Source organism: Botryllus schlosseri, chromosome 2, assembly GCF_051294905.1.
Source record: "Botryllus schlosseri isolate E-star chromosome 2, Bs_hap1, whole genome shotgun sequence".
Lineage (NCBI taxonomy): Eukaryota > Metazoa > Chordata > Ascidiacea > Stolidobranchia > Styelidae > Botryllus > Botryllus schlosseri.
Window position 1 is genome coordinate 2,727,322 of NC_137237.1, and position 72,089 is coordinate 2,799,410.

Genomic DNA, 72,089 nt, shown 5'->3' on the forward strand with positions numbered 1-72,089 from the left:
GCCATAGTGAATTAATATTTTCGCATTATAATTATTACGTAACCAAAAAAGCCTGGTTTGTTAGCTTGTGTAGTGGCAGACATACAGTATATCAGCCCGTCCAACCCTGCGACAGGCTGAAAAAATGGCGTCAAATTGACTTCCTGCTTTCTTTCGCTAAACAATATTTAGTAATAACTGTTCAATTAGTGCGAGACACGAGAATAGTAGTAAATACTAGGGATGGTGTGAACGTGAGGTTCTCGTTCGCGTTCTGTGTGTGAACCTCAGAAATTTAGAGGTTCACGTTCACAAACGAACCTTGATAGGTTCTGCACTGTGAACCTTTTTTCATATATTACAATTTTCACTTCAGTAAAACATCATTGGTTGAAATTAATTGCATTTCAACTGCGGGCCACTATATGCATGGCGGTGGCAGCATAAAAAAAAAACACTAAACAAGCATTGACCTTGACAATCTCAAAAATTTTACTTGCTTTGTTACAAAGTTTGCTCGAATATTTAGTGACTCTCTGCTGTGAGCTTGACCCGCAATCACACAACATCAAGAGCGAAATACTCTGCCTGTAGGTAGTCAGCGAATGATGCTTATTCCACCAATCAATGAAATTGATATCATTGTCTGATGTAAAAAATCAAGCATGCGTTCGGGGCCAATCTTGATTCCATATGTTTATTGTATCATAAAAACCAAATCCATGCGATCGGATTGTTGGCTACTTCTGTATAACTTGTTAATGGGGTAACATTGGTAACAAGTGAAGTAACCCGTTTTACACTTTGCTCGATATCAAAGTAGCAATACTCCGCCGAATATACATTGTCCGATTACATTATATGTAATATTTGGAGGATTCATTGCAAAAATCCTACGATAGTTTTTACAAATCTAAGGTCACGGTGTTGGGTAATGTAGCCAATAAGCAAGACACGCATAAAATATGGCTTTATCATGATAAGATTTGTCCGACTGGTTGTTGTTGTTGTTGTTTATTAAACATAAATAATGGCGCTTATCGCCTGACGGCCTTTTGCGCCACGGCCAATAACATTGTACATGAATAATGGCGGAAACGGAATAAATTGGATGCACTCAGTTCATAACAGGCGGTATCACAAGGACACGAGGGTAGACCAAAAACACGAGGGTAAGGCGGTTGCACAAGAAAACAAATCAATTATCAGAATAGCATGATAAACTCAAGTTACAAATTGCGGTTGCACGATAACACAAATTCAACAACATAAGGCGTTATTTGAGGATTAAGGAGTAAATCGGTTATACGAAAATTCACTTTCAATTGCGCACATTTATCTACAAGAAATTCACGGTGAAAAGCATATTTTGGACAACATATTAAAAAGTGTTCCACGGTTTCGGGGTTTCGGGGTTTCGGGGCCAACCTCTTCTGCGTCGGGGCACATGACGACGTAAACTTCTGGCCAGCAAACCGCTGATATAAATGCGGTGCCGAAACATAAGCGTCGACAAAACCTTGGCCAAAAATTAGCGATGCTGGATGGCCAAACCATTCGATATGGATATGCTCCGTTGTCGGCACGGAATAGTCCCGTTCTTGCAATCTGAGTAGAATGCAGTTGTACAACTGCGACACGCAGATGAATTTAATTTACCCTAATATGAGATCGCGTTCGTCAGACATATTTTGTAGAAGTGTGATGGATAGAATTGTGGTGTGCGCGTTCTGTATGTCATACATGTCCGTAAAATCGTAGCATATACCACTGATTTATTAAAAATGAATTCCTTTTCATGGGTGAGGCTTGGGTAGCGAGATGCCACAAAAACTCAGATTTTGGTGGCAGTCTAAAAAGCTGCTTTGACGTTATTAAACTGAATTCTCAAGTTAGACTGTGCTAAAGAGCAGAACACAGAGTCGCGAGTTTGTTTGCTCTTCCCACATACTCGCGAGACAGAAAATGGGAAATAAAAAAAAAAAGTTGGAGCAGCTTATAATAAGGTAGCGAGCTCTAATGTGCCTACTTTCCTTCATCGTTTGGACCTTATTTTCCAAGACATAAGACAAAAGCCTCAACAAAAAAAGTGGGTTTCCCACCCTGTCGACATACTGGAGCCTCCTAGACCGTTTTGTCAGCTCTCAAAATCGATTTATTTCAGCAAGCATTTTTCACTCGTTACAACTTGTTTGGCCGAGAAGGGTTTTAGCGAAATTGTTGAAATCCAAACTGGCGAAAATAGTAGCCCTTTTAATGAGACACTTGAGGATAGCTTGAGATACATAGTATTCCATTTGTTGCAAATCTTAACAGCTAATGGTTGTATCTTCATCTTCTTATTGTATAACAATTTTTGGTTAGTTTTTGCGAATGAAATTTATTTTAGAAAAAAAGTGCGAACGAAGCTCAAAAAGGTTGAAAAGCACTGACATAGCCTTTATAAGGGCGATGACCTTTCGCGAATTTTTTTGTAGCGAGATATGGCTCAATGAATTGAAACCGCATTCTTATGCGTGGGGGATGTTGTCGCAGAAGTGTTTATGAATTTTCTTGTTTGTGATATGCACTTGACACGAAAACTGTACAAGAAATAACTATGCACCGGTATGCAATGCATCGATAATCACGCAAGCTTCATATCCGATTCGCCGTAAAGTAGTAGTTTTTGATTAGGTTTGGATTCAAACTTTATGTAAAGCTGGACGACGGATTTTTTATACGACCTGCCTGTTATGTTAAGTTAGTGTTCGATTCGCTATGTAATCGCAATATGACGATAGACTTTTAAATAGAGTTATATCCACTGACTTCGACATGACACGCGAAATGTATTCGAGATTTGAATTTGGACTTGGATTCGGACCTGGAATTAGAAAACGATTTGGATTTGAAGATATTAAATTCGCACTATGCTTTATCTCACGGCACGCCGAGCTTCGAATATCCGAGTTTTTTCTCTATAGTTTCTTCAGCGATTACCAGTGAACTCGGACCTCGGAGAACCCGGCCTTACAAACTCGGCCCTCGGACCTCGGTGAGCCCAGCCCTCGATGAACTCGGCCCTCGGTGAATTCCGCACTCGGGAAATTTTGTATTCACCGGCAACCCTAATATTCCACCTCCACCAACCCTAATATCCCACCTCCGGCAACACTAATATCCCACCTCCGGCAACCGTAATATCACACCTCCACCAACCCTAATATCCCACCTCCACTAACCCTAATATCCCATCTCATCATCATTGGTTTATTATTAGCAATTTTATCAGTTCAATACACCACAAAAAATGCGATACAATGAAAAGACAGGAAGATGTCGAAGCGACAAGGAGTAGTCTATGGAATCTGACACCCACCTTGGCCTAGGCGATGTAAAGAGGAGGCATGCACACTGAATGAAAGTAAAGAAGATAGTATAGAAAAAGAAAGCGACAAGAAATAGGGCGGCATGTCATGGGAAGCGAGATCGATAGGTCAGTCGTGGTCCGGTAATCTTGAGGATGGACTGTATTTATTTAGTAGTAATTGCTTGTATTTCGACTTGAATGTGGACATGCTCGTCGACTTTCGGATGGCCGGCGGGATACTGTTCCACACATCAGGTCCGGCATATTTGATAGAGCGATGATCTTTTCGGTCGATCATATGATATTTGGACGACATGGACGCCCGTGTGTTGTACTTGTGCGCTTTTGATTCAGAGGTAAAGAAGTCATTGAAATATTCGGGGCAACGACCGCAGTGAAACTGATACATAAACTTGGCGATTTCTAGTTTCCGCATATCTTCTATGTTTAGGACGCCGAATCTCTTCAGCAGCGACTTATTGGATGGGCAGCCAGGCCCCTTTGGGTCCCTAGCTATGATTCGGAGTACTTTATGCTGTAGTTTCTGCAGTGGCTTGAGTGCAGTTTTACTGGCAGCCCCCCAACAGAGGATGCCATAATGTAACTTCGATTGGATTAAGGATTTAAATAGTATCAGAAGAACCCATGCTGGCATGAAGCGCCCAAGGCTGTAGAACAGGCCGCACTTCGGTGATAATTTAGTTTCTACGGACTGAATATGACTCTTCCAGGACATGTTCGAGTCCAGTAAAACTCCGAGATATTTGGCATTATCTGCGTTGGAAACGGGCTGACCAGCCATATTAACGGTTAGATTATTTTTTGAATTTACTGTCAGCAATTGCGATTTCGAGGCGTTTATGCAAAGGTTGTTCTGGGCCGTCCACTCATGGACTTTGGGCATTTGGTTACCCGTCAGGGCATCCAGCTCTGCCGTCGAAGATGCGGAAGAGAGGAGGTGAGTATCATCAGCGAACAGTGTGGTGTTCAATGAGGAGGTTTCAAAAATGTCGTTGACATATAGGGTGAAAAGGACCGGTCCAAGTACCTCCAGCAACCCTAATATCCCACCTCCGGCAACCCTAATATCCCACCTCCGCCAATCATAATATCCCACCTCCGGCAACCCTAATATCCCACCTCCGGCAACCCTAATGTCCCCCCACCACCAAACCCCAATATCCCCCCTCCCCCAACCCTAATATCCCACCTCCGACAACCCTACCCAGCAAACACTCGATGTCCAGTTGACTTCCGGTGGAATTGCCGGCAGGACGTCCGGTAACTTACGGCCGTCACCTCCCTGGAGTGGGTTTGTCGACAACTAGAGACGTCCTGTCTGCCCCCTGAGTACGTCCGCAATGACGTGTTGTGGACATGAAACGACTCCTCATGGACGCGGCTGACCTAGCCTGGACGTCACGTGGTTCCCTATGGACGCGCCTGACGTACTGTGGACGTGACGCCACTCCCTATGGACGCCAGTCCACGTACTGTGGACGTGACGCCACTCCCTATGGACGCCAGTCCACGTTCTGTGGACTTGACGCCACTCCCTATGGACGCCAGTCCACGTACTGTGGACGTGTTATTCGCCCCTGTTCAAGTCCTCAAGATTACCATCTCGGGACTCCCTGTGAAATACTTCATGATCTCCATGTTTACCTTCTCCACTTCGATACCTGCTCCAACTACATGGAATCCAACATCATATAAGCTCACAAACTGTTTATATTGGGTTACTGGAAAACGACAATTGCAAATTACAAGTAAAACAATAATTAAGGAACTCTTATTATTTAACAAAGTTGAGGATTAAGTGAAAATTCGATCACAAAATTACAAATATATGAAATAAATGTGTCACATGAATTTTGGAAATATCAGCTAGTTCTAACTAACTAACATGACAAACATTCCAATTGAGGTGCATACGAGAAATTTGAAAGAAACGTGTCAGAGGAATTTGACAAAGGACAACTGCTAAGACAATTAAAAACAGACATAAGCAATCATAAGTAGAAACTACCATTGCAAGACGTAAAACGATGCATCGGCTGCACCGCATCATGTTAAGAGCGCGAGCGCGTATTCGTCTTTGGCAATAAACTTTGGTTGCAACAACAGGTTTCTTCTCAGTCCTTGTTTTGCCTGAAGCACAGAAAACAATGTCAGCAAATCGTATGTAGATCCACTCTTCATAGCACATGAAATATGTATCAGAACTTCATTATATATTTCCACTTGCATTAGTTGTAATATGTCTTGTAAATCGCTACTTCTATTTGTACTTGAGTGAAAATTTATGACGATACTATGACTACTGCGTCTACTTGAGTGTGGAGAGCTCCTGAACTAGCGATACGGAGTATGCAACCAGCCAATCAAATCAACTTGTGGAAACACCCAGGGCTGTAATTGTAATGAGTCGGGTTACGATTTTCTGATGACTCAGTCATTTTCTCAAAATTCGGAAATGACTCGACTCGAGTCAATCTATGTAATGACTCGGACCAAGTCATATGAATCGAGACTCAGACGGCCAAGACCGATATTACCTTGTAATTTCGAAAAATAGTAAAGTAACCACACTATTGGTATTTCATCTAATGGTAGCGGTACTTGAAAATGCGACCAGAAACCGTTAAAGGTGAAAAAAATCAGTAGCCTATATTATAAATGTGAACCGTTGATATCACCGAACAGAGTTATAAAACGTGGATTAAACGAGAATTCAACTGGAAACTGAGCAGTCAACGCAATGGCTTGAACTTGAGTCATAACACCATGACTCGGACTCGGCCCTATACTCGTTGACTTGGACTTGACTCGGTGGTGAATTGAAAATGACTCGACTTGACTCGAGTCAAAACTATATAAGTGAGATTGACTTGTGACTTGGCTACAACCCTGGAAACATCTAAAGTACATACTTGAGTACTTTTCAGAAATTATACTTTCACATCAATTAGTTTGGACAAGACTTGTAAATCACTGCTTGTACCAGAGTGGAAATACATGGCGTTACTACTACTTCTACACCATCGATGACACAACAAATACTTCTAATTGAGTGCTGAAAACAACTACGTTTTTGACCATCTCTGTTCAGAAGCATGCACCTACGACTCAGGGTTGTAACCAAGTCACAAGTCAATCTCAATTTTATAGTTTTGACTCGAGTCAATTTGAGTCATTTTCAATTCACCACCGAGTCAAGTCCGAGTCCAAGTCATTGTGTTGACGCTCAGTTTCCAGTTAAAGCCTTGTTAACCCACTTGTTATAACTGTGTTTGGTGATATTGAATGGTTCTCAATTCTCATTCAAAATATAGCCTACTAATTTTCCTCACTTTTAGCAGTTTCTGGTCGCATTTTCGAATACAAGTACCAATAGATGAATTCCCAATAGTGTGGTCACTTTACTATACTTCGAAATTGCAATGAAATGTTGGTCTCGAGTCATATGACTTGGTTCGAGTCATGCGCAATGACTCGAGTCCGAGTCGAGTCAATATACAGATTGACTCGAGTAGAGTCAAATCATTTCCGAATTTTGCGAAAATGACTCAAGTCAAGTCAAGTCATCAGAAAATCGGGACACGAGTCGAGTCATGACTCGATTCATTACAACCCTGCTACGACTACATACAATAAGCCTCGACATTTCGACTGTGTCCACTTTTTGAAACTACTCACCCCAGTAGCCTACTTTTTCGAACTTAACTTTCTACTTATACTTGAAAGGTAGTTTGATGTCTTGTAAATCGCTATTGATACTTAAGTACTAACTACGACTACTCCGAGTCTCCGACCATCTTTGTTTGGAAGCGACCACCTAGAATAACTAGGGCTGGCCAGTGGTCACAATGATTCTAGTACTTGAATCTGAATTGAGTATTAATTCCAATGATTCGAGTCGAGTAAGTGAAAGTAAATTTCGTGTACAAATATAGAATCGAAATTCTAATTCTCAGTAAAGTATTATATATTTTAGTATTCGAAACTATATAATACTTTACCGAGAATTCTAATTTCGATTCTATATATCACACACTGTGCAATCCTTATATTAATGAAGATTTCAAGGCGTTCGATAAGCACGGTACCCCAAATTTACCAAGATATCAATTCATTAGGGGTTAGTAGGTGACAAGATAGTGTGGTTGTTCAACTGTGTGGCCTATTTTATCTCGATATTGAATTCATGCGGCCAGCGGCCTCGGAATTTGAAAGTGGCGCGCGACCCGTTTTGAGTTGGCGACCCCTGGCATAAGCGGTGTCTTACAAAAGGCCAGGAGTGTGCCGTGCTATAAGTTGACGGTTACGGAATCAAAAATAAGAAATATCGGCGTGGTGTAAATGACCATTGTAGTCGACAAAAACCGTGATTACCACAAATGACATTAGGATTGTGTACATCGTAAGTGCCGATAATGCATGTCTTCTCGCTTCGACGAACTACGCGTAAGCTCCACTGTCGCCTTGTGAACCACTAATTATACTGGAGTAGATGTTAACAGCGTTGCTACTACTTCTACTCAAGTGCAAACAATGATTACTTTGATCACCCTACCAACTATTGAGTATGCAACGGTCTGTGGACATACGGGCATGCGACACATGAGCATGCGAGTTAAATTACGGGTTAGGGTTGAATTTAAGCTTGGGTTAGGGTAGGGCGTGGGGTCGGGATATATAGCGATTAATTTCAGTGTTATGTTTCGGGTTAGGGTTAGTTTTGGGGTTATGAAGTCACATACTGAAGTGATGCATGCTAAACTGTTCCATGCTCATGCTCAACTGTCGTTTTCCATTGTGTCGCATGCTCATATGTCGGGCAATCGTATGCAACACATCGACCAAATCTACTTTTTAAAAGTAATTAATAGAGCATATTTCAGAACTTCATTTTCGACTTCCATTTCAAATAGATTTGACACACCTTGTAGCTTGTCACATCTACGTGTGTATAAATTCATGACATTACTTCAACTTCAGTACAAAAGATGATTACTTTGACCACCTCTGGTTTCTATATAGTCTGTTCAACGTTTTTTACCTTCGATTGCTTTCTGAGTTTTTCCCGAGCATGGCGCAGCACCGATTTTGTAGAGTAAAAGCAACGCTTGTTCTAGGTCACAGTAGTTCTTCCAAACGATCTCGGCCCCAGTCTAGAAGGCATTCTTCGTACAGCCTGCTTGACGTTGTTGCCATCAGACATTGTCGATCTAGAAAATTTAAATGATTAGAATAGGTTTAGTGAAGGCATTTGTCAAGAACTGAAGCCAGGTATCCATAACATCCTGTTGAAAAAACAAAAACAATGGTGTACAAGTACTAGCTTGGCACATGAGTACTCGAATCTAAATCGAGTATTGATTCGATTACCAGTAAACTCAGCCCATTGAACCCAGCCTACGGTAAACTCGGCCTAAACCTAAGCCTCTCCAACCCTAATCTTGGGATGCACCTAATTCACGATGTGCGATCTGATCCTTGACGTTCTGCACTCTTCGTCAACATTATACAGCTCCGTACGTTCAATCTAACATTTTATACATCCGACATACGATACCGCCCTCAGTGGGAATAACATTCATGCGACATATCCGCCACCACCAATTCGCCATTGCCTTCAATTATTAATACGATTCACGACATTTATAATAATTTGTATTGACAAAGTCACCATGGGCCCAGTTCACCGAAGGCCGAGTTCGATAGGCCGAATTCGTCATGGGCCGAGTTCACTGGTCACCACTAATTCTATTGATTCGAGCCAACTAGATGACTTTTTCAAGTAGGCCTTCTGAAATTATACGCTCTTTGCCACCAAGAGTACAGTTATCAATAAAATTACATCTTTGATACCATTTTCCAATGTGGAAGTAGCATACAAAATACGTAGTACAAAGCTATTCACTTTAGTGGAAATGACATATCTGTGAAGTCATGATTAACCCACAGCATAGTCACAAAGTGCAATGAAATAGGTATCGGTCGAAAATATACCAAATTATCTGTAATTTAGTGTGATATAAAACTAGCATTGCATCATTGTATGTTCTTAGTAGAAACATAAAAGATACGTTTTCAACTTTCCATAATACTCATACTGTTATGACTGTTATCAGTATAACATCATAATGAGTGATTATCGAATACTTGACACTTAACACCAGATTCAGAATCAATCACTCTTCACTCAGGTGCTCGATTTTGCCAAGCCCTACTAATCAGAACAGAAGTGATGCAGCCAACCTGAGATATTTATGGAAATCATGTATACCAGATTAGCGTCACTGTGAATTATGGCACACTTGGATTCAACGAAACATCAGGTCGTAGAGTTACAATATCAAAATATCATGCAGCAATTCTGAGCACCACTGGCGAAATCCTGATCGGGAACCACCGTCACAGAGTCTATTTGCGCATCATTTATGACACTTTTTTCAGGCTAATAAATCGCTGATTAATGAACATGAACAGTCATAAATCATCACTCCAACTTACATGATTCATCTTCTTAATCCATGGACAATGCACGACTGGGATGCGTTGCTCCGAAGTTGTAAAGTACTATATAACATTGCCTGTTCCATATTTAGACTCCTGCTAAAAATGAAGCGATGTTGTATACGCAGACCCATATATGCCCCTGCCTCATCCGCATTAAGAGTCCATTGATAATAAGGGTCAATAGTGTGCTTTCTTATTCATGACAACATGACTATCAGCAATCAGTCTTCCCTAGGGCCCATCTACTTTGTGAATGTCGCTGTAATGTAGGCAATGTTATTGCCGTGCAATATATTTTGTGAATGTCGGCATAATGTCTCCGTGCAATATACTTATTGGAAGGTAATGGGCGAAATATCAAGATCAATGTCAACTCAAGGTCCGAGAAGAAGTGAAAATTCAAATGGAATAAGTATCTACTTTCACCAATTTTGAACTTTCATAATACATGACAAGGAACGCGCAAGATATCCAATGAGCTATAAATGCGACTATAATTTTTGCGACTACTATTTCTTACCAGGGATTTCAAGATATCGTATAGATAAGCTATATGTAAATTATAAGTTATCGTTATATTGCAAGTTATAAGTAAGCATTTTAAGTATGTTGCACGGCGACATTGCCGACATTGCGACAACCCGTCTGCCCCATGAACATGTTAAAATCCATGTAGTATATAATTGGTTTAGCATTAGGGTATCATTAAATTAGGCTGAGGTTAAAGTTGGGTTAACTATAATGATTGTTCCTAGAATACCCTAACATTAAACTAATAATAAAGCCATACATTTTGACATGTTCACCGAAAACCTCGACTAGTTTCAATGGTTATAATGTTGTTGTGGACACAAGGGTAACCCTAAAAGGAGGGAACGCGGAAACTGCGGAAAACGCGGAACTCGCGGAAATGGCCCCTAAAACGCGGAAACTGCGGAAAAGGCGGGAAACCTCGATTCCTAAAGCGCTGAAACAAGAGGAAAACGCGGAACGCGGAAGAGTCGGTCATTGACCTTTATAGATCACAAAGTAGGCACTAAAACGAGGAAACAGCGGAAAAGGCGGAACGCGAGTAGTAGTATAGATCGGTCGTGAGGTGCGTGGGGCTCTTATGGGCCCGCTGGTGACCTGCCGCGAGACTCGTGTTGGTGACCCCCCCCCTTTGGACCCCCCCCCCCTTCCGCTGGTGACCTGCCATGCGTTCTTATGGGATCTCTGGTGACCCCACCCTTTCAGGTATAGGGCTCGCTCATGACCTGCCGTGAAAACTCGTGTTGGTGACTCCACCCTTTTCGAGTCCCTATCGCTGATGACCTGCCGTCTCGTCGGTGATACCACTCTTTCAGGTATACGTTGTGTCGATGACCTGCCTGATAACGTTATGGGTATAGGGATCTCTGGTGATGTACCATTGTTTCTTATGGTATCTCTGGTGACGGCACCCCTTCGGGTATAGGCTGTGGCGATGATGTGCCTGCATATTGTATTCATACGGAGTCTCTGGTGATTCGCCATGTGTTCTTATGAATGCGGTCGTGAATCGTACTTTCTGGTATAGACAACTCTCGCACGGTGTTGAATAGGTATCAGGTATAGTAAATAGTCACGTGATTGATTCTTAGTTAATGTGTATATTACAAATTATTATATATGACCGATTCGAGTTAATCCTAACGTTTACGGTGAGTAACAGCAATATATCCTTATTCTTATGGGCGCGGCGGTGATTTGTACTCTCAGGTATAGTCTGCGGTGACGTATGCAGAGACGTAGTAGTTTGATCTCGACTGCTTCGTCATGCCGTCGTTGAACGTTACGATCACTCAGTAGAGCTCACGTGGAGACAGCATAGCATACTCCAGGTAGCATGTAGCCTACATTTGATGTCTATGGTTGCCTTTCGCATGCACATTTTGATGCAGACTGTCTTTAAGCAGTAAGTAACGTGTCTTGAATTGATGAAATTCGTAGACGAAATGGAATCTTAAGTGTGAACAAAGACATATTCGTGTATCTTGCATTGTGTATGCTGGAGCAAGACGTTGAGAGTCACTGTTTTGAGTACTACATCCAATATGATAGGCACGTAGCAAAGTGGTGATGAGTGGTGACAACAGGGCTTGATCATGAAATTTGTTAAATAGGTACTTTTTCGATGTGCGAGGCTTCGGTCGTGAGACTCCAATAAAACTCAGATTTAGGTCGCGATCTGAAAAGCCACCAGCGGAATAGCCTATATTGTTTTGCACGAATTGTGAGACTACCAGTGGCGTAGCAGCCACTTGGCGGTTCTGGCTCTGCGCCAGGGGCGGCAGGCTCCAAGGGGGCGGCAAAATGAGGCTAACACAGTATACACAGCCAGCTAAAAGCAGCGTAATGAGTAGTCCTATAGCTGGCGTCCCGTGAGCTAAAATTTAATCAAACTGGTCTCAATCGAAAGCTAGTGTCACGCTAATTCCAAAAACACGAATTAATATGTTAACATGACAATGGAACCATTCCGAAATAGCCGTCAAGGCCGCTTGTTCCTAACCATAGTTGGTTGGTTAGTTAATGCAAAGCTACTTCATTCGACACCGTATTTATGCTCGTGTCTGGAACTTCATCTGACCATTGGCGTTTCAATTGCGAGCAGTGCGAGGAGCTTCTCAAAGCTCAAACTGATTAAGTCTTATTTATGTTCTACCATGAATGATGATCGGCTACCAGCTCTATCGATTCTGTCTGAAGCAGTGGTTCTCAACCTTTTTGTCTTCGCGAACCCCTTTTGAAACGCCGCAGATCCCCACGGACCCCCTCAAGTTTTCGTTCATAATTAGCTCAATTATCGTGCAACCGTCACCTGTCTCGTGCAAACATTGATTGTAGGCTAGTAATAAACAGCCAGGAAATAAATTTTATTCAAAATAACATCACACTATATGTCGAAACTGGGTAGACTTTTAATATTTCGAAACGAATTTTCCACCTGTATTTATTATCTTGAAAATCCTCGTCTTTGATTGGATATGAACGAGTGCCGAAAATCCATTTCCACAAAGATATATTGGTGGCAAATGTAATATCAACGCGTAACGCTTCTCGACGACAGCTTTTGGTGTGTGTTTGTAACAAACATATCATGTCCACGCAGCTTATAGTCATTTCTATCTAACATCTCATCTTGAAGGTATTTAGTGGTTATATCACAGGAGAAAATGGATTTCATAGCGCGGTTTCAATTCCTTCATTGGGACAGATCAGGGAAAAAGTTCAGGAATTTCTATTTCAAACGACTGTTTACAAATTTGCTGAGACTGACAACTGCAAATCCAAATTGCTATCTCCAACATTTAATTTTTCATAAACCTTAACAAAACATTTATAAACAGCAATATGTTTGCATCGGCATGCCATTGGTAAGTTGACAATAAAATGAGTTTGCACAGTCGGATATTTCATCTCAGACGACCATATTAATCACGTGAGTCCTGAAGTTTTAGTAATTATGAAGCGAAAACTGTCCCATGCTTTTCCCAATTAAAAACAATGTAAATTAGGTTACCAATGACTTTACAAATTTAGAGGCTTCGCGGACCCCCTGAAAATGCTTCGCGGACCCCCGGTTGAGAACCACTGGTCTATAGAAAGAGACTACGTTCAAAATCTTGCATTTGTGGATATTATCGCTGATTATGCTTCGGCAAAGCCCGAAAAGTTAAGTTTTGGGGCGGCTATTGATTTTCTATTTGCACAAGACATTCGTTCGCTATTTCTTGTCTTTAATATTTTTGGCCTTATTAACGTTGTGACGGTGAGGCTGAGACGCGGCATATTATTTGTATTTATTTTTATTGACAAGATTGATTGAACATGAATATATATGTCGAAATTAGCTGCGGTCTACTTAGAGGGGGGCGGCATTTTAAGCGAGAGCCAGGGGCGGCAGCACATGCTGCTACGCCAGTGGAGACTACCGGACTTATTTCAGTTAAATCTGTTAGGATTTGAGTATATTCGCTTCATCCCCAATCAGAACGCCAAGAAACACGATCCCATACATGATATTTCTTGTTTCAAATTATCGCGTTTACCATGTACGGCTAGCGATATCTTTCGTACTAGGCCTATTGCAGATGCGATTGTGTAGGCCAGCGATGATATCGTGCACACAGGGCCTATTGCAGATGTGATTATTCGAGCCAGCGGAACTAGGCTTGTTGAAGACGCGATAAATCAGGCGCGGCAATGAATGCCCTGATTTCACAATCATCTCAGCTGGCGATCGTTTCGCGTACGTTGTGCAGTGCAATCCGCACGGACATATCTCGCTAATTGGCAAAAACGCCTTTCGTTAATTGGGCGACGGGCGTGCGCAACACTGATAATACGACTTATTGAATTGCAATCGAGTATTAGCGGCAGAATGGTAATTTGAAATTGACGAGGTTTCGCGTTTAAGGAGGGGGTTTCGCGTTTCTAAAGGAGGGGTGTGAGTGCTGATGTTTTCGTAGCTGACCTCCAGAGACTAGTCGCTCTTATGGGTATGGACCCTGCTGCTTCTGAACCTATAGTAGCCTAAAGTGCGCTTTTGTGACAGGGCTGCCGATCGATATGGCATGGCAGCCAAATTCTCTTGCTGAAATTAAGAAACTGAAAATTGGTTAATTGGTGATAAGAGCTAGAATGATTTATATCACCAGCCGTATTAATGCTTCGTTGTAGAAATGGCCATGTTTTATTAGATAAATAAATTTCAAATCTTTGTCCGGTGTCCAATACTCCTCGCAAAACAGCTACGTTCAAGCTGTGTTTCGCTAACTAAGCATAACCAGACATCAACAAGTAGGCTACATTGCTGTTTGACATAAGGCACAGCAGCGATTATTATCCTCCTTCCGCGATGTAGCGGTGTCTGGTGCGTATGTGATAGCTTGACAAATAGCTTGACAAATAGCATGGCGGGGGGTTCTTTCAATCATAGAGTATAATATTTATGATTACATCAAGTCTCTAATTACCACCTCTGTATAATTCGTTTCGCAATGAGGAGCAAAGCGAATGCTTGTAATATAAGAATGAGCAGTGGAGTTTAAAAATCTGACGTTTTTGCTACCAATGAACTAATATATTATCGCACTATGCCTTGTTGACGAATATTCAGTATATTATGTCATCGTCCATGTACAAGTGAAAATGAAATCGTTCTTCTACAACAGTGGTACTCAACGTTTTTGTCTTCGCGGACCCCTTTCGTACCGTGACGGACCCCGCGGACCCCCTCAAGTTTTATTTCAATTTTAACTCAATTATCGTGCAACCGATATCTGTCTTGTGCGAATATCAATTCAAGGCTATTGATGAACAGCAACGAAATGACCGTTCTTGAAAACAATATCATACGATATGTAGAAAATAGCGACTTTAATTATTTTGAAGGGACTTATGCAGCTGTATTTCTTATTTCTTGAAATATGTGGCCGTGTCTTGAAAATTCACGTCTTCGATTTGATATGAACGATTGCCGCGATTGCGAATCGATGAACAAAGTTTTGAAGACTGCAAGCGGATATAAAGAAATGACACTGGATGTCATTTTACTGTGGTTCCATCAGACTCAGACAACTTACCTGAATGATTTTCGCCGTGCTGAATGCGGACACGGGGAGTATATTCTCAAAGAAGAATTCATCCACATGAGAAAACCTCTCGGAGACCTTAAGTTTCCAAGACTAATATCGCTTGACGATATCAAACAGGACATCGACGCTAAACAAGATGTGACAAAATTTTTCATTGCTAGCGATAAAGCTAATCAAAGATTAACACAGCGAGCTATGGCGAGATGGTGCGTAAAAAATAGTATGGTTGGATTTACATCGATCACTGGTGCATTCACTGTTGCTTCGATGACACAACGTAAAATTCATTGCGTCCGATATTTCCCGAAGCCACCATCATGCACTTGCGCTAGCACTGCAATATGCTACCACATTCTTGCTGTAGCCATGGCTTTGAGAGATAACAATGTAAAAAAAAAAAACCTTGCAATTCGAGTCATAGTTACTCAAAAACCGCAAAGCCGCTAAAGGAAGTCCGGGAGAAAACAACCACGTCGCGGAGATTTCGACTACGCTGTCAATAAACACTTTGATAATTCAACGCCCAAAAAGCAACAAAAGGTATCCGATGTTTCAAAATGGTTGGACGAACAACTATCCGATATAAATGATGAAATAACGCCTTTGGACTTAACAACCGATTCCATTCATGATAAGTCCGGAAATCTGCACATATCCACCAATTACCCGTGGCTTTCACCGTCACTATTGGATAAAAATCCTCAACATGTAACACGTTCGAATTTGAAGCCAGGGAAATGGCTGGATGACGATGCAAAGAACGAGCGATACAAGCCTTTTGCATCGACAAATCTGGCATCTTATTTATCAAACTGTCCTTCTACAGATTAGCAGAAAACAATCGCGCCACAACGGACCTCTGCAAGTTCGCACACAGGGGGGAAGCGGCAAACAAAGATTTGTTCCTCGTTCTCGTGCATGTCAATGATCATTGGGTACTCGCTGCCGTCAACTTGAACAGTCGAACTGTTTTGCTGATGGACTCCCAAATATCCAAAAGTCGGAATTATGAGGATATATTCCGAAACATCTTTAAAATAATCGCCGCCAGCTTTATGGTTGCGAATGTGACTTGCAAACTCGAGAACTGGCAGTTTGCGCTGTGCATGGATGTTCAAAAACAAGTGAACACATTCGACTGCGGCATTCACTTCATTCCCAATGCATATTGCGTGGCGAATGATTTGCACTTGCCGCCGGACCTTCCATCGGGAGTTTGCCGCGTCTGGGTAGACGACTTGGCAGTCAATTGGCCGCAGCCTCATCAGCGGCTAAAATTACCGAGTGAATTACCCAAAACAATACACGATGCTGTTTCCGAACAATGGAAATTAATAGCAAAAAGTGGAGTACAATATTCAAATCTTGCCGACTCGTCTTCCGAAAAGGCCATACGAAACAAATCGAAATGGGATAACTGTGACAGCAGCTTCTGCAGCGGTGGGAAAAGCGAAGACAAGCAAATACTTTGCGTCCAATGCCGCAAATGGTATCATGAATCCTGCCTCGCCAGTGATGGCAACAATTCCGAGGAGAAAATATATTTCATTTGTTATCAAAATGACTGCCGATAAATCCGCTAAATCATGCCCATTGTTGTCGTTCATTCATATGATCTTGATTAATCGGTTCATGACTGTAAATATGATTATCATTCCATTTCATTTCATTTACTTTACCATTGTTTCGCTATCACATTTGCATGTATTATAATTACTGCATATCGTGTTGCACTCTCAAGAGAAGAGACAGTAGAGTGGTGGTAAGGCAGGGACAACATTCGTTAATATTGAGGTGTAAGCAAGCAAGTTCTGGAATCGCACAGGGAAATATTAAATATTACAGTTGTCATTACTGTATAGTTTTACAGATTCAACTCGATCTTTAGCCGCCCACGGAAACCTAAAGAAAACTCTATTAGTTGAAAATTTCGGTATACTAAAAAACTACAATTTAGGCCAATATCTCTCAATTTACTATACACTCTAAAATTGGGGTGTCCCGCATTTTCCGCCTTCTCCATACATTTTCGACGAGGCCAGCTAAGTTCATTGCCATTTATGAGGCATAATTCGCCTTACACTCAAAAATTTGTGTCCCGCACTTTACGCGTTTTCTAGAAATTTTCCCCGACACCAGGTCGAGCGTCTCAGTGACCGAATTTTTCAACCTCAGATACTTCATAATTTCAATTTTTCATTATTGTACGACCGACCTCCGCCGGATAATTTGAGTCTCCCGCAGTTTCCGCGTTTTCTAGATATTTTCAGGTTGAGCGTCTATAATGGTCAGTGATTGAATGTTTCACCTTCATATCTTTGATGAGTTCGATTTTTAACTATCACGGCAGTTCGCGGCCGTTTGTGAGGTTAAACCGGCGTTATACTCGAAAATGAGGGTGTCCCGCGCTTTCCGCGTTTTGCGTATTAACTCAACCATGCCATGTATAGTGTCTACAGGGGTCAGTTACCCAAGTTTCAACCATCAGATACCTCATAAGTTTAATTTATAACTATTACGACAGTTCTCGGACATTTGTGACGCCAAATTCGTCTTATACTCGAGATTTAGGGTGCTCCGCAGTTTCCGCGTTTTCTACAGGGTTGTAGGCTAATGACTCGAGTCATGACTCGACTCGAGTCACGATTTTCAGATGACTCGACTCGACTCATTTTCTCAAAATACGGAAATGACTCGACTCGACTCGAGTCAATCTGTGTATTGACTCGACTTGTAGAATACTCGAGTCATTGCGCATGACTCGAAGCAAGTCATTGACTCGAGATTCAGACGACCAAGACCGACATTTCATTGTAAGTTCGAAGCCAACACACTATTGGGATTTGGTTGTTGGTACTGGGGCTTGAAAATGCGACCAGAAACTGCTAAAAGTGAGGAAAATTGATATATTATAGATGCGAACCATTCAATATCACCAAACAGAGTTAAAAAAAAGTGGGTTTAGGAAGACTTTAACTGGAAACTGAGCAGTCAACACAATGACTGGGACTCGGAGTCGAGTCATAATACCATGACTCGGACTCGATCCTCTGTTCGCTGACTTGGACTCGGACTTGACTCGGTGGGATTTGAAAATGACTCGACTTGACCCGAGTCAAAAATATAAAAGTGAGATTTAATTGTGACTCGGAGCCTTGTGACTTGGTTACAACCCTGGTTTTCTAGATACTTTCCACCAGGCCATGTTCATGTTCAGCGCTTACAAGGCTAAGTGACCCATTGTTTAACCATCAGATACCTCCTAAATTAAATTTCTACCCATTTACGACAGTTCTCGGCCCTTTGTGAGGCCAAACTTGTCTTAAACTCGAAATTTTGGATGTCCCGCGGTTTCCGCGTTTTCTCGATGTTTGCCACGAGGCCATGCTGGGCATGTATAATGATCAGTGATTGAATGTTTCACCTTCATATTTGTGATGAGTTCGATTTTTAACTATCACGGCAGTTCGCGGCCGTTTGTGAGGTTAAATCTGCGTTATACTCGAAAATTAGGGTGTCCCGCGCTTTCCGCGTTATGCAGATATTGTCAACCAGGCCATGTATAGTGTCTACAGGCGTCAGTTACCCAAGTTTCAACCATCAGATACCTCATAAGTTTAATTTATAACTATTACGAGAGTTCTCGGACATTTGTGACGCCAAATTCGTCTTATACTCGAGATTTAGGGTGCTCCGCAGTTTCCGCGTTTTCTATATACTTTCCACCAGGCCATGTTCATGTTCAGCGCTTACAAGGCTAAGTGACCCAATGTTTAACCATCAGATACCTCCTAAATGAAATTTCTACCCATTTACGACAGTTCTCGGCCCTTTGTGAGGCCAAACCTGTCTTAAACTCGAAATTTAGGGTGTACCGCGGTTTCCGCGTTTTCTAGATGTTTGCCACGAGGCCGTGCTGGGCATGTATAATCGTTAATGACCGAATGTTTAGCCCTCAGATACGTCATAAGTTCGATTTTTAACTATCACGACAGTTCGTAGTCGTTTGTGAGGTTAAATCTGCCTTGTACTCCAAAATTATGGTGTCGCGCAGTTTCCGCGTTATCAAGATATGTTCCGCGAGGCCAGGTTTATAATCGCTAGTGAATGACTGTCTGACTCTCAGATACCTAATAATTTCAATTTTCAACTATTGCAACAGTTCTCTGCCATATATGAGTCCTACTTCGCCTCGCTCGAAAATTGGTATCCCGCAGTTTCCTCGTTTTAGACTTCAGGGTCCCTTCTATAAAATCTACAAATGTCAATGACCGACTGTCCCGCGTTCCGCCTTTTCCGCTGTTTCCTCGTTTTAGGGCCTACTTTGTGATCTATAAAGGTCAATGACCGATTGTTCCGCGTTCCGCGTTTTCCTCTTGTTTCAGCGCTTTAGGAATCGAGGTTTCCCGCTTTTTCCGCAGTTTCCGCGTTTTAGGGGCCATTTCCGCGAGTTCCGCGTTTTCCGCAGTTTCCGCGTTCCCTCCTTTTAGGGTTACCCTGGACACAACACAAAATTACAACGAATACGATAATAAATATGCCAGTCAATAGGATGCAAATATTCATTACCATGGGTGCAACAATAGTTTTCAGCCACAAATTCAGCAATCTCACATTCCGTAAAGGAACATCCTATAATACACTTTCAAATTATGTAGCTATATAAACCAAGGCTATAATACATTCATCGATGCTGCATCTGGTTTGCTGCATGGATCTTGCAGTCTTTGGAAATTCTTTTCAAAGTTTCAATAGTATATACCGTACACATCAAACAGAAGTTGGATATTACAACAACATGAAACCCACTGTGCTGCAAATCGAACTTCAATGATTGCACATAATTAAATATTATCATGATCATGCTCATCGCTATATAGTATTTCAAGTACTGCATAGGTTTACGATTAACGGCGGGTCGATTAGTTTCGTTCGTACATGATAAACCGCGGCGCAGACGTGCCACTAGAATCATAGTGAAATTCATGACGGTTATCGCAGTTAATGATGACCAAGGCTGTTGCTGTTCAATAAATATAGCACTCAAATACCAAGCTTCCCCGCTCTCTGCCTTTCTAGTACTCATGACAGCGACAATATCAATAATAATCAATAGCACGCACAATCCATCCACGCCGTTAAGTATCCTATTCTAAACTAAACCATTCCTGTGATAAACCCGTCACTCCGCCATTACTACAAAACCTGTTCTTTCAAATTCAAACTGAATCACGCGCGCGCAGGCTCGCCAGACAGAAGAACGCAGTCTTTATTGGTTTTATGGTTGAATGAATTTCAAGCAACAGGCGTGCTCGGCTCGACAAGACACTCGAGACTCGACAGGTATCGGAATGCCTCATATCACTGAGCTATATGCATTATCGCTGGCCTCTTGCGCAGTACGGCCTCAATTATCGATAATAGCCGGGCAGACTGAGTAGTTCCGTGATTGGAATAGTCATCACCATACCATTATAACGGATGTCAAGTTTTCATTTCGGAAGATTTCACATGCATTGGGTATACGGTATATTTGAAATAACATATATTTTGCCTTGATGTGGACATTTCGATCCAGTAATGTCACAATAAAATAGCTGTATGTCTCTATATCGTACATTATATCTCTAACAATGTACGACCGCGATCATCGATAGCCGGGCTTCTGAAGTTCCGCGCGATAGAAAATCATCGCCATATCATCAATCAACATTCTCGTATTCACTCCGATAGATTACAAATGGTGAAATGTATCATGACATTCATGAGTGTATTCAGAAAACTATTTTGCATTGATTGCACAATGCACACTTGAATTCATAGAAAGTAGGGACATCCTGACGAACTCCTGTGTAGGTGGCATCCAGGCATCACACCATTATGACATCCACTGGAATGGTCAATGGTGACTGGCACAGGAGCATTCTAAAATTCACTTCCTCTGGTAGTCACCTGGAGTTACATAAATTGACGTCCAATGTTGGGCATACTGAGCAAGTCCTCCGTAACTGAGGGTGGGAGGTGGGACGAGTGGGAACAATTGTGGACATACCAGTAACTCCATGGGATATCGGGTGTTTGCTGGGTAATAGCCCACCTCCGGCAACCCTAATATCCCACCTCCACCAACCCTGATATAGGCCTACCCACCTCCTCCAACCCTAATGCCACCCCAACCCTAATACCCTACCCCAACCCTAATGTCCCACTCCCCGAACCCTAATGTCTCCCTTCCCCCCTACCCTACCCAACCTTAACACCCCACCTCAACCTACAGTTGCAATAACGAGCAGACCACGCGTGGTTGATATGTGAGCAATAACAATCGTTGGGATGTATTTTTCATCTGAACAAGTCACACACAATGTACAATGCGATAAGACCCAATGCGATGTCATGAACAGATACGAGGGGTTGCCCGACATATGAGCATGCGACACAATGCAAAACGACAGTTGAGCATGCGACGCTACAGCATGAGGACCCATTAGCATGGTAGCACATGAGCATTAGGGACACGTGAGCATGGGGACACATGCGCATGGGGACATATGAGCATGTTGAAATATGAGCAAGGGGACACATGGGCATGGGAACAGTTTAGCGTGCGACACTTGAGCATGGTTACACATTAGCATGGGGACTAATGAACATGGTTACATATGGGCATGGTAACACGTGAGCATGGGGGCACATAACGATTGGGACACTTCCGCATGTTAACACTTGCGCATGGTGACATATTAGCATGGTGACAAATGAGCACGCGGACACTTGCGCATGTGACACTTGAGCATCAGACACTTGAGCATGCGACACTTGGGCATGCGACACTTGGGCATGCGGCACTTGGGCATGCGGCACTTGGGCATGCGACACTTGGGCATGCGACACTTGGGCATGCGACACTTGAGCATGCGACACTTGAGCATGCGACACTTGGAAATGCCACAATTGAACATGCCACAATTGAGCATGCGACACTTGAGCATATGCGACACTTGAGCGTGCCACATTTTAGCATGTGCCACATTTTAGCATGCGTCACTTGAGCATGTGACACTTGAGCAAGTTAGCTTGTGTTACTGATGGAATTTGTTGTCACGTGGTGCAAAAAAACACGCTGTTATAAGCACCACAACATGCTTTTATTAATAAATGAAATAACTCGATTTCACGGCTAGCTTCGACTGCGGTTAGTGAAACATGACATCAGTGGAAATTGCTGTCTGTATATTTCAATCCTGCACATCACAAGACTGTGCAGTGTGCATGTGCATACCCAAGCAGAATGAAGTTTGTTGTCGATGTGGGGACGCCACGATACTGGATATAGCGTTTGTTCTGAAAGTAGATTCTAAACCAGTGATTCCTAACCCGGCTAACCTTCTTGCGGCTCTGATAGACCCCTGAATATGCCACTAAAATATTATAAACAGTTGCTGATGTTTGCCAAAGGCCTCTTCTGAAAACGGAGAAAGAGAATTTTTGCAGAATAGCGTCGAAACCATGGATTTATATCCGTCAGAAAATGATATATCCTTAGTTCTGATGGTCATAGACCTTTACAGATTGTCTCTGTGAAGAGTAACTTTCGACACAATTTTGCTGGCATCAAAGTATCGGCTCATAGTCAAGTATAAATTGCAATATTACCAATATTACTCAGCGTATAATCCCAATCAAACTTGTGCATTAACTGCTGAAATGTATGAAGAGCTATTACATAACGTTATATATAGTATACTGTAGTGATCATGCATTTTTAGTATATTTCAGTGTATAGCACTCGCCAGTCTTAATCTAGCAATGCTAAAACAACCGATATAGCATCTATAGAAGTCTATATGTGCATCGTACATGCCTTTGAATTAGCTGGACGGTGAGATCCAGAGGTAGGCTATAGCTATACTGACTTGTTACCAGAAGTTGAAAACCTTTCACAAAGCGAGCTGAGCCAAGTGTCACATTTATCTTGCGTTGTTGAAATGTAAGTACATGTGGTATGGCCTTTTTGTGATTTGTATGATTGAGATCGCATCAATGTAGGGCACTATTCCGACGTTAGCGTTGAATATAGTATTAAGAAAAATTCCGGCCCGCCAAAAAGTTGTGCACTCGGAATTTGGCCCGTGACTAGCAAAAGGTTGCCGACCCCTGCTTTACTCGATAGATTAGACAGCTTGATGACTGCTTGCAGATGTCTGCGGTTTTGTTAATTGCTCGCGATCTGGCAATCCGCGGGTCTGGGTGTGATGTTGGTTGCCTAATATTGCCTTCAATTACGTCAACACATTATATTAGAATTATACGCTGGATGTATAGACGAAATAACACCGCTCAATAACATGACTATTTGACATACTGTAGTAGCCAAAGCAAATATTTTCAAATAATGAAACACCAGACTTCATCCTGAAGTTTTCAGGCATAAGCACAAGCTATTTATTGGATTACTGATGATGGGTATTGGTACCGTGTTGTTGATATTTCCGCCATACACAGGGACGGACGGTTTTATCAACTGTATTGCGATGATCTAACATTGCGTACATTCATAAATCGCCAGGTCATCTACCATCGTGTATTGCATTTGTCCGCATCGCCGAAGATTCGGTTCTTGCTAGGATTGCAGTCGACGAGCATGTCCACATTCAAGTCGAAATACAAGCAATTACTACTAAATAAATACAGTCCATCCTCAAAATTACCGGACCACGACTGACCTATCGATCTCGCTTCCCATGACATGCCGCCCTATTTATTGTCGCTTTCTTTTTCTATACTATCTTCTTTACTTTCATTCAGTGTGCATGCCTCCTCTTTACATCGCCTAGGCCAAGGTGGGTGTCAGATTCCATAGACTACTCCTTGTCGCTTCGACATCTTCCTGTCTTTTCATTGTATCGCATTTTTTGTGGTGTATTGAACTGATAAAATTGCTAATAAACCAATGATGATGATGATGATGATGGAGGATCGCTATTGTAGACAACAGCTTGTGTGTGGTTTTTCAGAAACAGTCATCGTCCATTCGTTTGTACATATCCTGATGCTACGTTTTATATTAAGTGATAAAACAGAGCGTCGTGAGGAATTAACCGATTTTGCGAATCCATCGGAAACCTTTCTGGTGAAAAATGTCCGCCGATTTGGCAATAGCCTACGCAACCAACGATGAAGCCATACGGCGCTAGAACATGATTTCCTTCTTATAACGGTGCTATATATTACTGTTGAAATTGTGAATGCATGCACCAAACATGCTCACAGTGCAATTTCCGCAATATATTCAGGGTCAAATCGTAAAAAAGGGAATGAGTAAGGCCTTGAGTCTGCCCACGGCTTGACTCGGAAAACGCTTGCTCAACGCCGTATTTCGAGATCGACTGGCATTTCGGCGTTTAGCATTTTGACACCACGAGACCCACGTTTCGGGCACCACGCGACTCCTTGTAGGTACTGACTGCGATAAAACCTTGAAATAAAATAACCGCCACATGTTGACCAAAATGTTCAACATTGTTATGACCACTGTCCAGGCGCCGAAAAGACCAGCGCTCGCAGCTTGAACCTAACGTATAAATTGAGACCCACAAAATAAAATAATAAGTGCCGTGTCGAATTGCGAATTTGGAATTGCTTTCGTCTCACGAAAGGATATATCCTTTTAGTTCGTCTGGTGTAAACGATTCCAATATATGTGGAGCAATGACAACCTTTATCGCTTTACCCCGATCTTTGGAGCTTTTCAGACAAATCCATATAGTCACAGACCATGTACCCACCCACTCAATCAATTTGCCACTTTCCTCGCGCGGCAATCAAATTGGTTACGCGCTAATATATGGTCACATGCCCAAGTGTCACATGCCCAAATGTCGCATGCTCAAGTGTCGCATGCCCAAGTGTCGCATGCCCAAGTGTCGCATGCCCAAGTGTCGCATGCTCAAGTGTCGCATGCCCAAGTGTAGCATGACCACATGCCCAAGTGTCGCATGCTCAAGTGTCGCATGCTCAAGTGTCGCATGCTCAAGTGTCGCATGCCCAAGTGTCGCCAAGTTTCGCATGCTCAAGTGTGGCATGCTCAGGTGTCGCATGCTCAAGTGTCTGCATATCCACGTGTCCCATGCCCAAATGTCGCATGCCCAAGTGTTGCATACTCAACTGTCGCATGCTCAACTGTCCCATGCTCAAGGGTCGCATGCTCAAGTGTCGCAGGCTCAAGTGTCTGCATATCCACGTGTCGCATGCTCAAGTGTCTGCATGTAGACGTGTCGCATGCGTACATGACCCCATGCTCATGTGCACCTTTGCTCTTATGTCCCCATGCCCATGTGTCCATATGCGCATGTGTGCCCATGCTCTTGTGTCCCCATGCTCATGTGTCGTCAAGGCTCATGTATCGCATGCTCATATGTCACCATGATCAAGTGGTACTTATTAAATTGTCACCATGTTGATGTGTCCCTATGCTCACGTGTATCCATGCTCGTGTGTCCCTATACTTATGTGTCCCCATGCTAATATGTCCTCATGTTAATATGTCCCTGTGCTGATATGTCTACATGCCCCCGAGTCGCCATGACCAAAAGTCGCTATGCTCAAGTGTCGCTTGCTATTGTGTCGCATGCTAATATGTCCACGGACCGATTCGAGGATGTCGAACGTCGCACGTCCGCCCCTCGCCAAGTCAATTCAACACTGAGCCGACCACGCAATCGTGATCACGTGATCTGATCACTCCGTGACTGCGTGATCTACGCATGCCCTGACCTCCTTACAAGATTGACAAATCAGTTGATAATAACAATATTAGTTTAATAATTCATAATAATACTTGTTAATACTCTTAATTACAAAATTTCCCGAGGACGGAATTCACCGAGGGGCGGGTTCACCGAGGTCCGAGTTCACCGAGGTCCGAGTTTGCAAGGCCGAATTCTCCGAGGTCCGAGTTCACCGGCAACCTCTTGAGCCCTTCAGGTAGCCGCTGTCTTGTTGGGTGGCAAATAGTTGTTCCAGATTATTAGCCTAGGTCTCATATAGTGGTCATCCCCAAGTTTCGGAGCGAATGGCTTGACAGATATTCGATAGAATTTGGAAGTAAATTGATTCTGGGGTTGCTGCATTGGCCTAATGCACGGAGAGAGTGACTATAGGCATGGCTTCTGACGATAGTGTGACTGGCTTTGATGACTGGCTCGAATTGAAGCTCGCTGAATTGGATGTGGATGCGGAAGTTTACGGTTCATATATTAAGGGTGTGTTGGAGGAAGAAAATTCTGATGATTTGAAGGATGCACTTGAAGGCGTTCTGGCTGCATTGGTGGTGAGATTCAGTACTTTTTTTTTATCTCGATATCAGTCTATATATACGACATAGCATATAGTACTAGAGCATCTGGCTTCTCAATTGTCTGAGGGTTAGAGCCCTGCCTGTGTCAAGCATGTAAAACTGGTACGCACAGCTTCAGTTCCGACATAATAGCATATGTAGAATTTGTGATTTACTGATAACCTCGCGATTCTTTCGCATCGGAGGTTTGTCTGGGCTCCTCTTCCCCTGCCGACTGCCGGCGACAAAAAAAAAAGCCCAGAAAAAGACCCGACGAAAGAAAGCACTCACAAGGAATGGAAAAGAACTAGTAGAAAGGGCTTCAAAGAGATCAACATTGAAAAGAACTGTGACACCGGTCACTCTAGGCCGAGGTGGATGTTAGAGTAAAGGATCGCTGCTGATGCGTGTCGTTCTAGATCCTCCTATCTGTTCATGACATCGCATTGTGTCTTATCGCATTGGACATTGTGTGTGACTTGTTCAGATCAAAAATATAACCCAACCATGTTATGTTATGTTATGTTCTACACTGCTGTGTACCTACACTTGTAAGGGATTCGAACCAGTAGGCTACCGTTAAGCCTAAGCTAGAGTGGAATTGGTAGCAACTTCGCACACAATTTTCTATTACATTTATTTATATTTTTAAATGTTTAATGGTGAAAATACCGACGATTAAAACTCTGAACACTCAACACTGTAGGTTAGAAATAGCCTACGGTTTTCTGCGCTGCGCAAATAATATACTGCTGTAACTTCCTTATTAAATAGACTTGATGACAGCTTACTTATGACACAAGCACAATCATCAGCAAATTAATAATTGTACCTATATTCCGAGCAACACAAATCAAGTGTTAGTGTCAGAATGAATGAAGAAGTCGTAGTAGCCCTATTAGCAAGTTGTAGCCTACTATAGTAGTAGCTTCCTAAAGCCAAAATTAGTCTCTGCATTGTATAAAAAAGACAAATGGCAGTGATGAGTCATCTGCAGAAGATATATATAGATAGATATACAATTTTCTTTCCAATTCCTCTAGTATAGGCATAGTGGCTGATGATTACCTCTGACGAGGGTCAGCCAAAATGTCGGGGTTCATTTCGTTATAAATATATTGAAGTTCCACACGTCCAAGAAGCTTTTCAAGTAATTTACAATGGTTGCACTTGTGCATCGGAAAACAAAACACTAGCTTGTTTATACATTCCATTTGGTTTGCATTAATATGTTGGCAGAGTCACAAGTCTTAACAACTAGAAGTGGCATTTTCACAGATAGCATGATTCTAATTGCAATGTGCCGGTGGAGTATTATTTATTCGGCATTGGTTAGCCTATCGTATGTTTTTGAAGAATAAAGGGGTAGTGAGCAAAAAAGTTAGAGGAAGACCAGGTCTGGGCCTACTCGAATAATTTGCTTGTTGATATTCGATACAACATTCAATGATTCGGCCAAGCCATTCCGATTATTTATTTGTCTGTGAAATTACTTAACTACTGCGAATATGTATATGTCTATTGGCTGTTCAAAATGTGCCAAACTGTAAATGCACTGATAATAAAAAATAAGTTGCAGCTTAAAGGTATGATACGACGTAGATACCTACTGCCCACATTGTTTGGAATAAGGTACGTATGGTATAAATATATATATATTTTTTGTATTACACAGGAAGATCCCGTTGATTTGTGTGAACAAGTATTGTCGAAATGGAAACCCTTCACAGAGCAAACGACAGAGGGAGGTACAGGAATATTTCTTGTTTAAAACCAACCTTCGTTACCCAAGACTTATTCTGCAAAATTATCATTCTACCCCTTGAGCTACTCATTTTGGACAGAGACACGATGCATAATGCGTATCTTTTTAATGCAACTGAAATTGCTACTGCAGCGTAGCGTATTCTATGATTCCTTGTAACTATTGCCTATCACACATCTGACATGTCTAGTTCTATATACTGGTGCTGCAGTGCTGTTCAACCATCTTTCTGTGAGGTGAACCGTATATCTCGTTCACCCTGTACTTAATAAAAAAATGGTGAGCAACTCCATGAAGATCTGTGCACTGGTTGAAGAGCCGTGAACACTGCTATGTACTATATTTATCCATGCGAAATCAGCAAGTCAGTTTAACTCTTACGCTGCCAGTCTACAGCACTTCTTGATCGGCTGATGAGCAATACACCACTTAATTTACTTCCTGATTTCTGACAGCGTTAATCGTAATTTTGTTAGCAAGTATTCATTGTAAATTTTGCAGTTCCATCCTGTCAGTGTTTTGTGTTCATATTATTTATTTCTAGGAGTGTCGCATTCGCCAGCTGGCTAATGGAATGCAATAGAAAGTTTACAATGTTCTGTACTGTGTTACTTGAGATTTCCGCGAGTGTGTAGGCCTGTCTCGTGTCATCGTATGTATTCAATTCATGTTATCTATGTGTGAATTTCAGCGGATTCGAAGAAAGACTCGATACAAGATATCATGGCGGCCCATTCCGCAAAACTACGAGTGGAGAAGCCGAACGTCGAGAAAACGCCGAACACTGATGCGGCTATGAAACGAGCTCTGCTCGATAAATACTCTGAGGTTTACGACGAGACGGAAGAAGATGGAGAAGTTCTTCAATGTGATAACAAAACTGTGAAATCTGTGGCTCCGGTCAAGTTAGGCTTGTTTCAAAATGTGAATATGAAGGCGGTTTCCGACACGGAGAAACAGAAGCGTGAGAAACAAAAGCAGGAACACCTCGACAAGAAGGAAAAGGATAAGGTGCGTCGGGGTGGGAGTGGGTAGCAACTAGGGCTGCGTGAATCGAGTATGTGAGCGATTTGATTTTATGCAACCACAGATGTTGTAATGCCACCTCTACACCGGATAAAGATAATTATTTTCCGCTTGTATCTATTTCCTTGCACTTTGTTAAGATGCTGCTTGCACTTTGTTAAGATGCTGTGGGTTGGTCGCGACTTGGCAGATATGCCGTTTCCACTAACATGCGTAAATCAACACGGGGTTGTGCGAAAACAACTTTATTCCGGATTTCGGGGATTCATTGATTAAATTGTTAGGTTGCCTAACAAAATGCTGCACACCAAATTTTGCTCGATTCCAACCGATAGATGTGAACGCATAGGAGTTTGAAAATTTTGAATTTATCATGAAAATATATTTTTTTTTTATTACGAATTTTACTGTCAAACCCATGAAATTGTTGAGTTGTCTACAAAAACGATGTGAAACGAATATGACCTAATTTCAACCAGTAGAAGCGAAGTCATTTGAGGTTTTCATTCATAATTCTGGGACTGCCCACGAGCCCACCGTCCGGGCTTTTTTTCCGAACCCAAAATTTTCAGCTGCAATAACTTCGCTCTTACCAGTTGGAAGTGAGCAAAAACTGTTAAGCATCGTTCTTTTAGACAACTCTACAATTCCATGGGGTCGCCAGTGAAATTTGAAATTTGTTTTAATTTGTAAAGTCTTGTACGTTCTTGTACTCGGCAAACCCCCGGAATCCGGGAAAAAAAGTTATTTTCGAGCAATCCTACCCAACGGTTTAAATATCCGTATTAAAGTGCTGTCATTTCCGACATAATTTCAATCAACTCCTTGGCGATAATGGCGTGTCTTGATCGATTGTATAACAGGGTAGTCTTTCGTATGCTGCGAAACGACCAATCAAGGTTCCGAGGCTGCTGCAATGGTAAATGGTAGCCTATCAAAACTATAACACTGGCCAACAAAAAAAAAACTTCTTTTTGAGTGCCAAAGATATTTTAATGGTTTCTAGGTATGTTTGGGCTGCTGAGTTCGAAAATGACATCTGTTTCTCTGAATTGGCTCTACTTTTTGAGATATCGATATTTTTTATTCATTTATTTATTATTTATTTTATTTAATCATTGTAAGTAGAAGACTTTGAATCACGCATATTCAGAATCTTATCGGTGATCTATCCCTCACTCTGAGGAAGTACCCAACTCATAGACAACTCATAGACATTTTACCGTACAAGAGAGAAAGAAATACTTCCGTATTTTAGCCAACTAGATGAACTTTTTACTGCAAAGACATCGAAGGGCTTTTACTGAAAATGGAGGTATATGATTGATTAGCGTGCTTTGACAGCGTACTAACTGAACTTTGAGCGTTACTGAACGTAGTGTTTGGGCTTTGACGGCACCTGTTTTTGATTTACAATAATTTGTTGTTTACCGCTAATATCGCCTAATTTTTATAGTTTTTGCTTGATTTTCACATGAAGCAGGTCTCCCTTGTAGATGGCTCTCTGCGTTGTTAACGATTGCGTCTTCAACGATATCGCTTCAGAAATAGAACATTATTGTATGCACACACTTTAAGAGACATATGTGAACTCATCGAAGTTGTTGTATAAATGTGAAATTTACCTATGCCAAAATTTGCGTAATTTGAGCACTTTTCCAGACAAAAATTTGGAATATCTCGAAGAATAGGGTCTATTCCAACGGTTCTCAGCCGGGGGTCCGCGAAGCAATTTCAGGGGGTCCGCGAGACCTCTCAATTTGCAAATTGACTGAAAACCTAATTTGCAAGTTTTTTTAAATTCGGGAGAGCTCCAAAACAGCGAAAACCTCATGACTCATATCCTCAAAATAATCGTCTGACATGAAATATCCTACTGTGCAGATTCATTTTAATTGCCTAATTGCCAATACCCTACTCCAGGGGTGACCAACCTGCGGCCGTAGAAGGAAATTTGAGCGGCCGTGGACATGTATTTCAATTAGTACGTGTTGGTAGCCGTCGCCTGAAAATTTAATTTACGAATTGACTACAGAATTTTTTAAGACATTTTATTCAACCTTGGAATTCTTTTTCGCGATGGGCGCGATTCAATGCAACTTCATTTTTTGATGTTAATGTAGTATCGCCCTTTGCAATCTGAGCGCCGCAGTACAGATGTGAACAGTAGAGGAAAACGATGCGCCTCATTTAGAAATACCAACTTTGAATCGTGTCTTCAGTCTTCACCACGAAAAAAGTTGTTTCTGGAGCGGTTGGGCGATTTCAGTATATTTCCACTATACCGATAATCCTGATGGGAGGTCAAGAAATAACAGCATGCAAAAAAGGGACTAATAACAATCATCCCACCCGAAGATACATCATCATTTATAACTTGCTCTGAATTTTCGAAAACAGGCCCTCCATCAACTCTATACCGGGGAATCTGATCACATGGGATGAAAAAGGATAAATATTTGATAGGAATATGCAAAACTACAAATAATAATGACGAAATTCATTTGCGAATCTGAAAAATTTTCGCGACCATCACGTTTCCGTGAAACGAGTCATATCATGACCGCTTACCATTTCGGTGCGCACTGCGCATAGTAATCCTATGAATATTTAGATTAGTCTGAAGCTTACCGAAAATGGACATGTACAGTTTAAAATGGGTATTTGACGGCCAGTTTGTTCATTACGAGCTATGTGCCCTGAAATGCGGCCGTATGCTACATGCCTAATCGAAATGCGGCCGTGAATAGCAAAAAGGTTGGCCATTCCTATACCGTACTGATACAAGCATATCGCTGTTTTGAGACGTTTTGTTGGGTTTGTTGAAAAATATAAATATGGAAATAGTAAGGTCAATCAGGGTGACTTCGTAATGTTTGTGAAACCTTTTCGATTAGAAGTTGTCAGTCTCATCAAATTGGTGAACAGTCGTTTGAAATGAAAATTCCTGAAGTTTTTTCCCTATTTTTCCCGATGAAGGAATTGAGACCTCACCACGAAATCCATTTCATCCTGTGGTATACATAACCACTATTCTAGAATAACTTCAAATTGCGATGCTAGATAAAAAATGACTAGGCTGGACGTGATATGTTCATTGTTCATTCAAATGATCTTCATTTCGGTACCATAAATGTTGCGATCACACCAAAATTGTCGTCGGAAGCGTTTTGTGGGAAAGGGATTTTCGGCACTCGTTCATATCAAATTGAAATCGCGGATTTCCAAGAAACGAACGAACATCAAGTAGCCTACTTCAAGAAATACAGCAGCAAAATTAGCTTTGAAATATTGAAAGTCTACCTAATTTCTACATAAATAGTATGATGTTATTTTCAGGAAAAGTCATTTTGTTGCTGTTTATCACAATCACAATCAGTTCATATATGCACAAGAGATCACGGCTGCACCATAATTGGGCTAAATTTGAACCAAACTTCCAGGGGGTCCGCGGGGGTCCGTGACGGTCAAAAAGGGGTCCGCGAAGCCAAAAAGGTTGAGAACCACTGGTCTATTCAGAAAAACTAATGTCATTTTCGGATTCAGCGACATCAGAATGCCCTAAAACCGTAGCATACAAAGATCCGTAGCATACAAAGAGAATTTTACCTATGTCACAATTTGCGTATTTTTAGCACTTTTCGAACCAAAAATATGGAATATTTAAAAAAAATCGAGCCAATTCAGAAAAACTAATATCATTTTTGGATTCAGCGACCTAAAAATACCCTCCACTGTTGAATCTTTCTTGGCACCAAAATGTGTGTTGACCAGTGTAATTTTCGTTGATAAATTATTTCTAAATGGCAAAAGTGCATAAGTTTGATACTCGAAAAAATCAATCTCTCCCTACTCGATTTGGCCATTGTCATTAACACCTGATTCAGATCCCACTTCTCGAATCATTGTGCTCAGCAGTCCTAGTCCTAGTAAAAAACTCTCGTTTTTCAGATGGACAGAGAGAAGCAGAAACTGAAAAAGGAAGAGAGGAAAGAGAAAGAGAAAAAGAGAACCCAGAAGAAGGAGAGATCCGGAAGGTAGTCTTCGGAAAGTTTTTGGCGCCCCGCGACCACGAGATCTTGTACATCTTGCCGCCTAGAAAATGTGCTTTTTTGGAAAGCAGTCCGTTGCCGCCATCTTGTTGCTTTGATCATCTTTAGAATGTCCTCATTTCTAGGAAATTTATCTCGACACTGAAATCGCAAATTCCAGTACTCGATCATTCTGCCCGGCCAAAACTACTACTATGGTATGCATGGCCTTGCGAATCGCTAAGTATAGGCCCTATCGGTTTTGTGTTCTTTCATACTCCTTAGGTGAATTGTATGATCAACTCTGGCTACCGTTGATTGGTGGTGGACGGTTTATGTACCTCAAACATTTGTATATATTCGTTGTTCATGCCATATCCGCCTATCGCAGGATTACGTGAAAGCTGATTTTTCAATTGCAGTCTCTTGAGCACGATAATTTTGTATAGTAATGAATGAATTTTAGGCCAATTGCTTACATCCAACTGTCCGACGTGTGTTGACGCTCATAGCATCACACGATATCTGAAATTTACAAATTTTTGTTCGAATAAATATGTTTTGATCTGACGTTGGTTTCGACGACTCCAGTCAACAGGCGTGTATGAACGCGACCAGGGATGGAAATAGTGTATCTGAGAGAATCAATTGCGAAATTTCGAGTCAAGCATTCGAGCACCACCCATTTCTAGGGCTGATTTTTTTCGAGTACTGAACTAATACGCTCACTATCAACCAGAGTTATACTTCCAAAACTGTTTTCCACAGTTGGAAGCTGTAAACCTGGATTAGTCGTATCGCGGTGTGCGATACAAAGCTACCTGCGCACGGTAGTGGAAATGGCATGTCTGCGAATGTGATCAACTCGCACCATGATCGCAGAGCGCAAATAAATTGGTGCGGTCGATGAATAGCATATAATCTCTAACATGATGTAAAACTGGCATTACTTCTTTGTAGTCTCATAAAAGTTACAGGATTGAACTGTTCTGTTCATATCATTCATACGTAGGGTTACCATAAGAGGATTTGTCCTTGTTTTTTCTATAAATTGAGTGTCCTCGGAGGACGCCTACATGTCCTCTTTTTGGGGAATTTGTCCTCTTATACTGCTTCGGTTTATTAGTTTATCAGTTCAATACACCACAAATCTGCGATACAATGAAAAGATAGGTGAGTGTCGAAAGGACTTTGGGTAGTCTTTGGAATCAGACACCCAACTGAGCTTAGGCCAGGGCTGGGCAACATACGGCCGTAGCAGGAAATTTGTGCGGCCGTGAGCACGTAATTCAATTAGTAGGTGTTGGCGGTCGTTGACTTGAAAATTGAAATCCTGAAATTTTCGTCGCGCCAGGCGAGGTTCAATGCGACTTCATTTTTCGATTTTAATATAGTAGCGCCCTTTGCAATCTGAGCCTCGGAGTACAGATGCGAACATAACATGGTTGGGATATATTTTTGATCTGAACAAGTCACACACAATGTACAATGCGAACAGCGAAGGAAAATAGAAATACCTACTTGGAACCGTGTAGGGGAGATGTGGTACCGATGAATCACTGGGACCGAAAATACTTGAACAATTCTCCATGATAATTCCATGATTACACTCCGTGAATTTGTCTGCAAGTACATGCTGGCAGAATCTTTCCTCACATGCTAAAAAATTCGACTTGCGTGAGTAATGGGGTCTGTGACGAATGATTTACGTTTTAGGGGGTGTACAGTAAATTTGGATCGACATTTGCATTTTTCTATATCACCTTTCAGACTAACAAACCCCCCATAATTTTTGATGTGAAGTATAGGGCTTGTATCAGTGTACATAATGGCACATATATTTTGAATCAATACCATCCTTGAGTGGACTATTTTCAAGTCAATTACAATATTTATGGGGTGGGGGACCAATGGTACCATAGCCAAATCAAGCAAAATAGATGGACCAACTAATCACTTATCATCAAAAACTCGCCTACATATATATAGGCTGTAAATCATAGTTACCTGCGGTGTTTTATCGCTATTACGAGGTATTTGAAAGTCAAAATGTCGATTTGCGGGTAATATGTATCTGGCATTAATTTTGTAAGTTTGGGCGTAAATCAAAACATGATTTTATGCCAACATTTGAGTTGATAAAATCTATTTTATTTTTGAAAGTTGCGACGAAACATTCTTCATTGGCTTGCTGTAGCTTAGATTATAGTAGGGGAGATGTGGTACCGATGGATCAAAAATTGGAAAATGATCGCTGGCCCCAAAATGTTCCGCCGAAAACAGCAGATCTTCTGCTGGCTCAGCACTTTGATACAAGCTCTACCTATCGCGCACATATACATGAATATCCGTCTTTTCAAAAAATATTTATGGACGTTCAAAATTTGTTGCTCGAACGTATCATCGGTCCCCACCCGGTGGGTCCAATGGCACACAACCCGGGGACCTATGAGACATATACTCTCAGAAACTCAGATGTGACAATTTTTCTTGCTCATTTTTATATATTCTAAGCTACAGCAAGCCAAAAAAGAATGTTTGGTCGCAACCGTCAAAAAATATAATAAATATTAACACAAATGTTGCCATAAAATCACGTTTCGATTTAGGCTCGAACTTATAAATTTGAGGGTATATACATATTGCCCGAAAATCGACAGTATGACTTCCAAATACCTAGTTATAGCGATAAAACATAATATGCAATTATTACATTAAGAGTTTCTGTACGTAGGCCTGTTTCAGTTGTTTCATGACTAGTATGCTTGATTATTTCGCTTGATTTGGCTATTGTATCATCGGTCCCCACCCTACGAATTTTACACATGAATCGAAAAAAATTCCACTCAAGGAAGGTATTGAAAAAAATAATAGGTGCCATTATATAGCCTGATACAAGCTCTACACTTCACATTAAAAATGATTGCTTGTTTTTTCGTGTTGAAGATTACAAATAAAAATGTATATGTCAATCTAAATTTAGTTTACACCCCCCAAAACAGAAAACATTTGTCAAAGACCTCATAGTTCGTGCACGTCGAAATTTTTTGTATGTGGGGAAAAATTTTGCCATTATGCAATTGTAGACAAGTTCACGGAGTTTAATCATGGAAGTATCATAGAGAATTTTAAAAGTATTTTCGGTCCCAGTGATCTATCGGTACCACATCTCCCCTACACAACAAAACAAGTTAACAATTTTGAGTTTTTGAGCGTATGTCTCATAGGTCCCATGGTCGTGTGCCTTTGGACCCACCGGGTGGGGACCGATGACACGTTCGAGCAACAACTTTTAAACGTTTATAACTATTTTTGGAAAAGGCGGATATTCATGTACATGTCTGCGATAGGTGGAGCTTGTATCGAAGTGTTGAGACAGCAAAAGATCTGCTATTCTCGGCTGAAGATTTGGGGGCCAGATATCATTTTGCAATTTTTGATCCATCGGTATCACATCTCCCCTACTCATCACGAAATATATTTGTTTCTGGGACGTTTGGGAGATTGAAGCGGTGCAATAAAAATTCAATAAAAAGGAGCAAGCATATCGCAAGCATACGAGTAGGTTACCGCAGGGATATCTAGTTTCCAGATATCCCTGGGTTACCGTTACAGGGTGTGATTTATGCTGCTCACAAGGTAAACTGCTAGTAAGAAAAATGTTGTATTTCCTTCCTATCAGGTACATGATTTTAGCTAGAGCAGGGGTTCTCAAAGTGTGGGCCATGGCCCACTGGTGCGCTACAAGAGCATTTGGGGTGGGCCACAGAGCTATTTGGAAAATTTCAGAAATAATGTAAGTTTAGTAATATTTGTTTTGTTAATCGCTTAAAAATTATTATTATTATTATAGATGGTAAAAAATGGAAGTGGCGCATATCACCGATAAAGGTCTGGTGCATCACGTGCAAGGTTAATCGTAAAGAATAGTCAATTCAGGACAAATACAAATGAAAAGGTTGAGAAAATCATAGCAATATGTTACAAGAATCCACAAATTCGATGACAGCCGTAAAAAGTAGCGGGTTAACTAAAAGGTTATAAGTACTGAACGCAAGATGTAGTCCCTCACAATAGTGTTTTACCGTGCGTCTATGGTGAGCGTATTTACAACATGACAAAAGAAAATGTTCGACGGTGTCTGGTACGAAACAGAAATCACATAAAGGAGAGTCAATACACCCAATTTTAAACAGATGCACATTCAGCCGGCAATGACCGGAACGAAGGCGAAACAAAATATTCTCATGCCGGCGCGATATTCCATCTGACGATATTCGGTCGAATATGGAAGTTTGAAAAACTCGATAGTGACATCCTTTTTCATTGTTTCTGTATTCCGTGTCCCATCGCGATCGGATGGACTTCCGAATCGCGCTTTTCGCATCTGAAAACTGAATCGTTGGTGACCAAAGAGGTGGAGGTTGAGAGGCTGCTGTCCGCGCTAATTCATCCGCAATTTCATTTCCGTAAATGCCGCTGTGACTGGGTATCCAGCTGATGGCTACGTCGATGCCTGCCCGTTTGATCTGTTCAAGATAAGGATACATTGCATTAAGGATATGACTAGGCATGTCTAGCGGCTCGCCAATGGTCTGTATTGCGCTGAGGCAATCACTAAGTATGACGAATTTGTCTGTGCTCAAGCCGTTCTCTATTATCCATGAAAGTGCATACATGATCGCATCCAATTCAACAGTAATTACCGACTTCAATGGTGAGCAAGTTTGCGAATATTTCATTAGCTTCTGGGGTATGTAAACACCGTAACCAGTGGCAGTGGACGTTTTTGAGCCGTCTGTGTATACTTCAATATATTGGTCACAGACTTCGAACAGAAAGTCTTTGAAGATAGAATTTACTTTATGTGGGGTATCCAGTCTGGATATCACGCCACACAGTTGCGTGTGGACGTTTAGTGGGCTAACCGACCACGGCTCTCGAAAAGTAGGATAGCGCTGGCGAACACTGAATTCCGCCAAGATTGGCGACTTGGAAACTATATTGAACGTGACGAAATTCGGCTTAGTGAGACTGTATATTTCTTCCCATGAATCCTCTAATAGTCCTAACGTCGGGTGGGATCCGGGTGGATGTCTAAGAAGATGACAACGGTATACGCAACAAAGATACTTATGCCTCAAATGGAGAGGAAACTCATTACAAGAGGCCTCAAGTACGCAAATAGGTGTACTGCGCATGGCGCCGCAGCAGAGACGTAAAGCCTGGTTCTGGACGACTTCGATTTTGTTGATGTGGCACTTAGGGGCAAAAAAATACGCTGGCATCCCATAATCTACGACGGATCGTATAACTGACCTGTATAGGCGGAGGAGAGATCTCCTGTTCGCACCCCAATTAGTGCTTGTCAATGCACGGAGTATGTTTAATCGTTGACAGCATTTCTTGACGATGTTTGTTATGTGATCCTTGTATGACAAGGTCTTGTCGAATGTAACCCCCAAGTATTTAAAACTGTTAACGAGCTCAATTCTGTGATTTTCGATCGTCAACGATATTTCTGGAATATTACGTTTCTTACTAAAAACCAAGGCAACCGATTTGCTTTTTGAGAGAGTAAACCCCCATTGATCACACCATTTCTGGACTGTATCGAGAGAGGTCTGAAGGGATGATACAAGAGAGGGTATTGAGAGTCCACTTTCCCAGATTGCGGAATCGTCTGCGTAGAGGCCAATCTGGCTGGGTATCAAAGGTGGCAAGTCGTTGAGCATGACAGTGAAAAGCAAAGGACTAAGAACACTACCTTGTGGAATTCCGTTTTCTAGGTGGCCGGTGTCCGATAATGAGACCCCTACTCTAACCTGGAAGGTTCGGCCGTTGAGAAAGTTTGCTATCCACTTCAACATTCTACCTCTAATGCCAAGTTGCGAAAGCTTGTGTAATAATCCGCTACGCCACACCATGTCATACGCGCGCTCGAAATCCAAAAACACGGCCACTGTTGAACGCTGGTTATTTATCGCTTTGTAAGCTGTATCATGCATTCGCATGATGTGATCGAGGGTGCTACGTCCTTCCCGGAAACCAGATTGAGAATGATGGAGCAGACTTTGTGATTCTAGGAACCAACGCAATCTGCGGGCAATCATTACTTCGAACACTTTCGACAGATGGCTCGTAAGCGATATTGGACGGTAAGATGTTGGGTCAGACGTATCCTTTCCGGGCTTCAGTATCGGAATAACGATAGAGTGTTTCCAATCACGAGGAATCTGACCTTTTATCCAGGATTTATTGAACAGATTCAGTAGCCGCGACGTGGCAAAGCGAGACAAGTTCTTCAGCATGGCGTAACATATCGAATCCTCTCCCGGGCACGAGTCCCTACGGCTATGCACCGCAGAACGTAGTTCGGCGAGGCTGAAAGGCATGTTGATTGCAAGTTCGTTACCACTTTCGAATCCTGGAATGATATCATTGCTTCTCATGAACTCCAACTGATTAGATTGGAATGTTGAGGAGTAATTATGATTGCTAGAGACGTCGGAAAACACTGATGAGAAAATTTGTGCTTTAGATCTGTCGTCATGGTAACTGTTGTCCCCGGAGTACATCGTCGGCATGGTTCGAAGTGACGTGGAACCGGACATGGCTGCAATTGTTTTCCAAATCCTAGAAGAGCTCGTTTTCTGATTTACCGAATCACAGAAAGCCTCCCAGCATTTTCGTTTAGCTGATAATATTACTTTGCGGCATTCTGATCGCATTTTCTTGAAATTTATCACCTCTGTCATGGCAAACGTTCTCTTCATTTTTTGAAAGGCGGCTTTTTTGCGGCGTACTGCGCGGGCACAGTCTTCGTTCCACCATGGGACTGGTATCTTAGTAGAAGCGCGCGATCGAGGTATTGAAATTTTTGCTGCCATTTTCAGACAATTTGCAATCTCGCTGTTAAGTTGTTCCACATCACCTGAACTAAATTCACCTATCATGTTGTCCACCGATTTAGAGAATTCCAACCAGTTTGCTCGTTGCAGGCACCACTTTGTTGGTCTTGTTTCACTTCGGTTTTGACCTATATTACAATAGGTGAGAACTACGAAGTGGTCGCTTCCTAAAAGGTGTGGTGAGACCGTAGTGCGGCATTTGTGGGCGATACTTGGTGAAGCAAGCGTCATATCGATGAGAGACCATCGATGCTCGGCGTTTACGGACATATTGATCCTGGTTGGTTGAGAGGTGTTTACTGCAACGATGTTGTTTCTGTCTATAGCTTCGTAAAGACGGCTACCACGCTGGTTGTTTGTATGACTCCAAGACCAATGGTGGGCGTTGAAATCTCCGCATACGACACTGCGAGATGGTAGGCAGTCGAGAAATGACAAATCATTCGTTTCTAGTCGACAGTCGGGAGACACGTAGACGTTGAATATCGCCGTGGTCCCAACTTTTACACAAAGTAGTTCGAAACATTGCGACGTTATAGATGGGTCCTCAGTTGAGCTTAGCGCTTCGGAGACGAATGTTGCGAGACCACCTTTATGGACGGTATTGTCCCTTCTAAATAGTTTGTATCCTTTTAATTTTGGCGTGTATTTAGCAATAAGATGGGTCTCCTGAAGTACTATAACGTCCGGTTTATGATCAAGGGATGTCAGGAAATTTTTGAACTCGTATAGCTTGCGGTAAATACCGCGGCAATTCCATTGTAGCACTGCGAGTTGTTTATGCGTCATGGCTGCCAGTATCCTTTCCCTGCTGATATTGGTCCACCAAATTTGACGAGCCCTGGAGCGCGGTAGGGGAGATCTCGTGGCCTAAATAGCTACTGGACACTTTGGCCACTATGTTGAATATATCGGTGTCTCCACACTTGGATGCAGATATTGTTAGCTGAACAATTTGTGCAATCATTGCTAGCAGTTGTACGGTCTCGATTTTCGGTACTTCATTGTCATTGCTTCTAGGTACAGTGCTCACGGGGTTCAATGACACCTGTGGAGATGGTGACATATTTCCACGTTGAAGATGTCTAAGATCGCCATCGTTTTGTGCTAGACGCGCTGCGGGGCCGCGAACTTTCTTACTATTTGGGGTAGAGGCTGCTTTGTGTGCGTACGAGACTGCACTGTTATCACATTGAATATTTGGTGTTGCTGGCTGCGTGCGAATGAAAGTCCTAGCTTCGTCGTATGTAATGTTCGAGCGTTCTTTCACGACCTGAATCTTGGCCTCTTCTCTATACGTCGGACATCCTGCGTAAGCGGCGCTGTGCGATTGATGGCAATTAAGGCATTTCTTATCATTGGGACAAGATTCGTATTTGTGGTCTCGACCACCGCATTTTGTGCAGCTGTGTTTACCTCTACATGCTTTCGCTGTATGTCCGTACCGATTGCAATTAAAGCACCTTGTTGGAGGCGGATTGTAAGTATGTGTTTTGAAGCGCAAATACCCGAAGGTAACATACGACGGAGTCTGCTCGGAATCGAAACCAAGTAGAACAGTCATGCTAGCCACAAGATCCTTATCAGACCTCCTTTTAAGTCGCTTCGTGAACGTGACCTGGAAAGAGTTCAACTCCTCTAACAATTCGGAATCCGATATGTCAAAGGGTACGCCCTTTATAACACATCGGGAAGCGCACGGTTTACGATAATCACGAATCGAAGCCTTGATCGGTATGCTGGTTTGTGTGACGGTGTCCTTGATGTGGTCAGATTCTAATATTAGTTTAACCTGCCTTTGATTGTGGCATTTTATAGCAATGTCTCCGGACGGTAAGGGTTTTATTTCGTCGTAACTGCCTATAAGGGAGTGCAGAGCCCTGTTTACCTGGGTGGGATGATAGCGGGTCATACGTCTATCCTGCCCGGATATTATAATCTGAAGATCGGTTCTACCTGCAGGAGTGGACTGTTGAGGTGTGATTACGGCAGCAGTCACCGATTCGGCTGCTGAATAAGATGCCGTGGTCTGGGTTGAAGTATTTTTATCATTACCATTACTGGCGCAAGGAGCCGTGGAATCTCTATTGTTAGCCGGTCGGAAGGTTCGATGTTCAGGAGGGGTGGAAAACAGCAGATCTTCTGCTGGCTCAGCACTTTGATACAAGCTCTACCTATCGCGCACATATACATGAATATCCGTCTTTTCAAAAAATATTTATGGACGTTCAAAATTTGTTGCTCGAACGTATCATCGGTCCCCACCCGGTGGGTCCAATGGCACACAACCCGGGGACCTATGAGACATATACTCTCAGAAACTCAGATGTGACAATTTTTCTTGCTCATTTTTATATATTCTAAGCTACAGCAAGCCAAAAAAGAATGTTTGGTCGCAACCGTCAAAAAATATAATAAATATTAACACAAATGTTGCCATAAAATCACGTTTCGATTTAGGCTCGAACTTATAAATTTGAGGGTATATACATATTGCCCGAAAATCGACAGTATGACTTCCAAATACCTAGTTATAGCGATAAAACATAATATGCAATTATTACATTAAGAGTTTCTGTACGTAGGCCTGTTTCAGTTGTTTCATGACTAGTATGCTTGATTATTTCGCTTGATTTGGCTATTGTATCATCGGTCCCCACCCTACGAATTTTACACATGAATCGAAAAAAATTCCACTCAAGGAAGGTATTGAAAAAAATAATAGGTGCCATTATATAGCCTGATACAAGCTCTACACTTCACATTAAAAATGATTGCTTGTTTTTTCGTGTTGAAGATTACAAATAAAAATGTATATGTCAATCTAAATTTAGTTTACACCCCCCAAAACAGAAAACATTTGTCAAAGACCTCATAGTTCGTGCACGTCGAAATTTTTTGTATGTGGGGAAAAATTTTGCCATTATGCAATTGTAGACAAGTTCACGGAGTTTAATCATGGAAGTATCATAGAGAATTTTAAAAGTATTTTCGGTCCCAGTGATCTATCGGTACCACATCTCCCCTACACAACAAAACAAGTTAACAATTTTGAGTTTTTGAGCGTATGTCTCATAGGTCCCATGGTCGTGTGCCTTTGGACCCACCGGGTGGGGACCGATGACACGTTCGAGCAACAACTTTTAAACGTTTATAACTATTTTTGGAAAAGGCGGATATTCATGTACATGTCTGCGATAGGTGGAGCTTGTATCGAAGTGTTGAGACAGCAAAAGATCTGCTATTCTCGGCTGAAGATTTGGGGGCCAGATATCATTTTGCAATTTTTGATCCATCGGTATCACATCTCCCCTACTCATCACGAAATATATTTGTTTCTGGGACGTTTGGGAGATTGAAGCGGTGCAATAAAAATTCAATAAAAAGGAGCAAGCATATCGCAAGCATACGAGTAGGTTACCGCAGGGATATCTAGTTTCCAGATATCCCTGGGTTACCGTTACAGGGTGTGATTTATGCTGCTCACAAGGTAAACTGCTAGTAAGAAAAATGTTGTATTTCCTTCCTATCAGGTACATGATTTTAGCTAGAGCAGGGGTTCTCAAAGTGTGGGCCATGGCCCACTGGTGCGCTACAAGAGCATTTGGGGTGGGCCACAGAGCTATTTGGAAAATTTCAGAAATAATGTAAGTTTAGTAATATTTGTTTTGTTAATCGCTTAAAAATAAATTCTTATTAGTTGATTATACGTAGGCTACATAAAGCTTTTCATCCGACTCTGATGAGACGTAGTGGTAGCCTACATATGGAGTCAGCATTTCAAGTCGAAAATGGGAGGCAGAAACGGCGGCTTTTTCCACTGGCTATGACTACCTATGGCTAACAGCAACTAATATAAATTGATTCTCTGCTTTCTTTCGCAAAACAATCGTCATATTTTCGTAATAGATGTTTGATTAGCGCGAGGCACGGGGATAGTAGTAATTACCATGATTACAGACTTGCATTTGAATAGTATATTCATATTGAAATAAACCCAATTATTTTCGGCTGACACTTGTCAGGGGTATAATCGTCAGCAACTATAGTAGAGAATTGGAAAGAACATTGTATATCAACAATCGTATCACAAAATATGACGTCACCAGCATTACATTACATTGCATTGCATTACAACATTACACTTACATTTGCAAGTTACTGTACGCAAATTTTACCCCTTTAAGGGATATTAAGTATGAACCGCATGGGTATAATTTAGGGTCGACACGGTGCGAGAGCTATCTGTCAGTATGTAATATTTGTTGAATTGATTGCAAAAAATCCTGCGATAATATTTATATATCCAAGGTCACTGTGTTGGGTAGTGTAGTTAATAAGCGAGACACGCAGAAAATATGGCTTGATCATGCGAATCAGCCGACCTTTGGCTAGAATTCACGATAAGATTTGTACGAATGTTTTTTTTTTCTGGAAAACATGGGCGAAGACCGTTGGGATGGATGTGCGACGAGTGAGCTCAGGCCCATATGAGACTCATTCATTTCGAGGCCAACCCCTTCTGCGTTTTGGCTGACATACTGCTGATAAAATGCGGTGCCGCTGATAAAATACGGTGCCCAAAACAGTAGCAGCGACAAAACCTTGGCAAAAATGACCGTCGCTGGATGGCCAAACATTTCTATATGTTGGCACGAAATGGTCCCGTTCTTGCAATCTGAGTAGACAGTAGCACAAATTCGACACGCAGAGAAATTTACTTCACCCTAATTTGAAATCGCGTGAGTCAGACATATTTCATAGAGCTGTGTTTGGTAGAATTGTAGTGTGCGCGTTCTGTATGTAATACATGTCCGTAAAATCGTAGCATAATACTGTAATACTAAAAATGAATACCTTTTCATGGGTGCTGCTCGCGTCGCGAGATACCACAGAAATTCAGATTTTGGTGGTAGTCTAAAATGCTGCTTAGAGGTTATTAAACTGTTATTAACTTTCAAGTTAAATTGAGCTAAAGAGACGAACAAACAGTATCTTGACTTTATTTGCTCTTCTCATATACTCGCGAGACAGAAAATGGGAAATCGAAACCAAAACAGAACTCAAGGTTGGAACAACGTATTATAAGGTAGCGAGCTCTAATGTGTCTACTCTGCTTCATGATGTTGAACCTTATTTTCCAAGACATCAAGCACAATCTTCAACACAAGCATGTGGATTTTTCACTGTTTCACCGTTTCATCCTGCGGGACCTTTGTGTCATTTCTCAAAAACGATTTCTACCAGAAAGCGTTTTTCACTCGGGGAAAATACGCTGTATTTTGGATATGCGTGCAGAACCATTCTTAAGACCTGGCCATTCAAGCACTATTGTATGCGTTATTGTATAAAACCCAACAACTTGTTTGGCAGAGAAGCGTTTTAGTGAAATAGTTGAAATCAAAACGAGGGAAAAGAGTTGCCTTGTTAATGAGACACTTCACGGCCTAAAACTATATAGTAGCCAATTTGTTGCACATCTGAACAGAATGTTCATATGTATCTTCATCTTCTTATTGTATATCAATTTTCTGTTGGCTTGTGCGAATGAAATTTATTTTCCATAAAAAGTGCGAATTAAGCTCAAAAAGGTTGAAAAGCACCGACGTATACTAATCGCGCAAAGTGATTGCTTTTCGCCTATACTTGGGGCCTTTTAATATGGGATAGGGCGCCATGCCATGCAGTGACGACGTATGATACGACGAGCTTCTTGTTCCGAGAGCATCGGCGCATCCCGAGGATTCGGCGGGATGTCAGAGACAGTTTTCGCCAATCTGTCCGCTTTTTCATTGCCGTGAATGCCCACGTGGCCAGGGATCCAGAGGAATGACACGCTGACGTCGCGTTGTCCGAGTTGCTAAAGAGAGAAAAAAAATTCATAAACGAGCCTATGAATAGGATACAAGTTGGAATTACTTATGCAAACTAGGGCACTTGAACAGTCTGACAAAATGAGAAATTTGTTTGACGAGGAGCTGTTTCTGGAGATCCAGCTCAGAGCTTGGCCGATTGCTATTAGCTCCGCCGAATGAACCATTGAACAGGCCTCCGTTACTGCCACATCAAGTGAAGGGACGCAAAAAGCCGCTCCACCCCCAACTGGATATTTAGACCCATTCGTATATATGAGCACGTGTTCATCGTAATGGTCGAAAACATGACTTAACCAAATCTGGTTGTAGGCACTGAAAACGTTCCGTGAAGACCTCTCTGCGAGGAAAGAGAAATCCACACTTGGTTGATGCAGCAACCAAGGTGGAGACAAGAGTAACCGGTACCTGTCCTATCTGAAACGATTAAATAGCGATGATTTAGTATAAGTGTTGAACGTTTGAAAGTCTGGATTCACGAAACTGTCAATATCCTGCCATGTTTCTTCAATAATTTTGCAAGTGAAAGAGTTGTTCGGATCCTGGTTCAACAGGTGACAGTGGTAAGTCATAGAAATACCCAAATGTTCTTTGTTGCAGTCTATTATTCTAAGCGAAAGAAAGTCAAAATAGATTATTTGGTAAATACCGTCAGGAAATGGAATGAACAATAACTCAAACTTTTACATAACATGACTTTTCGATTCAAGCTCAAAATTACTCCATAATCCCATTAGTCGGCCAATAACCTCATTTGTTGGCATATATAGCGGATATTACATGAAACTGATGAAATTCAAAACGCTGTGAAGACAGACATCTACCACCGTTGGCATTGCAATAAAGAAAACTTGCTTGTATCACGATTAAAGTACACGAATATTTTAGGCATTCAATGCGACATAGAGCAATGATCGAATAATATCGTTTTTGCTGAGTCGTGTCACAAATTATGTCGCAAATTGGAATCCGGACATCTGAATTCTACGGTCTTGCCGGGAACAACACATTGGTGGCAATACGTTTCTGAATTAATTTAGACGCTATGGCATCGTCTAGCGAGAATGTGTGTGGTATTATTCTGAAGTTTGATCATTTCATTGTTGGTGAGCTATAGAGCTCAATGGTGACTACAGTGGCTATCAATAACCGGCATGATTTGTTAATGAGTTTGTCGTTTGGTGGTAGTGCTGATTTTGTCAGTGATTCAAATTAATTTAGATTAAGAATTTAAGGAATGGATTATTGTATTGTTCAGCCCATAATTCCTATGATTCTAACTATTCATTTACAATCCAAGCGAGAGTAAACTTGGGTGGTTACGGACCAGGGCAATGCTTTTGAACCTCTGGGATACATGCTTCTGCGGATGAAACAAAATTGCGGCGCGGATGACAAGTCTGTGCCGAAAGCGGCTTTTTAGTGGCACGCATAAAGTACATCAGTCCGCCTGAACCAGCGGCACGCGGGAAAAAATAACGCAAATTGACTTTTTGCTTTCTTTCGCTGAACAGTCATCATATTTTCGTAATAACAGATGCATTATCACGAGGCACGAATATGGTAGTAAATTCCTTCATTACAAACTCACATTGGCAAGTTACTGTAACGCAAATTATTATCCCTTTTCAAAAGTATGGGTCGCAAAAAGGCAAAATTTCGGTCGCCACGGTACCAAAGCGATCTGTTGTATGTAATATTTATTCAATATCTTGTAATTTCTTTTACAGCATCGTAGAGAAAAATGAACAAACTATAGTCAAACAATTTGAAGTTTGAAGTTTGATTTCTCTAATTAATGGACACGCGACCAACTTCTTGCATTTTCGAATTGACGTATAAAATTCTAGTGTAGCCTATACGTGGTGGACCGGAAGGAAACTGGCCACGGACAGATGATTAGGAACCACTGCAGTCTAGTCAATAAGCGAGACTCACAGAAATTTGATTTGATCATGAAAATGCACCGCCCTTTGTATTACATTACATTTATGATTAAATTTGTCCGACTGGTTTATGCTGGACGACGCCGTCGATGACCGTTGGGATGCTTTAGTGTAGGGTTATTGAACGGGCGGGGACGGGCCTTAGATTTATTTCGAAGGCAAATCCTTTTGCATCGGTACACATGAAGACGTGAAGTTTTGGCCAACATACCGCTAGAAAGGTGCGGTGCCAAAACATCGGTGGCGACAAAACATAGCCCAAATCGACCGTCTCCGGTTGGCCAAAACTTTAGATATTGATATGCTCGGTCTTCGAAATGGTCGGCAGTCGGCACGGCATAGTCTCGTCCTTGCAATCGGAGTAGACAGAAGTATACAAATGCGACGCGCAGAGGAAAATAATTCACGCCAATTTAAATTCGATGCGCGTGCTTTTTGTATTACAATTTTCGGTTGGTTTATGCAGGGGAAAGCACTGGACTATTGGAAACTGTTTCGTAAATCCGTAAATTGATAGCTCTCCTAGTACACCAAAGTCAGATTTAATCACAAAACACCGACAGTGGCGCTTATCGCCTGTTTAGGCCTTGTGCGCCACGACAATGCATTCGTAAAGTTCAGTCAGTTTCTTTGCTTTTGTATACTCTGGACGGCTTTCATGCTCGCGCACATCCACTCTTCCATTCGCGCTCACTTTCATGCGTCCTCTTGCCGGTCTCAGCTGCCGACTTCGGAGCTCGGCTCACTCTTCCTCTGGGCTTTTTCAAGGCGCTACGTTAACAGCGGGATCGGAAAGTCAGATTTATGAATATATGTTATCACGGCGTTCGCGGTCTACCAGGTGCGTTCAATCGAAAATCGTCACCAACGCTCTCCGCATATGTCCATTATAATGTCACATTGTGTTTTCTAACCAATCAAACAGTTAGTCAAACGAATAGACCAATTATCCAGTGACAGTTACTGAGCGCAAGTTAGGAGCATATACATACATTCAAACTCATGTACGTTAGAGATGCACGGATCATGGTTTTTTGGGATCCGGATCCCATTCTGTTCGAAAAAATGGAATCCTGATCCAATCCGGATCATGTGTCCGTCTCGAATGTCAAAATCCGGATCCAAAAATATCCTGTACAATGTTGAGCATCTATCTTCCCCTGCCGTCGAAATCGTTTCAATTACACTTCGGCAATGCATTGAAGTTTTCTATTAGGGATTTTTCGAAATAGTGGTGCAATGCCGAAGCCAGCTGAGTCCAAGTTCATAGAAAATATCGCAGTGAACAACGGACAGTCACTTTCATGAACTACGAATTTAGAATTATGTCCTAATCCGGATCCGGCTTTTGGGCAAAAATGTGAATCCTGATCTTATCCTGTTCGAGAATAACTTGCCGGATCCCAGCCCGGTTACAATTGCAAATCCTGATCCTGTACATCCTAATTAAGCGCATATCGCATCAAACCGACGTGCTATGATTCGGAAATAATCGCCTTGCACGATTGGTTTTTCCGATTGTGTCTGTCCTAGAATTCGTACAGCTCTGTCCTAGAATTACCATATTAGAGCTGAGGGAGGTGTCTTGGAAAATGTAGGACCCGTAGATAATATTTAGACATATTCGCTCGTACCCGTTGGTATAATAAATTCGTTACATAATGTTATTTCGTGACCTCCTGTCAGCTATGTCAAAAGATATTGAAATCGCCATAACGTACTAAACTAAAACACGGACCCGATTTCAAATTGGCATTTCTTCACTGGCAAATAACTTTTCTCTGCGGCATGGCATTTGTCTTGTAGGGTTCAGATTGCCAGGACAGGAACATTCGACGACAGCTATATAATTAGACGCCTATGGACAATTGAACATATATGCATAGCCTCTATATGGAAGTTTTCGGTCAGCATAAGGACAGTCCTTTTCGGCCTTGGTTTTCCCGCTGCCGATCGTTCCGGCACACTTCTCGAAGTCGCTAGTTACTTGGCCTAAAAGTCCATATGTCTTAATGTATCGTGGCGCAGTAATAGCCGACGCCGAAATGCTCATTTAAAAAAAATAGATCATGCGTTTTTTCTTGGAGGTAGGGTACCCAATAATCAAGACATTTGGCCACATTAAATGTTTCAAGAAGTTAAATCAATTTTCGAAAAAATACTCTATAATTCATGTTAATTTATGAAATTATTTTGGTCTTCCTTCGAGCTCGGGCCCTCCCCAATTGGGAGGTTTGGGGTGTGGCAGTTACGGTCCTGGGTACAGCCAAATCGAGCCAAAATATAACGTTAAAAATATAATAAGTATTATGGCTCTGATACTACTTTCATGTAGTTTCTTCGATAAATGCATTAGGTCACTGCGTTACTTCGCTGCCTGAAATCCGAATTGATACGAACCGAACATGACTTTTGCTGTATTTTATAATAAATTCGAAATTTATTTCAATGCACACGTTTTCATCAATTCGGCAATTCTAATTGTAATCTGAATAGCTGGGGATGTCCAAGCTGTCCAACTCTCTGCGCTGTTGGTAGCGTCAGATCTCGCCATTATGACGTCATCATGATAACTGCGACGCCTGTCTCTTCAAAATTGTTGTTTTCTAATATATATATATACGAAAGACATGTACTGTTTGTTTTCTGAAGTCGAACTCGGGTAATGCTTTCCGCGATATTGTCCGAGAAATGTACCACAGACACACAGTCCGTAGTTGTTGATATCATGGAATAAATGAATCAACAAATCTAGTAAAAGATGCCTAAAATGATTATTTTTTTACAAATAAGATAAAAATATATACACTGAGCGTCAAAAAATGTCCGTTGCGAGTGTCACAATCACACGATCCTGCAAATGAATCGTTGACGTAATCCAAAGAATTTCACAGTCATGGTTGTCTGGGGCCTTGTTGATTACCACCACTTTCGCTCTTTCTGCACGCGAGTGTACGTAGGAATCGCATGGATGCCTCTCCGATATTGCTGAATCATATGAGTAAAGTAATTGTGTATTTGCTGCCCGTAATCGAAGTATTCCATGAATCTATTGTAATCAATTTTCATAACTATAGCCTATGATACAGTCCTTTGACGGAGTACACAAGGGTTGTAACTAGAGCCCGACCGATTATCGGCTCGCCGATAATATCGAGTCGATATCACGCTTGGAGAGAAATATCGGTATCGGCCATTGAAGGTAAAAAAATATCGGCCATTTTCGTGACGTCACACATGGTGGCAGGGAGTCAGAGAAGTCGATAGAAGACGTGAGGACGGTAAATTATAAAAATAAATGGCCAAGCTGCATATAGTGCATACTGCATACAGGGCAGTAGGCGTGCCTATCTGAAAAATATTATAGATAACTAACAACCGTTATGCCCCACTGACTTCGGGGGAATCCCCCTGCAGTAATCGATCACCAGCGACAGAGAGCAGCTGGATGGATAGTTGTCTGCAGAAGATTTCAATCAGTAAGAGAAATGAGAACTTCAATCATGCTGGACTGACCCTCGTAATGACAGAGAAAAGCGTCGCGTCGAAACATATCTCGGTTCGGTACCAACAGAGCTAATTATTCCAGTAATGTATGAAGTCGTCTGACTGAGGCCTGCGGGGCCACCATGATAGGAAATATGCAAGCATGAGGGCAAGAAAATCAAGCAAACGTGGAGTAAAGCCAATATTTGATACCAAAATTTTTGATGCCATGATGACATTGGCCAATTCTGACACAAGAGCGTAAAATGTTGATTGTTGAAATGCTGGTCATGGTCAAGGCCCAAGGGGCCGGATGGAGCAGTTGCAGACTTGGACAATTTGAGTTGTTTTGCACATTCTCTTCAGCTATTTGTTAATGATTTGCTGAAGGCTCCAGGTGCATTGCCAGAAGAATATCAATATTAATATCAATATATGGTGAAACCATTGAAGGAAAGATCCCCTGCATGGGGGCGGTGGAACCGTAAGGAAGAAAGAGATCCAATTCTTGCTGTGCCACTAACTATGGTACCAAGTGAAAGACTGCTCCATGTGTTTAGTACTATATACATCATCTATGGAAGACCACAGAAGTTCACTCCGAGAAATTGTGCTTCGTGAACTGTAATCTGCAATTGCTGGATTGGTGCTTTTGATATATTTTTATAGTTCCTGGAACATTTATTTCATGTTCAAGCATATCAATGGCTGTAAAGTTGTTGAAAGAAATACTCTGATGTGTTAAATATGGACCTTGAGGTAGATTCCATATCTTTTGAATATCGGCTGAATATATCGGTGTTATCGGTGGAGGTACTGGATATCGGTCTTATCGGTATCGGCTCAGAAATCCAATATCGGTCGGGCTCTAGTTGTAACCAAGTCACAAGATTCGTAGTCAAAAGTAAATTTGACTTGTATAGTTTTGACTCGACTCAAACCGAATCCTTTTCAATTCATCACCGAGTCAAGTTCGAGTCCAAGAGGGAGCAATAGGTCCACGAAACTGACTCGAGAGGATGGAATTTTGAGAGACCCTGATGGCCTCTATAAATGTACACACCTTGAGCACAAGTTGTAGAAAACCGGATTCAGGGATTCGGAAATTCTCAGGCAAATCAGACGGGCCAAATCGATAAATCGAACGTTGTAACTCCGGAGAATGGCCAGAGCCACTAAAACTCTGAAAACTGAATCATATACATATTGTTGTCAAAGACACACAACCACACCAGTACGAAATGAAATCGCCTACAACTGCAACACAAAACGCATTGTGAACCGATACCGGTAACCTTCAAAATTTAGCGAAAGCGTTATTTCACGTGATACTGGTCGTGCCGGATGCGTTTGTGACGCCATCATTGGTTATCCATGGTTAAAAATGAGTTTTTGTGAACAACACGCAATATAATTTTCGATACATTCATTCCAGAGCAGTTAACTGGTAACGGTAATTGCGCATGTGTCTCCGTAAGTATGTAGACCAGTGGTTCCCAACGTGGGCGATATCGCCCTCCAGGGGGCGATTTGGCGGCCTAGGGGGGCGAAAATGACGGAGGGGCGACAGGGGGCGAAAATAGCGAAGGGGGCGATAGGGGGGCGATGACGCGTTAAAACGGCTAAATTGGAGTCAAGACGGAGAAATGACCTTTTTTTTATTTTTAGTCAACCCACGGAAATTTAGTGGCAAAAATGTAAAATTCGACAACGAGCCGGAAAGTTGAAGAAGCGCGAAGATTTGCGACAAAATTATAAGCCTGCGTCTTAAGCCTTCAAAATTCCGGACATTTAGCCATATTTGAGAAATTCCTCCCGGACGCAGTTTTAAAAGTGAAATTCCGGACATGTCCGGAAAATTCCGGACGTATGGCAACCCTAGTCTATTATTTTTGTAGTGTTATGTTGATGATTGTAATGAATACGCATAAAGATTCTCTCTCTCTCTCTCTCCCCACCAGAAACCAGTGAATTCCCCACCTGTTGGGAACCACTGCTGTAGTGACATACGCAGTTGAATATATAGAGTAAATATGGCTCCTTCGACGGAAAGGGTTTTTGACCACTGTGATAAACAGTCCAAAAATATCTTTAACAGCGACTACATCGTCATGCAGCATTTTTTACGGTCGGCGGTCATTATCATCAGAAAACCCATTCCGTACCAATAATCTGTATGTGCCTGCTATAACTGTTGAACCGACGACGATTTCGAGGGCTTCAGCCACTCCAGAACGTATACGTCGATTATATTGTGTGCAAATCGTCCTTAGGCTCACACTACATCTTTTTTCGGCTGTATTTCCACAACTATCCTTTCATTATACAACGTTTCGAAAAAAATAATTTTGAAAAGGCATTTGTTTAAAACACTGTTCAAAACATGTTTTAAACAAAGTGTTATTAAACACCGTTTGTTTTATATGCAACCAAGTTATGTATACGGTCGCTGTCTGGAGTTTAGTGGTCGTAATAAACCTCCATAACTGAGCAAAGGCCTCTGGTTTGCATGCATCATTAAGATGGCGAAGACGCCAGTCCTAGGTACTGGTAGCCTACGTCAACCCTAGACATATTGACTCTCCTGAACTAAGGACTTCAGTTCCGTGAGTAATAAATAGTTCACCTGAATCCTAATTTATAAATCCACCTTACCTATCTCTGGTATATAGCCGAAGATGAATGAGCCCACAATGCAGGATATCTGTTTGAACGCCTTGTTCTCCTTAGTCAGATCAGCATCGGAATTTGAATTTCCTGCGAGGAAAGCATTTCCTGGTTAATATTTCCATTTTAGACATTGGATAAGGGCGTATATGATTAATGTTGTAGGGGGCAGTATCGACTTCCGGTACAACTGCGGACTTAAGTCCAAGAGAGGGTTTTCTCGGCTCCTCATCGCAACATTTAAGTGGCAACGATCGAAACATGAAATCTAGTACATAAGTATTAAAGTTGCATCGGTATGGCTGCAGTGTAACTCACCGCAAAAGTCGGAAACCTATGCAAAACAAATATTGGATTGAAGTTGTAACAAATACCGGGAAGCAAATAGAAATTCACTTTGTTATCTTGGCCTTACTTTTCTTGGTACGTCTGTACACTATCAGCAGAAGAGTGTAGCACGACAAGACGACGCTGAGCAATATCACGAGGAAAAACGTCACTGGGATGTAATACCTCGAGTACATCCTCGTATAATGGGACCTGTTAAAAATCTCGAAGTCTAAGTTGTGTATGGACCGGTACCTCCATAGAAACGACCGTGGAAAACGTGCAAACTTATATCACCGATGTTACTGATTCTGAATGCCGTGAGGAGATGTACGCATACTGTAAAGTAAAGGCGTCAGTTTGTTTTATTGAGGCGGGGCTGAAGCTGCTCAGACGCCAACACGCCCAACGCCACCCTGCGGCTGAGTCTCTACGTGTCGCTTGGCGTATGAACGGGTTTAAACGCAGGGTGGCGGCTGATGGCTACGACGTTTGGCCTCCAGCATTTTACAGCGCCTACCCTGTAAATTAGGGTTTCCATACGTCCTCTTTTGTGAGGATTTGTCCTCTTTTTTATTTCTATGAAAGTATCCTCGGAGGACTCCAAATGTCCTATGTGTTGAGAAATTGCCCTCTTTTTTGAAAATTTTGATTAAATATACTTGGAAATTGAACTGTGATATAGGAAATCAGCGCTCAAGCAACGGCCCGGCGGGTTTTTCGGGACTTGAGCCGGCCTTTTTTTGAGTCAATTAACCACAAACTGTGGAAAAATTTACCATTTTTTCCAGATTTCACTCCAGTATTGGAAATCTGGAAAGTTTGAAAAAGTGTTCTATTTTCAGATTCCCCAAATATGGTGACCCTGCCGTACATAAACATGGTGTTTGGCGTTTGGGATTTCGAGACGCCTCGTATGACGTAGCTACCGGATATAGGCAGCGCTAGCCGTCTTGTAGCCACAGCTGATATACAGTAGTTACGGCATGGCCGGCATGTTTAAATTATACGCAGCCCGTGGTGGCTTGTTAGTTGATATATCCAGACGCCAAACGTCGCCATGTCCAAATTGGCATACACTCGTGGCGTCTTGATAGGTTGATACCCAGACGACAAAACAAAGCATATCATTGCAGCGGGCAAGTCGGAGGATGGATATGTTTCTAGTCTTCAAGCCGCTGGAATATTTGATCAAGTCAATAAGATCACGCAGTATGCTACATAGCATCTAGAGCAGTGGTTCTCAACCTGGGGGGCGTGAATGCATCTGAAGGGGGGCGCGAAGAAGCGGTCAATTGAAAAAAAATTCGCGCTCTGCGCAATTTACCTCCAACTCACGCGTGTTTCTCTTTATTTAGACTGAATTTCATATTTTTGAATTTTCTCATCAGCAGTCATAACCTTCCACGCCATCAAACAATCTGTCGGGGATGCTAGCATTTCGGTTGGATTTTGTGATATGACGATAAGGGGGGGGGGCGAAATTTTTCACTACCATAAAGTGGGGCGTGTCTAAAAAAAAGGTTGAGAACCACTGATCTAGAGATTAGATTGTTTTCTGTTAGGGCAGGGGTCGCCAACTCATAACGGGTCGCGGGCCTCTTTTCAAATTTCGTATAGCGGCCGAGGGCCGCATGAATTCAATATTGATATAAAGTAGGCAACCACGTTTTAAAACTCTACGTCAGTACAACGCTGTGCTTCCTAACATGGCGATGGGTAAAGTGACCACAAAAGAAATAATATTTTATCAAAGGAATATAAATACAACAAAAGACCATTGTCATCAATTTCATTTTATTTTGAACTCTGAGCCGTACACGATACCTGGAAACGCTTTTGGGGGCTAGCGAGATGCGTTACGAGCTGAAAGACCACCTCCACGCAAAGCTTGATCTTGTGGGGAAGCCCTAATAAAGCCAGTGGTTCTCAAACCATTTTAGACATGCCCCCCTATTATGATACTGAAAAATTTCGCGTACCCCTTATCGTCACATCAGAAAATGCATCCAAAATGCTAGCAATCCCAACGGATAGTTTGATGTCATGGAAGGCTATGAATGCTGATTAGAGAATTCTAGAATATGAATGCCGGATATACACTGAGAAATAACTATAAATATGAATTCCAGGTAAATCGCGCGAAGCCCGAAATATTTTTTTTCTTGACCTGTTTACGAAATTTCAAATCAAGTCGCGTGCCACGTGTTGGTGACCCCTGGTGTAGGGTTACCATACGTCCTCTTTAAGAGGACTTGTCCTCTTTTTTCAATAAATTGAAAGTGTCCTCGGAAGACGCCTATATGTCCTCTTTTTTGATAATGCGACTCCGACGCAACGAACATCATATTTTCGTAAGAAATTGTTATTTTTCATTTTTTTTTAGTCAACACAGTACTGTATAGGTCGAAAAAATTTGCAAAATATCTAATTTTCCTGTCCGGTGCTAAATCTTTCAGAATTTTTAAAAAGCGCTTTCGTTTTAGGATCGCAAAATACGTTAACTGTGTTATAGTGATTCATTTCAGACCGATAAAGTCGCAAGAGAAATCATTTACAGTTGTATTTAAATCGTCTTAATGTATGTCGTGGTTGTGCAACGGATTCAGTCTTGGTCATTATGACCTCATTCTACTATTACAAATTTTCGCAAAGCCATAAAATTGAAAAAGTTCTAACATAATGCACAACTTACTAGACATGCAATGGATTATATCGGTGCATAAACTGAACTGTGCGTCAACAGAGTGCAAAAAGAACGAAACCATCAAAATGACAGTTTCACACAAAACGAAAACATTTTAATGAATGATTATTACGAGTCAGTGTTACTTCTGCTGTTGCCATTGCCCATTTAGATAACAGTTCAGAATTACGACGCTTCACTTTGGACAGGGTCATCATATTGTGCGGTCGAATCGCAGCAGCGAGATGCCCGATTGCTCAATTACGAATAGCCTATAAATATTGGAGATAGCTTCGGCATTCCAGAACGTCGGTATTTTGATATCGAACCCCAACCTCTCCCGTTTACGCGACTGCACCAGACTTGTACAAACTAAACATTCAGTTACTTCACTGGTTCCCAACGTGGGCAATATCGCCCGCCAATGGACGATTTTGAGAAACAAGGGGGCAAAAATACCAAATAGGGCGACAATACCAAATGTGGCGACAGAGGGGCGATGGGGGGCGAAAATGATACGACGTACACTGAGATATATTTAAATAACATGGCCAAAAAATGCACGTGAAGGCGGCATTTCGTGATCACGATGCAAAAAAGGTTAACTCAACGGAAAGTAGACGAGGAAACTGGTTTCCGATCAGAGTTGATGAGCTTCTTGGAGGTGCAGAACTTCAATATACAATTAAATAGTATATTCATATTAAAATGAACCCGAATATTTTCGGCTGACAATCGTCAGGGGTAATCGTCAGCAACTAGTAGAGAATTGGAAAGAACATTGTATATCAACAATCGTATCACAAAACATGACGTCACCAGCATGAAATTTCGAATGAGAGAACGTTCAATGCACTATTTTTAGGTGGTACACGAACTCCTTTTGTTGACAGAGTTTTGGTTGGTGTATTTTGATAAAAGTTGATTCCAAGGCACACAAATGGAAATAAAAATAGTGCATTGAACGCTCTCTGATTCGAAATTTCATGCTGGTGACGTCATATTTTGTGATACGATTGTTGATATACAATGTTCTTTCCAATTCTCTACTAGTTGCTGACGATTACCCCTGACGAGTGTCAGCCGAAAATATTCGGGTTCATTTCAATATGAATATACTATTTAATTGTAGATTAGAGTTGAGTGGTTTGACTACACTGATCGGCCCTAATTGCCTGCAACCGTAATGATGGCCAAGAATCGTACGCATGAGTTGAGTAGGATATGTGTGCAATTGACCTCCGCGGAACCGTAAAGACTGGCCCATGGAACCCCTAGTGTGTGGCAGCCCACCCATTAGCAGAGATGAGCGGATTTGAAGTTTCTATGTTCTAATCCGATCCAAATCCGAAGCTTCAATTCCTAATCCCTAATACAGTCCAGAAATTTTGTATATTTCAATCCTAATCTTAATCCTAATTCGATTCAAACTTAGAATTCCACTTAGAAAGCCTACATCTGATGCCTATAATTTTGTAAAAATGAATAAAACGCCTAATGAGGGTCAAAATACATGAAGTAACTTTGGTAGGACGATAAAGTCTGTCGCCATTCCCCTCAGGACATCAATATTCCGAAAATCGGTAAATCCAATCCTAATCCTAATCCATTCTTGAAAAAATCTTAAATCTTAATCCACCAAAATTTTCCAAATCCTAATCCTAATGCTCATCTTAGTCCATTAGAGGCGTATTTGTTCTAATTGTTTATTGTTACTGTGGTAGTGTTGTTATTGCTGAGGCCACCAAGTGTCTGGTTACGACTAGGTAGTGTGGACACTTGTGGTGTACAGATGACAACGCATATTGCATGAGCGTGTCTCTATTTCTGTACTACCATATAACACCTATGTTTCAACAGTAGCCAGGGTTAATCGTCCGAAATTAGAGAATTGAAAATAACGTCGTGTATAATTGAATAGTATATTCATATTGAAATGAGCCCAAATATTTCCGGGTAATCGTAAGCAACTATGAAGACAATTAGAAAGAACAAAGTATTTCAACAATCTAGTATCAGCCGAAAATACTCGGGTTCATTTCAAAATGAATATACTATTCAGTTGTATAAAAGTTCTGTACCGCCAAAAATCTCTTCAATTTCGTATATCAAACCAAATTAGAATGACAGCTACAGAGTTTCTGTCATATTATGTTAGAATTAGATTCACTGATTTCGCAAAAAAAATTGTAAATTCAATTTAATTTTCAGAATTAGAAAGAAATACCAAAATCAAGTTCAGTTCATGCGCACGATATCTATAACTGCGTCTCAAAATCCCACACATCAAACGCCATGTTTCTCCTGTTTCTCCACACACAGAAATATTGGGATGAAGGTTATATCCACAAGATTTTTGTCTTGTGCAAGAGATTTCTGGTCATATACTAATCGTTTCAGATTTCAACAGACTTTATGTAAATCCGGTAGCTTGTGATACGATCTAATGCTCGTCTGGCCACCGGATTTGGGCGTTTCGATATGCAGAAGAAGTGGTGGTACAAGTACAACGAAGAATCTGGCGTGATGTTGCTACCGTGTGTGGAGTCGGCTCTTACCACTTTCCAAATATTCTGCATACGCGGTGTGTATATTCAGGCGGTTCCCGAAAACTCATTGCGAACAGTGGATACCACCCACTCGTTGCAAAGGATTCGGTCCACAAAACGCTCACCAACACCTGACAAGAAATCAATACCACTTTTGAAACCATTGCAATATTCATCTCAAAACCCATTCACTTACCACAGTACGCTTCTGATTGAGCTTTTTCAGTAGAAAGGGAAACTTGATAGCAACGAAACGAAACATTACTACAGCAAGGATATGATGTGCCGTTGCGATCGTAGTCCAGTGGTCTATTGCGACAGAGACCTTAAAAATCGACATAGCGACAATTATTTTTGCATCGGTGATTCTATAGAAGACCTTTAATTGGTTGCACTTGGAAACCTTTACTGCCGTTGATTACTACCGAATTTGGTCAAATACTACTGTTTATTAAAAACGACGACGCCAATAAAGAAGACCTGACTTTCCGATAAGCACCAAAAGGAGATAACGTCTCTGTCCGAGAGTTAAGAAGAGATAAGATATGATATGATAACAGTGGCGGCTCGTGACAATATCGGGTGGTGGGGCAAGGGGTACATGCGATGTTAATAATCTAAATGACGTCACAATAGTGTACTCCGACGTGTAAATGTGACTTCGTGGTCGTCACACACAGTTTGTATGGTGTATAGATATTAGGCATGGTTAACTAGGCTTACGCGTTTCAAATTTTCTTAATATATTCATGACAGAAATATATTAAAACCCGAAGCTTTTCCAGCTGACACTCTTCAAATTATTCGGAATAAAATATGAAGTACAGTAGTTCATACCTGCATATTTTAACGTTTGTATCAGTAGGCGTATTGCGCGCGGCGTGATTTCATAGTTGCAAGATGTTCAATGACGAATTCATTGAAATCTGGAATACCCATAATGACAGCGCTGAGAATTCTGAGCACATCTACTATAACTCATCGAGCCTATATCTTTACACATCCCGATTCTAAGAGAAGTCGCGATGCGTTTTAATGTGCTGAAACCACGCTTGGATTCCTCGGATGAAATCGGAGTGGCCAATATGATATTTAAAAAAGCCAGTTACTGCAGCAAAGTTGATAGAAAGCGATTTTCAACTATAGGAATTTTGAAAGTTCACCACTGGTTACTACTTCGAAAAAAAGATGCATTGGAATATAAGCCAGTCAACTCTAACCGAGTAATGTCGACGATCGGGTAATATCGAGACACCGTTTGCAGTAGAGACCACATGATTCAGATCACGATACCCAATTTTGTTCCAACTAGATAAACTGCCTCTGACACCAGCAGTGTAAAAGTGTATAACAAGGCGTCCTTATCCTCGCTTATACCTCAGCCCTTCATTTTTATCGAAATATGTTGGGAAAATGGTAAGAGTGCGCTTTCCTCCCGCGCACAATTAGATCAATGGACAATTTTTAGGCTGATAAGGACCGTGTCTCTTTACCTCTAATTATTGCTCTGAAGGAAACTGCATAAACGGCGTAAGGAGCAGAAATTCAACACGATTCATGTTCGCAATTGACCGCTGGCTAACAATCTGCAAACATAAGACTGTAACCTATATAGCCTAACCGCAAAGGTCAACGAGTTCAGACACAAACGCCATTGTTATCTCATAGATTGGACCTGCCATATTGAATCCAACACATCATTTTAAATTTGAAGAAGTAATACGAAAGCAGCCTCGGAATTTCGGTCTCGGAACAACATAGGAGATTTTGGCCTTGAAACTGGAGACTGTGACATAGGCTAACACAAATGGCTTACTGTCTAGAAGCCTGCTGCTAACTCGGCATTGGAAAATATATTACCGAATAAATACGTGAATGAAAGCTGTAAACTTAATACACTGTTACATGGCATCATCGAGAAGTAGCCTCATGACCCTTTTCGGTATGGTACTGTCAAAATTAATACGAACAGCCTGTTCGGAACAGACCAACACCGAATTTTGCGTAAAATTTACTGAGGAAAAGGCTGATGAAGTGATCAGATCAGCTGTTAGCCGTCATCGAAAACGAAATAGCTTTCGCGCATGACAGGGGGTTGTTAGCAAATGGCTTGAAGACCACAATTTCACGGCGAAATTGACATTGGAGAATATAAAATAAAAGTAAGTATTTGAATGCAAAACGAGAATGTTGATAAACTGTTTCATGATATCATCGTCTCATCACCTATCTCAGTATGGAACACAGTTACCGTAACCGCCTTTTGCGTGAAATCCGATATGCGTTAGGTAGGCTTAGTGTCAGATCGGCGCACATCTCTACCATACTCGACCTCGATAACGAAATTACTGCCCTAACCATTGAGTGTCAACCTTGAGACTTGGCACAGCGTTCGATACTAAAATCAAGACATACCGTGCAAAAGCTCATGACGGATCTAGGTAAGGAGCATCATTAAAATCAATAGAGACCAATACCGGCTTTGCGTAAAATCTGTTAGCGATAAATGACGAGTCAGCTCTCCCTCGACTTAGGAAACGAAATTACCACTAACACAGTTCAGTGACAAACTTAAAACTTGGTACAGCGTTCGATACTAACATTAAGACTTACCGTGCCAAATGTCATTACCGATCTCGGTATGGAACGTCATCAAAATCAATGGACACCAATACCGGCTTATGAGTAGAATCTGCTTGCGATACATGACGGATCAGCACACACTCAATTTCGGAAACGGAACTACTGCCCTAATCTTTAAGTACCAACCCTGAAACTTGGGGCAGTGTTAAATACCACCATCACGACAGAACACACCAAGTTTCAAGAATTATCATGGTGTGAAACACCGTCAAAATGGACCTATACCAGCAAAGACCGACTCCACGCATATGACGGTAACCGAGTTCAGATATAGATACGATTGTTACATCACACCTTAGGGGCAACGAGGCTATGTTGCCCTACCTGCTCGGTAATTTTATGAATAGGAGAGAGTAAATCATTGTTTCTTTATTGTGCGTGGCTTTGAGAGAATAGACAGTGAAAGCTTGTTTTGAGCGCTACCGGGGCATGCCCCGACTAGCCATTCGCAAAGCGAAATCGCGGAGGAGAATTCGATTTTCGCAGAGACTTCGCTATATATGGGCAGTTGGGCATTTACAAGCGAAAGCACAATGCGATTTGCGTTGGGATGTCGGTATATATTGATTGCTGTGCGTCTATAAATGATAAATTATTGTTATTGAACCGAATTTTAGGTGGAGCATTGCCGCAGTTGCCCTATAGGACGAGCCGCCACTGTATGATAAGTACATTATGTAACACAACAAATTTTTTGTATATGTATGTATTGTACACACTACACAGTCACACGGTGACGAAAATTATTTACGATTTATTTTTACTAATACAATCTCAATTTATTTCAGATTGCATCTTTCTCAAGCGCAATCTCATGTTCACCAGTTCACGTATGGTCCCTTGTCACTTACATTTGTACAAACTGATTAGTCTGCACTCCAGCGGATGGAGACTGACTCAGAAGGCCTCACGTTCCCTCGTCGTCTTCTGGTGCAAACTGCCAGTTTGTTATGTGTATTTTTCTTTGTTTATTGGTGTGACAAGTAAAAGCCTATCAATCTATCTAGATATGATCGCGGAACAGAACATTGATTCCCAAAGTTTAGCGGGGATAAGCTGCCCCTTGAATTGCACAACTTTCAAAAATCATATTTTCGTTGATATTTGTTCTATTAGATGCCATATTTCATGTATCCACAACTTTTGATGATTGGATAAGCTTAAGTTTAACAAACCTGACAGAATTTCTGGCGACGGATAGACTAGTCCACGGACCTACGGGGCTCAGACTATAGATTACTAACCTACGTATAGGTTAGTAATCCATACTCAGGCACATAATTCCTTCTCAACTATATGCAGCGTCTGAATTTGCTGATGCGGTAACCTCACCTTACAGATCCATAGTGGCAGATTGTAGTCTCGCGGTAGCCAGGTTGACTTGTAATACATCAAAGGACTGACCGAAGCTGACATGAAATCCGAGACACACAATCCCATCAGAATGACGTTGAAAGGCTTACTGAAATGTGAGCAATTCAAATTGCATACAACAGTCAATGCTTGGAAGGAGGAAGGGCAAATCGGGCCCTGCGTATTTAACGTAGCTGGAGATAGAGCGGGGGATCTGTATGAAATGTCAGTGATCAATAATCGTCAGGTAATATTTCTTCCGATCAAGACACACACAATGTACAATGCGAAACACAAGACACGGTAGAATGTAATGCACAGATAGTCTGGAGTCCACGGAGGATTAATCTGAAGTCCAAGTCAGCCTACTACCCGATGACCGCTGTCACAGTTTTGTCGATAATAATCTTTTTTTTAGCGGTTCTTTTAAAGTAAAAAATTCATACGCTCTTTCCTTGCTCTTTCCATTGGATTTCTGTATGAGTACATTCTGCATCGGGTATTTTTGTCTCCGTGACAACGTTTTATTCGATCGTTGTTTACGTCACATAGATTGTTTATAACTAGGGCGATTTTTTGCCCTAAAAACGGAAGATTTTGAACTAAAAAATGACATTTTTTACATTTTTGACCTTGAAAAACATTATTTTGACAAAATATTGCCCTCATGTATGTACATTATAGGTGTTTTCGCACATAATGTGTGAATTGTACCACGTATCTTCATTTCTGGTTGGATCTGTCTGTCCTTACGAAATATTTTGACCTGAAAAAACTTTTTGACTTAAAAACTGACAACTTTTTACATGAAAAAACTTTATTTTATCGAAATCTGGACCTATGAAGAATTTCAGTAGTTACATCACGCATTATGGTAGAAATAATTACAATCGGTTGCAGTACAACGAAAGATACTTTCCTACATTCTCAGGAAGAATGAGTCTGTCCTTGCTAAGTAGCTTGTCAAGAACCGAGAAAGGAAGTTCAATAGCAGCAGTTGTTGGCTGGTAGCACGAAAGTTGTACGTACACTACTGGTGACGCACCGTGTTGCTTCATTCTGAGATTGTCTACATCACAATTTTTCATCATGCGCTTCTTGGTATAAGAACCATGTAATGCTCATGCAGTGTTACGTCGAGCATAACACCATGTGAATTTATATTCATCTCATTTTTGACCTATTACACTGGGCAACAATTTTGAACGAAAAATTTGTTGACTTTGATTTTGCACTTGATTTAGGCTAATTTTGGCGTGCTGATTCCAAAAATGCCATTGGTTTTCTTCCATCACGTCAAGTGTTTGCTCTACGGCATATGCCCAAAATATGCAAATTTTCACGAAGTTAGCCATATTACTTTTCGATACCATATAAAAATCCACACTTTTATTAAATAATAAGTTATGTGGCCAAGGGCTCAATTGAATTAGCAAGAAAAAAGGTACTGGTATCGACCTAGGCCGATGCTTTCAACCATTTTTGGTTAGAAGATGCAATCATCCGAGGATATTTCACACACATATTTGATGCAAACTGTAGGATATGGCAAGAAAAATAAATATTACATTTACTATCAGCTATAGGTCTAATGCCTCATTTAGCTTATCCAGTGTAAGTTGAAACTCCTATACGCTCTATAATGAGGATCAAGATGAAGATCTTGGGAATAGCAGACAAATGCTCAAGATTTCGAAATCGAAGATGATTCAGAAAGTAGAGTAGTTTATCAACACAGGTTATTGATCTGACTTAAGCTTTGGGACTAGAAATAGAAATCTTCGGAACTTTTAACATCCTTACGAAGTGAGAAAAGATTACTTGGCAAGGTATAAAGAAAGTAACTCACTTTCGATCAGGAGAAACATCCTTTTCTTCGTAGGCCTACTTTCGATAGCTTTAAGTAATGCCGCGATACTGGCATTGGCGTGGTACTGTTACCATGGATTACTGGAGGAGTTGGGAATCCCGATTTACAACTCAAGTGAATGGCAGTTGCCTATAGGTAGCTCAAAAAGAATCCTAAAGTGTGGCATTCTCCAAAATGCCAACGTCTTAGGAGCAGTAACAATTGCACACTCAGTTATAGTCATCGTGAATTATATACAGAACCATTGAGAACAGTACAGAAACATTGAATTGATGCAATATCAAGAGCACGATCGGATCATATGTATCAGCTTTGAAATATTGTGCATTCTTAGTGGTCATGGTCAGACAACAAGGAAGCACATGTTACCCTGATACACATGTGTCACAGCCATATGTTTATGTCGGACAGCAGACATTACAAAAAGCTAAAATATCTAAATAATTTCCCGGAAAACCTTGACATAGTCAGAGGTGGGAAGGAGAAAATGTCCCCCAACATCTGAAGATCTTGGGAGTAAGGTACCTAAGTAGATTGGAGCTTAAATATGGTACCTGACTATTGCCCGAGTATCAAACTAGACAACCTATAGAATTAATGGTTATTAGCGTAAATTTGGACCCTGGAACTCGCACTTTATTTGTCCTGTAGAAGCAATATCAGATTAAATCAACCAATTGAAGCGGTGCAAATGATCATTTGAAGTCTATTGATTTACTTCCGACTATGCTTGTGTTTTTTGAAACGTTTTATACAGTAAACCCCAAACAATAAAAGTTGTGCTAGAGACAATGTGAGGGTACCTACCCCAAAAACTTGACGTGATGGAGAAAAACGAAAGTCATTTTTGAATTCAGCGGCCAAAAGTTAGTCGAAATCAGTTTTCTGATCAAAGTCAACAAAAATTGTGTTGACCAGTGTTATGATTCACAATGAGCAGACAATCGACCCTTTACAACGGTGGGCTACTAGATGTCAAATATGAAATGATAAGTTCAACGACAGTGCAAACATCTACGTTACAAACGAAATGCAGGTTGCAAAAATTTTTGAAAACAATATTACCAATTTTTTGACGTAACGCTACAATTTTGACAAATGTTCAACTTTTTTTGACCTATTAAAAAACCGCCCTATTTAAATATTCTTGGAATGAAATGGTAATACATGCAAGTTTCGTTTTATTAGAATGTCAAGAATGTCTTACGAAATTTCGAGTTGCATCAGTTTCTTGTCTTATAGTACATTTGTGTCAACGAATGAAGTCGTTGGCCGACTTATGGGTATGATATTTCAACTTTGAGTTTTAACCGGAATGTAGTTTTATGCTAATATTAGGGTTACTATTTATTCCATGTCTTGTCGATAGCTAAGACAATAGCAAAAAATCCTTATATAGCTCTCGGTTGCTTCGATTATTAGGAACTTGAGCCATCTCGGAACATTTGAGTATTTCAGTTAATGTTTAGAATTTGGACCCACAGATCATTCGTTTAAAAACAATTTTAAACGCTCACAAATATTTTGGGAAGGCGGAAGATACCGGTATATGTTGATTGTTCAGGGTAGGTAACGCTTGTAGGCTGCCAAAGTTTCGGATGACCAGAAACTACATTATTGGGTGAAGATATGTATGACAGAAGGCGTTTAACATTTTCGGCCCATCGCTACTACATCTCCCCTACGGGTCACGAGTTATATACGGTGATAGGCTACTGTTTGACATAACGTGGAACCAGAGGTGGTCAGTAACGAAGTACTTCTACTTTTTCGAAGTACTCAAGTAGTTTTCCTCTACTTCTGGTACTTAATCAAGTAGATCTGATTTCCGCTACTTCTACTTCTACTTCGTAATATTTTGTGATCTACTTACTTACTTTTCGCTATTTTCAGTTTGTCAAGTAGGAGTAGTTCAATCTTCCAATCAGGAAGATAGCCTGGAGTATCAACATTTGATTTTCATAAAAGTTTAGTAAAGCCCAGAATTCTCGTCGCGCTTCGCGCGCAGTGGATACGGAGTGACCAGTATGATTTCACGAAAGTTTCGGTGAATATAATTTAGGTAGAGGGTTGCTGTGGTTCCGTTCACACCACATTGTCGCCGTTCACCCATATGAAATATTTAATTACAGTATATATGGCTCATCATAACGTTTGAAACTGATGTTTCGCAATCTAGCATTTACTTCCAATATCGTTATCTAGCATGTCCATGGCGTGTCCTAATCTGGAAAAGTGGACTCTGACTTTTTTTAGTTTTAGGGCTGTTTTAGCATACCACCTTTGAAACTTTCTGGATTTAAACCATGAGATACATGTTCTGCATTTAGAAGTAGTATTTATATTTCACTTTCAATTCCCAGTATCATATACTTTGAGTTATAATTAATACCAGTTCTTTAGTCTGGATAACATACCTGTTGAAGTATAAAAGCAAGTGTAGTAATGCCTTTAATTTCTAAAACTAAAGCTACACAATATTGCATTTTTACGGTCCACCATATTTTTTATTAACGTTTACTAATCGCACAAAGTGTTTACACCGTATTATATACAACTTCTCCGTATTGCTCTTTGACTAAACTACGGGCCTTATAGTATGGGGATGGCGCCATACCATGCTATTTTCTAATACGTGCTGTACGAGAAAACAGAGGATTAGCATCGCTTTTCCATATCAATACTATCATTTTCATCACATGATGTGGACGACTGCTTATTGCTATTGCTATCGAATCACGTGTCGCCTAGCTCAATTTGCACCATTTTACAATCCATGTGAACGAATTAGGATCGTTTTCACAACTACTTACTTACTTGAGTACTTTTAAAGTCAGTAAATTCTACTCCTACTTCAAGTAGTTTTAGGTTGCTTATGGAAGAAGTACTTCTACTTGTACTTGAGTAGATTTTTTTCGTCACTACTTCTACTTCTACTTGAGTAGCTTTTTTGACTACTTTGACCACCTCTGCGTGGAACTCACCTTCGCAATTTTTTCTCCTTCCCAATGACGATGAAGGTAATTGTATTTCCGATTATTCCAATCGCAGCCATCAAGGACATAATTATCCAAAGTAATATATCTTGTACAACAGGAGCAGCGCCTGGATCTTCCCTGTGATAGAGGGTGGCATGGAAATATAACTACGTAACGAATTCTGTATTATAGTACACTGGGCTCTAATTCATCCTATAATTCATACAGCTCGATCGCTATAAGCAATAGATATAACTGATTTTGATGGTTAGTAGAGAAATGCGGGCTCTCTATGTTGTGGAAATATGGGATCGAGTAACAAGGCCCCCAGATAACTATAATAATTACACGTGGTATAACATAATATGATGTGATTAAAATAGTTGATTGTGCAATTACTTTCTTACAGGTTCACCTTGCAGTTGCATTCTTCGCAAAATATGCAGTGGTTGTATTCACCCAGAGTAATATATCGTCTTCTCCTACAGCGGGAGTGGAGTCTGCGTCTTCCCTGTTATAAGAGGTTGACATGAGAATTAAAACATAAAACAATTTGTCTATTATACTACACTGGACTCTAATTGATCCCATCATTTTATTTGTTAACCCATATAGTTGGATGGTAAAATAGGTCCGCGTTGATATAACTTACGAAGAAATCATGGTCTCTCTGAAGCAATGTTATAGAATTGGGGTAGACCTACCAATTTCAATTTGTTTAAAATATTAGGTATGATAATAATTGTAGGAATAGGAATAGGACGTAACTGCGATTATGCATGTGCACCATCTTGCCGACAATCTTACCTCGGAGTTGAGCTGACCGCGAAATATGCAGTTGTCGTGTTCGTCATCTTTACCTATATCACTGAGTACCACAGCGTTCCATATGTAATGAAGCGCATAGTTGCCTGCTTTTTATTAGTCCCGGATATCCATGCCACGTTTTTGATTGATAGGCCGTCATGCGAATAATACAATTTTGGGTAAAATAACATATTGTTTCCAAAATTGATCCTGATCCATATTTTTGATATGTCATGCATGGTTATTGTAATGAACGACACATGCAATCCAAGTCAATATGGATAATGATCATTATGACTTAATTTCCAGACGTACATTGTACAATCTTCACTCATTATATATTCGAATGCAAGGCTCAGCTATTAACGTGTGCTGTAAAGTTCAATTATTTCCTAAAAGCTGAGTGTAAGTTGTAGTTCCACATTTGCAGCACCACAACAGCTTGCGCGGGGCTATGATCGACGTTGAATTGATCTTGCAGAAGAATTTAGTATACCCATCGACCTGATATTGATTTTTCGGTTCCACAGTGATTGCAAAGACAGAATATCTCCGGAATTAATTTGTTCATTCACATTTCCGATTACTATACACCAGGGGTGGCCAACCTTTTTGCTATTTACGAACGTATTCCGATTAATCATGTAGTCTACGGCCTCATTCCATTGCAAGAATACTCGTAACTCGTAATGAACTAGCTGGGCGCCAAATAGCCATGTTGAACTGTCCATGTCCATTTCCGGTGAACCCCGGACCAATCCATTGATTCGTATCGGCTTACAATACGCACCGAAAATCCGTGTGGTCATGTGACGTTACGCGTACCGTGAAATTTTTTTCTGATTCATGAATGAATTTCATCATTATTATTAGTAGTTTTACGTATTACTTTTAAACATTTATCATTTTTCAGCCCCTGTGATCAGATTCACTGGTAGAGTTGATGGTGAGGGTGTCTTCGAAAGTTTAGGGCACGTTTCAAATGATGATGCATATATGGGTGGGTCAATTGTTATTAGTCACTTTGTTGCATGCTGTTATTTCTTAATCTCCCGTCAGGGTTGTCGGTATCGTGGTAACATATTGGAATTGCCCGAACGTACTACAAACAAATTTCATTCGTGAGGAGCACAGGATTCCGAGTTGATATATCTATGTGGGGCTCCTCTGCTGATCGCATCTGCACTGTGGGACTCAGATTGCAAAGGGCGCCACTACATTAAAATCGAAAAATGAAGCCACATTGAATCGCAACTAGCGCGAAGAAAATTTCAAGATTAATTGTAATCTCTCAAGAATCCGCGGGTCAATTCGTTAATTTAATTGACAGGTCTACAGCCGCCAACACATACTACACACGTATTGTTTAACTGCTGTGTCATAACATGGGATGGTGCGAGACCGTAAACTGTTTAGACGCGCGTAGGCGTGCACTCTTATGATAGTTCGCTGTGATCGCCAATGTTTTCAGTTGGGATCAAGTCACGAGGTTTCACGTAACAAGGAAATCTCTGATGACCACGTTTGACTAGAGGCAAGCCCAGTTATTTTCATTATGTAATCGAAACAAGTCCGCGTCCAAGTCCTTGTGTGAAAGGCTGACGCTGAATCCAAGTCAGTATCTTCAGGCATGAATCACAAGTGGGACATTTTCAATGACTTTAATCCGGCGATACGTAATATATCGCAGTACACGAGCCCATGTATTCCTTTCTTGCGATCAAAACGACGGATCAAAATTAAATACAAGTAGCGTTATAACTTCGACATTTTCGGGCTTCGACGTCAGGTAGGCCTACTACTACAACTATTACTTAAAATGGCGTATTGGCAGCATAACTCATTAATTCAAATTGCAAAGATCGTGATATGGAAATATTTAGGACTTTTGTCGAGTAACATGATATTATCTTCTGTGAATCGTAGCATACATACGCCTACAAACATCACAAGTTCTTGTGACAGAACGCAGTGATGATGAGAGCACTTTCTGGGAACTATGTTCTGCGGCTGACTTCAAGAGTCGGGGTGAAAAAAATAACCAGAAAGCTATTATCGAATCTGTAGTCCTTAGTTTTTGTTATACGTCGACCTTGTTTACCACATTTTCTCGCCGCAACGCTGTGATGTCCAATCGGCACACCGTTTGAGAACCACTGCCTTAGAGGATAGCAAATGAAAATGTTGACTACGAACTATTGCAATTCTAGGTTAGTAACGGATTCTGCGATAATGCTAATAATAACAATAATTTAGGATATAATTGAATAAATTCGGATCATTTCAAGTCGGTTCAGAAATCGTAATTTGAAGTTATAAGTAGGGCGGATGGCAAAATGATTCTGAATCGAATCCT

General features: G+C 41.2%; 2 protein-coding genes and 2 long non-coding RNA genes across 4 annotated transcripts; 1 reads left to right on the forward strand and 3 right to left on the reverse strand.

Annotated features, from left to right (window-relative positions):
- Positions 1-5,044: 5,044 nt before the first annotated feature.
- LOC145433001 (uncharacterized) lies at positions 5,045-10,956 on the reverse strand. The gene is made up of 3 exons (XR_013913027.1): positions 9,851-10,956; positions 8,394-8,562; positions 5,045-5,482 (listed from the first exon to the last, which is right to left on the reverse strand). It is a non-coding gene; the product is annotated as an uncharacterized LOC145433001 (long non-coding RNA).
- A 4,286-nt stretch (positions 10,957-15,242) lies between these two features.
- Positions 15,243-21,644, reverse strand: LOC145433003 (uncharacterized). Its single transcript, XR_013913029.1, has 2 exons — positions 15,466-21,644; positions 15,243-15,394 (listed from the first exon to the last, which is right to left on the reverse strand). It is a non-coding gene; the product is annotated as an uncharacterized LOC145433003 (long non-coding RNA).
- Positions 21,645-26,438: 4,794 nt separating this feature from the next.
- On the forward strand, positions 26,439-34,207 carry LOC145432998 (coiled-coil domain-containing protein 43-like). Its single transcript, XM_080309868.1, has 4 exons — positions 26,439-26,809; positions 28,491-28,563; positions 29,272-29,591; positions 33,558-34,207. The coding sequence occupies exons 1-4, from the start codon at positions 26,642-26,644 to the stop codon at positions 33,645-33,647; spliced, it is 651 nt and encodes a 216-aa protein (XP_080165994.1). The 5' UTR covers positions 26,439-26,641; the 3' UTR covers positions 33,648-34,207.
- Positions 34,208-50,777: 16,570 nt separating this feature from the next.
- Positions 50,778-71,226, reverse strand: LOC145433005 (G-protein coupled receptor 39-like). Its single transcript, XM_080309871.1, has 9 exons — positions 69,342-71,226; positions 68,933-69,064; positions 64,058-64,187; positions 60,279-60,407; positions 60,092-60,213; positions 54,936-55,060; positions 54,509-54,610; positions 52,917-53,043; positions 50,778-51,355 (listed from the first exon to the last, which is right to left on the reverse strand). The coding sequence occupies exons 1-9, from the start codon at positions 69,518-69,520 to the stop codon at positions 51,262-51,264; spliced, it is 1,140 nt and encodes a 379-aa protein (XP_080165997.1). The 5' UTR covers positions 69,521-71,226; the 3' UTR covers positions 50,778-51,261.
- Positions 71,227-72,089: the final 863 nt, after the last annotated feature.

Coding starts and splice junctions, on each gene's coding strand:
- LOC145432998 (XM_080309868.1), top strand. CDS start 26,642: ATGGCTTCTGACGATAGTGTGACTGGCTTTGATGACTGGCTCGAATTG. Junction 26,810..28,490: donor GCGTTCTGGCTGCATTGGTG/GTGAGATTCAGT, acceptor TGTATTACACAG/GAAGATCCCGTTGATTTGTG. Junction 28,564..29,271: donor AGAGCAAACGACAGAGGGAG/GTACAGGAATAT, acceptor TGTGAATTTCAG/CGGATTCGAAGAAAGACTCG.
- LOC145433005 (XM_080309871.1), bottom strand. CDS start 69,520: ATGATGGGATCAATTAGAGTCCAGTGTAGTATAATAGACAAATTGTTT. Junction 55,061..60,091: donor TGCAGAATATTTGGAAAGTG/GTAAGAGCCGAC, acceptor GATTTTTAACAG/GTCCCATTATACGAGGATGT. Junction 51,356..52,916: donor TTCTACAACTTGTGCTCAAG/GTGTGTACATTT, acceptor CATATGATTCAG/CAATATCGGAGAGGCATCCA.